This window comes from Cuculus canorus, chromosome 1 (assembly GCF_017976375.1).
Source record: "Cuculus canorus isolate bCucCan1 chromosome 1, bCucCan1.pri, whole genome shotgun sequence".
Lineage (NCBI taxonomy): Eukaryota > Metazoa > Chordata > Aves > Cuculiformes > Cuculidae > Cuculus > Cuculus canorus.
Genome location: NC_071401.1, coordinates 122,328,651 through 122,381,307, shown reverse-complemented (window position 1 = coordinate 122,381,307; position 52,657 = coordinate 122,328,651). Strand labels below are relative to the sequence as shown.

Here is a 52,657-nt window from a genome sequence, read left to right as displayed (position 1 = left end):
CCTGCCATGGCAGTGGGGTTGGAATTGGATAATCTGTAAGGTCCCTTCCAACCCAACTCACTCTATGATTCTAAACTTCCCCTGGTACATCTTCCTGCCATTCCCTTGGGTCCTAACTCCTGCCAAGCCCCATCTTATTTTGCTGTAAAGAAGCACTAAATACAACACATTTTGAGAGAGTATGAAACTCTCAACTTCTGATGAGCACTGGCAACGCAAACGCTGTGGCTTCCAACCCCTAGGCACTTCTGCCCTGCTTGGGAATGGCAACACCTGAAGAGCTCTGGCAAGCAGCCACCAACACTCCAGGCACGCTGAGCCATTGGCACTATCTGACTTGGTGCTGATAAGAGTTGTGCTGATAAGAGTTTTGCCTCTCGAGTTTGCTCTGAAATCCTAAAACAAACAAGCAGATAAGACCCGCATGGCCCGTTGCTCCCTTGCTCCTCCCCAAGGAACTGCCCTAATGGAGCAGGCAACCCTGGGGCTGCTGTGTCCCCTCCCGTGGTGAGGTCTCTGTGGCAGGTAAGGCACCGGCTCCATCCTCATGCTCTGTGGTTGGTGGCGGGGTCTGGGGTCGTCACATTCACTGAATCGCAGAATGACCTGAGTTGGAAGGGACTCACAAGGATCACTGAGTCCAACTCCTTTCCCTGCGTAGGACAATGCCAAAATTTACACCATGTGACTGAGTGCATTGTCCAAATGCTTTGTGAATGTTGTTAGTCTTGGTGCCATGACTGCTTCTCTGGGCAGCCTGTTCCACTGCTCCACCACGCTGAGTGAAGAACCTTTTATCTCCCTCTACTCTGCTCTTGTGAGATCCTACCTACAGTCCTGCATCCAGTTCTGGAATCCCCAGCATGAGAAGGATAAGGAACTGTTGGAACAGGTCCAGGGGAGAGCTATGAAGATGATCCAAGGGCTGGAACACCTCTGCTGTGAGAACAGGCTGAGAGAGTTTGGGTTGTTCAGCGAGGTGAAGAACCATTTACTAATATTCAACCTAACACTTCCCTGGAACATCTTCTGGCCATTCCCTCCTATCACCTCCCTTGACTGACTAGCAAGGGCCATCCGTAGCCCATCACCCAGAAACAAGAAGTAGCTGCTATTACAAAAAAAAAGTGGAATATTTTGATTTAAGCTAAAGTAAAGTTTCATCTAAGCAATTGTGTCCTTTCAAAGTTAGAATATTCCTCTGATGTTTGCTTTCAAAAGGTGTTTTTCTAACCACTGTTCATTCTTTGGAGATTATAACATCTCGTGTGAAGCGTAACCTGTGCTGAACAGATGTCTCTTCTTCTCTAATCACCTCTGTTTGCAGCCTTTCATATCTTAAAAGTGAGGTCAGGCAGAGAGCTGGAGCCAGCTCCAAATTAGCAAGAGTTTTGACTTTTGCAAAGCTTGATGATAACATTAAAATTAGACATTGGAAAGTAATAGAATATGCATAAGACCTCTGGGAAAAAATATCCACGTGCATGTGAGTAGGAAATCTGTTCTGTCCCAGCTCCTGTCTGGCTGCACACGACTGATGGAGATCGCTCCCTCATGTTGCCCAGGCCTGGTAAAGGATGCTCGCCTTCTACACCTCCAAAACGAGTCCCGAAGAGTTCGATTTCCCGGCATTTTGGGTCCCGCCCCCCTTCCCGCCCCGCCCCCGGCACGCGCCGGCGCGCCGCTAGGGAGGGGAGGGGGCGTCGGAGGGCGCGTGCGTGATCCCATCCCGTCCCATCCCATCCCTGCAGGCACCGGCGCGGAGAGGCGGCCGAAGCGGAGGAGTTACGGGTAAGGATAGGAGGGGGAGAAGTGGCCTAAGGCCTGAGATTAACAGCGGCAGAAGAGAGGGGTCTGCGGCGGGAATGGGACCGGGACCCACCGCGGAGGAGGGGGACTGGAATCCATCGTGGAGAGTGAGGGGCGAGGGACTGGGAGGTGTCGTGGGTGGAGGGGGATCGGGACAGTCGTGGAAGGAGGGGGACGGGGACGACGTGTGGTGGAGGAGAGGGCCTGGGACACGTGGAGGAGAGGGACAGGGACTGGGAGCCATCGTGGAGGGAGAGGGAGTGGGACTGGGACACATCATAGAGGGAAGGGGGGAAAAGGGTTGGGACGCATTGTGGAGGGTGAGGGAAGGGGACTTGGACGCATCCTGGAGGGAAGGGGGAGAGGGACTGGGACACGTCATGAAGGGAGAGGGACTGGGGCATGTCATGGAGGGAGGGGGAGGACAGACTGGGACACGTCATGGAGGGAATGGGACACATCTTGGAAGGGCGCACATTGTGGAGGTAAAGGGTCAAGGGACTGGGACACATTGTGGAGGGAAGGGGTCAAGGGACTGGGACACATTGTGGAGGGAAGGGGTCAAGGGGCTGGGACATATTGTGGAGGGAAGAGATCAAGGGGCTGGGACACATCGTGGAGGGAGGGTGGCGAGGAACTGGTTTAAATTGTGGAAGGAGAAGGGCGAGGGTCCAGGTTACATGGTGGAGGGAGAGGGGTGAGGGACTGAGGCACATGGTGAAGGGAAGGGAATAGGGGCCTGGGTTACCTTGTAGAGGAAGGAAGGCATGGGACTGGATTAAATCGTGGAAGGAGAAGGGTGAGGGACCAGGTTGCCTTGTGGAGGGAGAGGAGTGAGGGTGTGGGTTAAGTCATGGAGGAAGAGGGGCAAGGGCTACATGTTGGAGGGAGATGTGGAAGGTGGAAATGGGTTGTTGGGTATAGCTGAGTTCCAGAGGGTGTTTTCAGTTTGAAGTCCTTAGCTGAAGAGTGGAGAGAGGTTGCCCAGTTGTGCCTCATACTTGGAGCATCTGGTAGGTGGAAGAAAATTTGGCTTCCCTTCTGCCTTGCTTCTAGGCATCCTTCTCTCATGAGCAACAGAGGTAGGACTTGGGGGTGTTATCCTGCAGATAAGTTGCTGATAACAATGAGTGATGACACTCATTGCAGTGGAGTGTTGCTGATACAGTTGGAGATGGTTGCATATCTAAAAATTTATGCACCACATGGAATTACTCAGTGTATTGGGCTGAGAAATCACACACAGGTCAGAAGGACTGATGTAACACACTAGTGTTTTCATTCTAACTAAAGCATTCTAGTGGTTTTCTGTTAAAGTAAATTCAGTCCTTGGTATTCTTTTCTCTGTTTCACACATGGAGAAACTGGAGCAGAGGTGAATGATGCTGTTCACTAAAATGATGAGTAAATGACTGATGAGACAAACTTCATCGGACATTGTTGTAGGTTTTATTTTGGAGGAGCTAGAACAGTGATCAGGGGGCTGGAGAGGAGAGTTGCACAGGTTCATGGGAGCCCTCGTTTGATGAAAACGTGCCAGGTGTGCCAGTGATGATGGAAATATGTTTACGGGTCTTGAGGTGAAGCAGAAATGCAGCTACTACTTGAGAAATTTTGGTTTCTGAGTCATAATACAAATGCTTTCTTAGTATAGTTCTGATATGACTAGAAACTTAGTAGACTTAAGATTTTTACAGTGCTTTAGAAATAATAGTCATAAAGGAGAATACATATATTTGATTTATTATTAATACCTGCTTGTCACAGAGAATTAACAATGGAGATATTGATTTAATATTCTTTCCATCCTATCACTTAACAGCTAGGGAAGTTCCAAACGGGCAGCTGAGTCAGTTTCGAAGGGTTCAGTTTCCAACAGAGAAAATTAGATAAAAGGAAGGTGAAAGTTCAGTGTCATTGAGACCACTCAATGTAAAAAAAGTCTAAAGAAATAAACTTTATGATCCATTCATATTCTTTAAATATTTAACTTTTTTATCAGTAAGGTTGGCAGTTATGTGAGATGCTGTTTCTGTAAAAGATATTTCCTTCTCTACAACTCAGTAACAATTCTGTAAGGCTTCTGTTTATTAAAAATATTCTGATTAAATTTAGAATACTGAAAAGCATGGTTTCGGGACTTTATATTACTCTCTGTCACTATTCAAATTAGAAAATGTTTCATGAACCCCACTTTAACACTGTGAAGTATTTTTACCCAAGATGCTGTTACTGTAAATTATTTTTTTGGTAAACGCTTTTAAGTATGATAAATCATGTTTTTGATTTATGTAGGTATTTCCTTGTCATTTTTGTAACAGCTGTATTTCATTTTCACAAATACTTTTCAGTTAGAAGTAAGAAATTGGTTACTTCAAATTTGAAAGTTGGGTTTTTTCTTTTTCTCTCTGGTTTGAGTTTCTACATTCTTCTCTTTTAAATAATAGGTTGGGAAAAACAGAAGTTGAAGGGTGCGTGATTTTTGTTTTTGGTTATATGATCCTAAATCTAAGTTGCATGAACGAGTTTTGTGAGCTTTGAGGTTTGCTAGTTTGAAGCTGGTATGCCTGGAGATTCTGAAGCCTGGTCGAATGACTGCCTGCTTTGATGCAAGAGTTCAATTGAAGATATGCTTATTTAGGCAAATACATAGTCCAAAAGTCACACAGGTGTGCAACTGGGCTAGCCATTTTGGTTTGGGTTTTTTTTTGTCCTGTGTATAAATGGGACCTTGAGAATTTTGTGAACAATGAGAGAGAGCTACCATCACTGTTTTCTTTATGGTTTTTAATGTATTTAGGGGGTTTTGTAAGTTTTGTGCCTCTGTGCTTTTTTAACTGTTGGAAGTGCTTTGCCATACCTGTAAGTAATATGGTTTACAGCTATGACTGTGTCATCTTGGTGTCCTGAAATATTTTTTAGCATATATGGAGTGCTGCTGCTGAGAGCAACAAGTGGGTAATATTTATTTGTCAGGCAAATTGTGGTATATTTTGTGGGATATTTATTGTGGGATAAATTTATTGTATAATTCAGATAATACTTTTAAATGGATATTGTGATGATTCTAAATATTATAAATATTAACAAAATTTTAGGATCTATTGTTGCTGGGGCATCTGCAGTGCTGCTTTTGTGTCCCCCTCAGTCTCCAGTCCTGTAGTTGACTTCTGAACTCTGATAACTAATTTTATTCATCAGTGAGATGGGATGGGGCAATACCTGCACAGTAATAAGAAGGATTACATTGGAACCACTTTCCCCTACTCTTCTTCTGAACTAAGACTAATTTCTCTTGACCTTCTCTTGTTCCAGGAAAGAGCTAGAACCTGGCTGCTGCTTGAGTAAGGAAGAAGAGGCTTCTAGAGGAACAGGAGCCCTTTAGCCCTGAAGGGGTAGGAGAAGTGGAGTCCGCATCACATCTCACCTTTATTTCTCCAGACTCCCCAGCAGCATCCAGTGAGATGGGGAAAAGAGATTAGGAACTATGTAGGAGGAAGAATGATAACACTATCTCCCACAGAATGAAATGTTACTGAGCTGCTTATCCAAGAGGTTTAATAGTATCCTGGTTATCAGGGGTATGTTTTTAGACTTCCACAAGCATTTGATTAAAATTGCTTGTTGCTAGGTTGAACTAAGATTGTGGGAACAGTTTTGAATTCTGTCAAATGCTGTTCTAGGCCATAATGCTTCCAAAGTATGTGAGTTAGAGCTCTTAAATTGTATGTTTGAAACTTTTCTCCTGCATAAAAAACATCTGCAGATTGGTTGAAAATATGCATAGATGTAAATCATGTTCTAACATGGAAAAGGTCCTGTGCATTTAATAGAAACTGTAGATGGCATTGCTTTGTTAAGCTACATGGATGTCTTTTTATTTTTTGTTCAGGGGAGAAAGATGGGTGAGGGATTTAACTAGAAATGCATTGAATTTTTTTGCAAAGCAGGAAGGTCTCTGACATCAGGCGTTCACACTGACTGAGGCCACTCCAGTAAGGCAGCAGCTGCCGGAAAAAGATAAGTTATTGCTGAGTTGAATCATGACCTTAGCTTTCCATTATGAGATCCCTGTGTTCATGGAAATCTGGTTTACTATGTGTTTTTTCAGGATATTCCACTGACCTTGGAGGGGAAGGTGTTTTTTAAAATAAGTTGTGCTTCTTTAAAAGATATTTCTGTGTTAAGCAGTTAGGTATGATACTGAAAATGCCAGCAAATAAAACTCTCCAAGACTCGTTTTGGAATTTTAGAAAGCAAGCATCCTTTATCAGGCCTGGGCAACACACAGGAGTGTTCTCCATCAGTTGTGTGCAGCAAGACAGGAGCTGGGGACAGAATAGATTTCCCACTCATATGCATATGGATAAATTTTCCCAGAGATCTTATAAATATTCTATTACTTCACAAGGCCTCATTTTAATGTTACGAAAGTTTGCAAGAATCAAAATTTTGCTCATTTGGAGCTGGCTCCAGGTCTCTGCTTGACCTCGCCTTTGAGATAGAGGCTCCAAACAGAGGTGATGAGAGAATAAGAGGCATCAGTTCTGCACAGATCACACTTCACACAAGACATTATCATCTTCAAAGAATGAGCAGTGGCTGGAAAAACTCAATTTAAAAAAAAAAATGCTACCAGAGGCACATTCTGTCTAACTTTGAAAAGACAACTGCTTAGACGAAACTTAACTGTATTTTAGCTTATATCAAACTATTCGACTTTTTGTGATAGTAACTGCTTGTATCAGGTAATTACAGGCTGTGCCAGTACTGTTTGCTGTATGCCTCACTCCATCTTTTTGACTGCGCTCAGTCTGACAGCGCCGTGTCTTTTACAGCGAGGTCAGTGTCTCAGCTGTAGTTGTGTAGCAAGAGAGGCCATTCATAAATATGTTTCTTGGCCAGGAGACATTAGATGGCATTTTCTAGTGTAAAATCTGAGTTTGTTACATCCTAGGAAAGAGAAGACTGTAGTGGAGTATTGGAGTAGCACCTGCTCAGTTGGCCTGTGCTTGCTAATGATGTTGAGTCATTTGCTGTGAAGGCTCTGTACTTGCTTAGTAAAAAAATTAAGCTTCTCCATTGGTCGTCTTGGGAGATATTAATGTGATGTTTTAGGCACTGAGTATTTGCCAAGAGTTGGGCCTTTGTTTTATAACTGAAATGGGACTATATAAAAATGCTTCCTGTTTGCTCACCAAATTGTCTGGAAATGTTAAAAGTAGCTGTGTATCCACTATCTTAATAGTTGAGATAAACATAAAGCACTGGAACAAAAGTAATGCTAAAGCAAAGATTCCTCTCGGTCCCCGTATTGAGTGAAAATGTCAACTGAATTTTCTTCTGTTTTGCATGGCTGTGGCAGGATAGTTGTACTGTGTAGCTATGACTGTCTAAATAACAGTCAAGGAGTGTCAGTCAGTTAATCTGAGGCTGTAGAAATGTGTAGTTACTATTGTGGACGTCAGTAGAGGAAAATGAACCTCATGGGTGCATGGAGAGGACTCTGTCACCTGGCTGTACCAGTCTGAAAATTACTCCCATTGTAAGCAAATAGGTATGAGTAATCGTACTGTAAATCATACACCTCAAGCAACATGCTGGATCTTTTAAACCACTTTTAAGTTGATATTTCACTTCCGTTAATGAAGTGCTGTATCGGGTGTAGGTGGCAAGGTCTTGGCAGGAGAGGTTGTGGTGCAGGTTTGGCTTCTGTGAGGAGAGTATAGGGGCTGCACCTGTGCTGAACACAGCCTCAAAATGGACCTACTGCTGGCCATGCTAGCTCATGGAGGACACCATTCTGCAAAATGATGAAATTGCAAAGTGATGAATCCAAAGAATGTGTTTAACCACCTGCTGCTTTCTCTCCTCCTGGTAGATGTGCCAAGCTGGTGGTGAACTCCACATGCACATGGTTGTTTGGGGTTATACCGACAGCTCCCTACAGGGAAGGCTGTGAAGTTTCGAGTAGAAGTGGCTGGAAAATGGATTTCCTTCCCTCTCCCGTGTGTGCCTTATGCAGCAGTTCAGTTGTCAGTGTTGAGCAGACTGTTCTAGTCGGAAATGTCCTGCCCATGGCAGGGGATTGGAACTAAGTGATCCTTGAGGTCCCTTCCAACACAAACCATTCTATGAAAAGCTGAACATGCCCCGAAGGAGGGTGCAGCCTGTGGAGAGCCCATGCCAGAACAAGCTCCTGGCAGAGACTGCAGCCGGTGGAGAGAAGCCCATGCAGGAACAGGTTTTCCGTCAGGGACTGTGGTCCATGAACACATGCTGGAGCACTTTGTGAAGGACTATACCCTGTGGGAAGGACCCACACTGGACTGGGGAAAATGAGAGGAGGAAGGGGTGGCAGAGAGGAGCTGTTATGGACTGACCCCCATTCCCCTGCACTGGTATGGGGAGTGGAGGAGGTGGGAATGAAGAAGAGAAGTTGAACAGTGGAAGAAGGGAGTGGAGGGAAAGTGTTGTAGGGCTTTTTTTTATCTCTCACCATCCTACTCTTATTTTTAATTGGCAATAAATTAATTTCCCCCAAGTTGTGAATCTGCCTTGCCTGTGACAGTAATTGGTAAGTGATCTCCATACATTTATCTTGGCCCATGAGCTTTTTCATTTTATCTCCCTCTGTCCTGGTGGAGAGGGGGGAGTGGGAGAATGACTGGGTGGGTGTCTGACAGCCAGCAAATCAGTGATATACATTCAAAGGACAATGGACTTCATGCATATGGGTGCTAAGGGACTGCTTCTTTTGTCCAGTGTATTCCCACGTGGAGCAAGTTGTTCGGCTTTTGGATTATAAATCACAGCAGGCTGGAACACAGGAAGAGCAGTCCTTGTTTTGGGGTAATGGTAGGCAGAAGGAAAATGGCATCCATGTTAGGGATAGGTGAGATACTGAGATGCTCCTATTTTCTGTCCTGCGTGTCAGAGTTAAAGATGTATGGAGAGTAGTCTTTCAGTGCTTTGCTACTATGATGTTCCTTTTGTATGAAATGGATTTATTGTATTTGCCTGCCAAGCCTTTCCTCATTTATATGTGTTGCAATCAATTCTTCCATGATATCTGTGCCCCCCAATTAATAAATTGTTTAAGCTACATAAGTAGTTTATCATAGAATCAAGAAGTTGGAAAAGACCTTTGAGATCATGAACTCCAACAGTAGCTCTCCCCTACTAAATCATATCCATAAACTTCCTCTACCTGTCTTTTAAATCCCTCCAGGGATGGGAAATCCACCACCTCCCTGGGCAGCCTCTGCCTGTGCCTGAGAAACCTTTTGGTGGATAATTTTTTCCTAATGTCCTGTCTGAACCTCCCCGGTGCAACTTGAGGCCATTCCCTCTCATCCTATTACTTGTTACTTGGGAGAAGGGACCGGTATCCACCTGATGTTGTCCTGGTGAGTTATGTAATTTGGGAGCTGCCACTACTTTTGTTCATTTGCATTGAGTATCAAGCAGTTATTGGGTAAGTGGCAAGAAAAGGATATGGAGCCAGCACATCTGTTTGTATTCCCCACACAAGTGGAATGCTTTAGCTGACCATGGCTGTTACTCTAATCAGGCTCCAGAAGTGCACCTTGGTGTGTTACTTTTTAACTCCTATGTTTCCTCTTTAATGTTTTCTGGTTCAAGGCCCTTTGTAGAATGTTACTAGTTAATGCCTGGAAACATATATTGTCATCCTCCTAAAATAACTTATTATTCAGCTGAAGGCTGAGTGGCTGTTTTTCTGCTGGTAGTTGTACCAGGTCTTCTGACGTTCTTCAGTGGGAAGGGTAGACCGAGGATCAAAAAAGGTTGCTAGATATGCTGCTTTCCTCCTGATCTACCTAAGCTCATGTGTGCAAGAGAACCGATGCTGGTGCAGTGTGTCCTGTGTCCTGTTCTACTCCTTCTTGGGGGACTGGAGCAGAGAGGATGGTGAGACAATGACAGCCAAGACCCAGGCTGGTCTGACTTTGAGGCTGACCAGTTAAAACGCACAATATTCTTGAAGTTTTTTTTCCCTACACCACTGAGTGTTTGAAACAAGGAAATTTTCCACCAAAACTCTTGTGCAATACAAATAAATAAGACCTTTGTGGCATAGAGGAGGCTTATTGGGGAAGCTTTGAAATGTCTGCCTGCTTGGGATGCACTTACTGCACAAAGAGTTCAAACAGGTTTGAGTTACAGGAGATTAAGAGTTGTCATGAAGCTGTAGCTATCATTTCTCTCCCCACCTCTAGCGCGCTCCATCTTAGCCACGTACCCTGGATGTCCTTAGGCCTCATCCTTTCTAGTTGTTTTGTCACTATCTGCGTGTTCCTGGAAGCATGAGAAAATCCCACCGCTTACCTGATATAGGTGTGCTCATAAATTCCTCTTAATATAGGTGTAGCTCTACTGGAGGAAGCGTTTATCAGCTTAATTTTTCAGCAGCTAAGGAGGAAGCTTAAGTAGGTTGGCAGCGAAACTCTTCCTGGCAGCTGTGTGCCAGGCTGGAGCTTGGCCAGCACGGCTAACATTGCGGTGCTGCTGCTCTGATAAGCCTGGGAGAGCTCCAGTTGGGCAAGATAGCGAAGAGACACCTCCATTGTTTCCATCCTCCGGATTCTGTGAGGTTGCTAGAGGAGTTTTACAGGGCGAAGTGGTGGAAAAAGCACCAGTGAGGGACAACCCTGTAATTATAAGTTCCCTTTTCTGAAAAGACAAGTCAGTAAGCCAGGCTGCGTGAAACGCTTTTGCATAAAGTATTACACTTGCTTCCTTCCGTGGTGGTGCTGTCGTTGTCAAGTATGTCTGGGCAGTGATGGAGAGGAGTGCAGTGGGAGCATCTGGTCTCCTCCACAGGTACGGAAAAGAGGGTGGGCAGTGTGGTTTGTGTAGGAAGAGCGGTGGGAGCACCTGGTCTCCTCCGCAGGTATGGAGAAGAGGGTGGGCAGTGTGGTTTGTGTAAGAGCAGCAGTGGGAGCACCTGGTCTCCTCTCCAGGATCAGCCAAGAGAGTGGGTAGCGTGGTCTGGGTAAGAAGAGCAGTGGAAGCACCTGGTCTCCTCCACAGGTATGGATAAGAGGGTGGGCAGCGTGGTCTGTGTAAGAAGAGTGGCATCTTTAACATTAAAGATCTCCAAGAGGAGCAAATAGCAGAAGGACTGAAAAAAAATTGCTGTTTGTTTTTAGGAGCAAAAGCTGGAGCCTTTGTTTCTAATCATACATTTCATTGCAGCAGTTCTTTGCATGCTCCTGGCATGGTGCTCTGTCGAGATACGCCCGAGTGTCCCCTGCTGGCGCTGCCGTGCCAGGGGGGAAGGAAAGAGCCTGTCTGCCCTCCTGGGACAGGAGCCAAGGGAGGGACCTGGGGGACGGCACCGGGGAGCCTGTCGGGCTGGGGAGGAGCGGCCCGCGTTCCCTCTTGGATGTTTTTTAGGTCATCCTGCAGGTTTTGAGCTGACTCTTTCCATGTGGAGAGGTAACGGAGGTCTCTGTGGTGTGGTTTCCTGGGAGAGCGGTGGCCGCTGCTTGCATAGCACTTTCCGTGCTGCCTTGCAGGAATTGGGGATGTGGCAGAGTGGGGAGGGCTTGGATGCGCTTGCTTTGGCTTGAAATCCTGGAGAAGTGGAGTGGAAAGAGTCTTTGAGGATTGTATTTCCTTTGTTGTTGTTTTTTTGTTGTTTCTTTTCTTGTCATATAAATAGTCCATGACTTCATTCCGCAGTGCAGTTGGCGCTGCTTATAGCAGGAAGAGGTAATAGGATATAAAAGTGTTGTATAAAAGAAGTGTTTAAAACTATTAGCTTAATGCCCTGCTAAACACCTTATCTGCTGAAAAGAAGGGAGTGACGCTGAAAGGAGCAGATTTAGAATCTTGTAAAACTTGAGGACTTGAACTGTCTTGCATAGAAAAGCTGATGCTGTTCAGTGATCTCTCTGCCTTGTCAGTTTTAAGGATTTTATTCAGTCTTGGAGGGTTTAATGAAGGTTGCTGTACTTCTTCGTGATATCCCAGAGCTAACCCACTGCTGCTTTATTTTTTGGCCTAGATAAAATACTAAATAATAATCTGCATAGTACAGAGCTGATAAATTTCCTGCTTCATTTCCTCCTTAAACTTAGGAGAGCTTTTAAAGTTAGATTGAAGTGAATTCTTTTTGCTGCTGAACCTGTTTTCTGGCTGTGGAATTTATGTGTGAGCTTGAGGAGGTTGCAAGGGCTTGTGGAAAATCCTGCATGATGGGAAATCTGACCTAGCTTGGCAGCATGAGGCAGGTAGAGTCAGAAAGTTAGTTTTTGTAAGTTAAAAAAGACTGTTCCACGCATCAAATGAATGTATCTCTCTGGAGCTGTTCTGCAGATGTTCCGTACAGGGTGAGTTATTTTGTAGTCTGGGTTCGAAGAGACCCTAAAGATCATCTCGTTTTAAATAAAAACACATGAAAATAAAATTTAGGCGGAAAGTATGTTCTCACTGATTAGTTATATGTTAAACATACTTTTTTTTGATGAGTAATCATGTGACTCTAGGCTTTAGTATAGTTATCATGACAATTTTTATTTAAAAACTTATTAGGGAAAGATAATGAGTTTTTATCAAGTCCAATTATGTAGCATTTTGTTTATAAGATTTCTTTCCCTCACTACTATCTAGATCAGGGCTACCAGTAGTCAAATTTTCCTGCTGATATTGTCTTTATTTGCTTGGGAATTTTGCCTAGACAAAAATGAGTGACCTTTAATCTAGAATTCCTGTGTATCTCTGAGCCTGGCAATGCTAGTGGCTTTAGTCTGCCTGCTAGGCAAATGCCAACTGCATATGAAACCTTGAATAAAAATGGATGGCTCTGATGTTTCTAGTTTGCTTAGGGAGATGTCTTGTCCATGCCAGAACCTTGCTTACTATTTGGGACTACCTGGATGGAGAGCAATTTGAGGCTTTGTGTTCATGCCAACAGACTTAAGGATCAGAACTGAACCCTTATGTTTGTGAGGTGGGTTGTAATAGCACTGCATTTCTGATAGATTCCTACATGTATTCAGCCTGTTATGAATAGTGCTATGAACATTGCAGCAAGCAAGCAGGGTTTGGCATATGTTCAAAAAACATAGCAGGCTACAGAACTTGAGTTGGCAGTCATGCTACAGAGCACAGGGACAGATATCACTACAGATACAATCTTATAGAAAACAGATCATGCAGTATTTATATGCTTTAAAATGATCATGGAGTATGTTTGTAATGTCTGTCTAGTAAGTCTCCTTGTAAGTGGAGACCTTCCTCATTTTTCATTGATTTTAGAATTCTGGCTGATGTCATATTTGAATAACTACGTTTCTGTTTAATTCTTTTTCATGGATATCTTAATGAGTGCCATGGTGTTTGTAACCTTGTGGCTCAGAACACTGTGCCCTTGTAGTCAGCTGTAGCTTTCTAAACTAGGTTTGGTTATGCTTCGCTGAGAATTTATTTCACAAGAAGAGTTGTACTTCCTGTTAAAAGTTTCTTGGTACTTTTGAAGGTCAGAGCTAGCTGGAGACAGGCTTGAGAGCTAGAAGAAAAGATAGATGCACCACAGGTGTTTTCTCTCCCACATGTGAGGGGTAGACACCTTGAGTTACAAAGCTTAGAATAAGGAAGAACCAAATTTGCAGCATCTTGGGGATTGTTTGTAGCAAGATTTAATTAGTATTGAGTTTTTGATTGAATTATTGTTTGCACGTGTTTTACTATCTGACTGGGTGGCCTTTTTTCACTTCCCAACCAATGTATCAGCCATGATTTAGGGATATCAAAGATGACAAGAAGGGCTTCTATAAGTACATAGGTAACAAAAGGAAGATGATGGAAAATGTGGGCCTGTTGCTCAGTGAGATGGGGGACTTGGTTATGCAGGACATGGGAGAGTCTGAGCTTCTGAATATCTTCTCTTCCTTACTTTTTACTAGCAAGACTGGGATTTAGGAATCGCAGGTCCAGGAGACAAGGGTGTCGGAGACAAGGGTGTCTGAGACAAGGGAGTAAGGCAGATGTACCCTTGGTGGCAGAGGATTTCTTAAGGGGTCAGGGAGTGCTTAAGCAAGCTGGATATACGCAGGTCCGTGGGCCATCATGGGATACACCCATGGGTGCTGAGGAAGCTGACTGATGTCATTGCGAGGCCACTCTTGATGATCTTTGATTATGGCAACTGGGAGAAGCACGTAAAGACTGGAGGAAAGCAAATGTCACTACTGTGTTCAGGAATGGCAAGCAGTACAACCCAGAGAACTAGCGTCCAGTCAGCCTCACATTGATACCTTGGAAGGTGATGGAGCAGCTAATCCTGTAAACCCTTTCTGGGCATGTGAAGGACACCAAAATCATGAGGAGTGGTCAGCATTGATTCACCAAGAGGAAGTAATGCTTGACCATCTTTTTCTAAGCTTCTTCACTGATGAAATGACTAGTGTGGTAGATGAGGGGAGAGCATTAGATATTGTCTAACTGAACTTCAGGAAGGGCTTTGACTCTGTCTCCCATAAGATACTCACAGAAAAGCTGTTTATGTATGGGCTGGAGAGTGAAGTGGATGAACAGCTGGGCCTAGAGGGTGGCTGTCAGTGGCATAAAGTCTTGTTGGAGGCTGGTATACCCTAGGGTCAGTACTGAGTCCCATCCTGTTTAATGTCTTCATTAATGATCTAGATGAGGGGTAGCCTGGGTTCAGCTAAGATAGAGGTAGTTTTCACGAAAAGCTGAGAGGGGACACAGGTGTGGCAGCTTACCTGTACTGACCAAAAGAATATTCAGTACCATGATGTCATATTCTGTATATAAGGAGATAGTTGGCTGGGGGCCTTGGTTATCACAGCTTGGGTGTGCTGCTTGGGGTTCTGGATCAGGAGCATGTGGGACATTGGTTTTCTGGGCAGTATGTGTTTTGTGCTGTGTATCCTTCACTTTGTATATTCTTTTGTTATTGTATTGTTTATCTCCTCCTTTATCCTGCTGAATAGTTTTTATCCCAACCCACAAGGTTTACTTTCTTTATTTCCGATTCTCCTCCCTATCTCACTGGGGGGAATGGGAGGAGGAGCAAGTGAGCTGCTCACTCAGCTGTCCTAACAGCAGATTTTTTCATAATACTTAGGATAAAGTTGCTGAGCACTGCAGAAAGGTCGGACACTTGAGCACCCGTTTCACATCGGTGGTGGTACCCTCTCCAGCACTCAGTCAGCATGTGTTGTTCCCTGCGCTGTATGTAACAAAGGTTGTGTGACAGGAACCAGAGACAGAATTAGGCTGCCAGGTGAGCTGATACAGATAGGTTCATATGCACTCTGCTCAGGGTTAGCATCATCTGACATTTGGAGCAGATTGTTGGAATGCATACCCCAAAGTAATTGGGGTAGGCTTCCTCTGGGGCTTCTGTGGTGGTTCTGAGACATTAGTGTTTTGTATGTGTATTTTAATACGAGACTGCATTGTTCCTGCCAGAGTGGCGGTGGTACGTAGCATGATGAGGCTAAAGATTGATTGTCCCAGGGTTGTGGTGAAAGGAGTATTGAGTGTTTGCAACAACGTGACTTGTGGGTCAGCAATGTCCCAATAGCTGTCAGCAATGAGAGCAGCGCTCTTCCCTGAGTATGCAAGACCTCTACTGGCTTATTCTGGAGTAAGAATTCACTGGACGACTCTGATGCAGAAGGATAAAAAGTTTCTAGTTCGCTTCTCTGTTGTCAGTGTTGGTTGTACAGGATAGAGAAGTGGTAGAGGCTATTGTTTTACCACAGTATGTAAGTAAATACACAAAGGCACGTGGCGTGGTAATTGAGCATGAAGATTTTTATAGCCAAGGCCTGAGATTTGTTTACATTTGGGTCTGAAATCTATATTTGTTCTGTTGGATAGTGCTGAAGCGGGCTACTGTTTTATTTCTCTTAGCATTAATAACTTAATTACTTTCAGAAACAAGCAGTCGAGCTTCCTGTGTCTGTGAAATGTGTTGCTGACTGCTGGTCAAAGTTGCTTTCCAATTGTTCATTACAAGCTGACATTTCTTAGCTGTATCTCGTAAGTTTCTTTATTCTGCAGGTCAGCTGGGTGTCAGGTGTTGCCCGGTAGCTGGTGTTTTCTTTCCTGTTCTGACAAGGGAGCAAATGGTCTCAACAGGAGGAAAAGTATTTCTGTTCATTCTCAGGTTTACTTTTGAGAGTGGTAGAGATCCGTGCTGTCCATTCTTTACAGGCTATTCTGATGATTTCCGGTGTGGAGAATCAGTGGAAAGAATGCAAATGAGAGCAGTAAGCTATTTTTTATTGTGGTTTTTAAAACAATGAAGCAAGGACCCAGGTAATTTCCAGTGTAATTTACCTAAGAACAGAAAGAATTAATTGAAAATGTGGTCCGGAGGGCCATGGTGCAAGGAGAGGAGGACAAAAGTAACTCAGGCTTCCCTGCTTCTTTGTTTTGATGATTCTGACCTTGTGTTCCTGAGCACCTGAGGGGAAAAGAACCCAGCAAAATCCCCCCAAAAGCCTGTGTTTATTACTATGACTGTATGGCTTCCCCCCCCGCCTTTTTTTCTTCTTGAGAACATCTCACCTCTTTTTTCTTTTTTTTTTCTTTCCTTCTTTCACTTTTAAGTAATATTCTCTTCTCTGGTGTAGACTCTTTTTTTCCCTGCTTTCTTCTCTGTGGTTTAAGTGGGCGTGGAAATCCTTCACTGTTACTGGTAAGGTCACTGAAAACCCTTCTGTTGCTTCCTTAGAACAGCACTGTCTGGTGCATATGGATGGGGAGAGCAGGCTGGCCACTCCATGTAGTGCCTGCCAGGAGGGACAGCAGCTGGTTATTCCCAGTGAACCCCAAGAAAATTGGGCAGTACATGGAGTAGTTCATCTAGTTGGAGCCAGACCTCTAATGGACGTTTATCCTCGTGAATCAGCAAAATTTTCCAGAAGACACCTGGGCTAAACTAATGGGAATGCATAACTACTGTGTTCCTTCTGCCTGCAGTATCTCTCCGGGGTCTCATGTATATTTTGAACACTGGTATAAAATAATCTTCCACACTTCTGAGTTTCTTCTCTTTGATCCAGCCTGTTTCTTGTGCATTGTTTTTAATCACAGCCTTTGCTTTGCTTAGCCTCAGTTCTTGTTCTTCTCACAGGTGGCAGTTTTCTTGTGTTTTCCATATCAAAGCTCTCTTTCATTAAAATTTCATTCTTTCTCTACTATGACATGATAATAACAGAAAAGCATTATTAGCATGGTAACATTATAGTGTGATGGCAGTGAAAGGCTGTATGAGAATGGAGCTCTTGAAAGAGGGCAAGAAACACAACAAAAGATTGGATCCTCAAAGCCCTAACACTGGAAAACTGAATCCTTCCCTTGAAAAGCAAGAAGATTGCCTTCTGCAGCAACATGTGAGAGGAGAATACTGGGCAAAGACTCACAGGGTGGTACTGGCAGACAGCAGATGCACAGGAATGATTTCTGATGCTAGTCAGGTATTGTGTGTTGTGCAGAGCAACATAGCATCAAGAATACTGTCTTCCAGAAGAAGGCAGCTTAATTCTGTGGAGATTCGTGTGGTTTTCATTTTGATGGGGGTGCTGACTTTACTTGTAGCCAGCAGAATCCCTTGCCTTGCAGATGTTAATTTTGGTAGGAACAGAAGTACTAAAGCCTGTGTATTGCCAGGCACTGTATGTAGAAGTAACCTGGTGTAGCGGTTGCATTTTCTGATCTGAGGAAGGCAGGGAACAAAAAGAAGACTGGGAGTAGAGAACAAAGCAGCAAAGTTATTCATCTGGAATTATGTAGCTGGTTTATGGCTGAGGTAGCACCAAAGTTCAGTGTCTTAGTTCATACTTGTCATTTCTTTCATGTTTTGTCATAAGATCTTTTTATGAAGTCTGAGAAGGTACAGCAGTGGAGAGGGTGGTAGAAACTAACTCTTTCCTTCCTTTTTTTTTTTTTTTCTGTCCAGGTTAAATCATATTTTCTGACATTTGAAGAGCAAACATCACCATGGCGTCATAAATTGTCAATCCGCAGAGAGTGTGGCACTCCTCCCTACCTCCAGCTTTCCTTCATTATTGTGCTGTTTTTATCAGGACTTTTGATTTCATCCCCACTGGGTGTGCAGTGGCCTGCCTCCGTGTCAGAGCACAGGAAGCAGTTTGCGGATTAGGGAGAGCCATGGCCTCGAGCTTGTATGTCTTTCACCTCTTCTATAAGTTCAAAATGGTGGTGCTTGTCATTTTGTGTTTGATGGTACTATGGGCCACATTCAGTTACTTTGTGGACACCAGACAGGAAATTTCTAAAGCTTTGATCGTGGTAAAGGATTTCAGAAAGGTGGCTAGCCTGGAGGACAGTCAAAAAGAAGAGAATTTTGAATCAACTGTGGAAATTCCCACGGTGAAGTCATTTCAGGATCCCTGCCCATCTCTGTCTCCATACCTGCGTAAGTGATGGTCTTTTCCCTTCTAACAAATTACATCAGCTTTTGCACTGCTGGCTTAATTTTCTTCCTAGGTGTTTTACAGTTGGATATCTTTCCTGTGAAGCACACAACCAGCTGCAGTAAGCACGTCTGGGTGAGGGGGAGGTGGCTTGTGGCACAGAGTACTTGTGCTGGGTCTGCCTGGTACAGCAGCTCGTATGGTGCTGTGCTTTGCATTCGTGGCTAAAACAGCTTTGGTAGTGCGCCAGTGACTTGGATGCTGCTGAGCAGTGTTTACATACTGTGAAGCTTTGTCTCTCTTCCACAATCCCCAAAGGTTGGAAGGCTGGGAGTGGGCAAGAGCTTGGGAGTGGGCACAGCTGGGACAGCTGACTCCCCACTGACTGAAGGGATATTCCATACCATTTATCCTGTTCTGCAATAAAAGCTTAGGGAAAGGAGGATGGGGAGATGTTTGAGGTTACGATGTTTGTCTTCCCAACAACTACTATATGTGCTGAAGCCTAACTTCCCAGGATGTGGCTGGGCATCTGCCTGTCAATGGGAAGTAATGAAAGCATTTCTCTTTTTGCCTTGGTCGCGTGCCTAGCTTTTGCTTTTTTTAATTCAACTCCGTATTTCAACCACAGGTCTTTTCACTTTCCCTCAATTTTTTTGACTTTTCATTATTGGATGTACTTTTGTCTCTCTTTTGACAATTGAAGGACCTCACAGCTGCGTTGGGTTTACACTACTTATGGTGAAGGTTCAAATAGGTGACTGTTTCCTTGGTTTGGCCATTTTTATTAGTCCACTTCTTATTTGTTTTGGTATTGCTAAACACCAGGCTTCTGCTTTGCAGGACCATGTCATTGTGTCCTTCATTTTTGTGAAACTGATTAGCGATTTGTTTGAGAAGATGAATTCTTCCCTCCTCCCCAGTGTAGTCCAAAAAGCTGCTCTCTAGCTGCATGTCCCCACCCCTGTCCCCAGGATGCATTTGCTTAAGCAAACACACCGGGGCTGTAGCCATCACAGTTGCCTGCATTGTTCTCTTTCATGGGTTTGCTGAGTCCAGAGGGGCTGGAATGGCAGCTCAGGAGAAACTATCAAGAGAAAGAATGGAGTTTCCATTTGAGTACACAGAGCCTTGGTACATTTTTTTTTTTCTTACAAATTTATAACCTAAAGGTTTTGATGCTTTTGTTCATGCTTCAAGCAGAGAAGACTTCTCACAGCCACAGTCTTGTGTCTCTTTCCACTTCCCATCTCCACTCCTTTGCCCTGGCAGCTGTTTCTGACCAATCCTCCTGCAGTAGTGTGGAACTTCCCTTGATTTTTTTTTTTTAATGATTTTTTTAGACGTATTACTCTATGGTAAGTTTAAGGAAGTATGCTTGATCTCCTCTCTGTCCACTGCCCATGTAAGCTCCTTGTAGCAATACTTTTCTCTTGGAAAAGCAGGGAAATCAGGTGGGGCTTGAACCTGGGTTTCTTACGCTGGTTACAGAGTGCCTCACTTGGTGACTGCACTATCCACAACCAGAAACAGCTTGGAAAAGCTTCTTGTGCTTCTCTGACAGGAGGTGCCAACAAACTCTCCTTCAAAGCATCTCTCACACTAGAAGAAGTGGAAAAGGAGAACCCTCATGTAGCCAAGGGCCGGTATCGCCCTGCAGAGTGCTCAGCATTGCAGCGTGTGGCCATCCTCATCCCACACCGCTATCGAGAGAAGCATCTGCTGTACCTCCTGGAGCACCTCCACCCTTTCCTACAAAGGCAGCAGCTGGACTACGGCATCTACGTTATTCACCAGGTAAAGCACTTGGGCAAAGACGTGTCTTGGGTGGGGCTGACGTCAGTACTTTGTGGTTCAAGGAGAGGCGTGCATCTGCCTCTGCCGTCTAACATCAGTCTTCCAATCCTGCTTCAAACACTTCTGCTGCATGCAGCAGTGTGTGCAGCCGTTGCTGGTAGCACTACAGGATCTCAGCTGCTGGGAAGTTAGCAAAGCTGGGAAGCATTAACAAACAGGTTCTTTAACTAGTGTCCGTTTCTTGGTCTAAGTAACATGATTTCTTAGTTAGCATTCAAGGTAAGCATCTTTTGCATTACTAATGCTACTCACTTCTTTCGTGGTGCACACAACGTAACTAAGCTGATCTGTTTTCTGTCTTTAAATTTAGAGTTGTTTGGATTGAAGGCCTCAGTTTTTTTCTAGCTCACCTCTCCCATCTGCTTGCTGGCTGTTGTGCTTAGTATATCATGTGGTTGTACTTCCTTCTGCTTTTGCAAACTAAACATGTCAGCTACTGCTTGTAGGTGCTTTGCTTGCCAAGGGAGGGCTGTGGGAAGAAGTAGTCACGGCAGAGCATTTGGTTCCTGAAAGATTTATGAATCTCTTTATTTACCCTTTTCCTAGTTCTGAGTCGGTGGCTAACCTTTTAGCATCCAGGCTTGTGCCACGTTGCCTTTCATCTAAGGTGCTTATGTTCTGGTCACATGAGCTAAAAGCAGATTTCTCTTTTGTAATATGTCATCTATTTCTTGATCCTTTATTGTTCTTTCTTTTACTATCATTTACCTACATGTTCTTCTTTGACTCTAAACAGATTTTTCAGACAGCAGGAGAAAAGGATGATAAATTAATATAGTTTCTCTTCCCTTTTGTTTAAAGAGGTTAGAGTCAATTAATCAGCATAAGGAAGTGCTGATTAGGTGCTGATTCAAGGTGAAAGCTTACACTTTTGCTCAGTGGCGCAGCAGAACAGCAACAGAAGTCATGGCAGGATATATACTTTGAATTGGACTAGATTGTTCTTTCATCATGTGGCCTGCAGAGTGGAAAGACTGAGGCTTTTTTCCTGCGTTACTATGTACTCTAATTACACATATAATGGCTCACTCCAGGTAGCAAACAATGGGTTAGCAGTAAATCGTTGGGAGAATGGGCATACATTCTTTAATTATTGAAATACGTGAGAGAATGGCTATTGTCATGTCAGCAAAAAGTAATACAGAAGTGGGAAAGTGCTGCTCCCATTAGTGAAAAATGTTGACTCTGGACGTGTTCTATCAAAGTTTTTGCTTGGAAGACTGGAAGCTTTTGCTTAGTCTTTCTATGTACATAGTCATCCCCAAAGACTGGAAAGTGCACCTGGCAAAACATAAAAAATCCATTTTTACCCTCCATTTGTGATGTCATTAATTGTTTTAAGTATCTTTTGAAGAAAGAAATGTTTAAAAACAGGATTTAATTTTTAAAATACTCAGCGTTTACTTTAGAGGAAGATTAAGAAATAAGCCTTTTACATTTTTTCTGTGAGCCATTAAAGGGCATAGTCCAGATCTTTACTTTATGGGCTACTTCTATCATCTTGAAAATCCTGTTTCTCTGCACAAACGTGTGCATACATAACTGCGGGGCTGGAAAAAAAAAAGTTTGCAATCCTTTAAGGGTGAATAATTTCTTTCACAAGGTAAGTTTGTCTTGTTGTCAGTTTTCTTATTTTATAGAAACAAAGGAGGACAATTCCCCAGTAAAAGGTGAAAGTAAACTTTACTGATTGTCCAGCATATGTAGTCTAATGTTGAAAACTGCCCATCCTGCAAAGCAATTCTAGCTGTTGTTTCGCTGCCTTTGATGGAAGGTGGGCTCCAGTGCCTGACTGTACTGCTGGGGAGACCAAACAGCAGCAGATGGTAAATGTTGCTGCTGAACTAGGCTGGGTTTGATACCCGGTACAAGTCAAGTTCTCCGTATGTTTTTTACGAATCATCTGAATTATTCTGTTTCCTCAATAACCTACGTTTCCATCATCAGGAGATTTTCTGTCAGGTATGTTCGTATACAGGACACAGTAAAGAAAATAAAAAAGTCAGGAATTTGACATCATAGATTTTGGGTGAATGTATCTACATCTTTCTTGGAAAGTGTATTTCTTCCTTACTGAGAATGGAAACAATTAATTATGCCTCTGAGTTTCTCAGAGTGAGCTCTTTCTGGGCTGTCTTTCCTCAACTGCTGGTATGGAGCCATAAATCCTTGTGCAGGAGCAGATTGCTGTTAGTGATGGTGAACAAATTGCTTCTTCAGAGCGAAGTTACTTTCTAGAATGGCAAAAAATGCTTTGCATTCTACTGCTTTTTCCTACCACTCACCTTCTCTCAGTCTGGGGAGGCCAATTTCCCTCTCAGTTTCCATGGAACTTCTTTCAATCCAGGCACCTTCTATTAAAATGACCTGTTTCTCTTCAAAATTGCTTTTTGCTGATCTTTCAAGTACATCAGGTTCCTAATTCTGCAAAATGACTGTCCTGTCAGTTTTCGGGAGCGCAGGGCTTGGCCCTCTGACTGTCAGGTGGGAACTTGGGGCAACTTGCCACCTTGTCCTCTGGAGCAGAAAGCCTTCTGCAAGCTGGCATGTGTGTACAGCCCAATGAAAAGTAGCAAGATAAGAGCACCTGTTGCTACAGAGTGAATGGTGACATGGTAAACTTATAAAACTATCGGGTGCATGTGTGTATATATGTGTACATACCTCGAAGGTGAAAAATGATATTTTTGAAAAGTTGAGAGACACTAACTTATAGCAAAAGCAAACAACTAAGACTAGTAGAAGTCAAGTGAAGGTCTGTGCTAGGGAGGAGACCTGTACAGCATAATAATTAGGTTACAAATAAGGGTGAAAATGAAGAGATGTGCTTTTTATTTCCCACTCTGCCACCTGCTGTGTGACCTAAGGAAATACAGTGAACTCTTGAAGCATTGCTGTCATCTAAATGAGTGGACAAGCATAAATCATCTGTGACAGGTGCTGACATCTATCAACCAATCGGTATGGGAGTAACCTGTTGGTGTTGTGGTTTGGGTTTGTTATTTTTTTAAAAACCCTTAGTTAATCCTTACTGACACAGTTGTATGGAGTGTCAATTTCTAAACTGTTTACTGATACCTCTTCTGTTACTTAGCCTGATGGGAACTCCAGGACAGGAGCAGCAATAGCGGTGAAATGGCATCATGCAGCATACATTTTTCTGGTGCCCAGATAACTTAGGCCCTCCTGATCCTGCCTGTGTTTCTTCATGACAAGTAGAGACTGAAGAAACACTTTGTATCATTGGCCACTCTGATTCTGTATGTAATATGGCATAGCTCTTCGTATGTATAGACACTGCTGTGAAGTCTGTGACACGTGAATGCAGTCGTGAACTCTGCGATTATAACAAATGCCTGGGAGCAGTTCTGGTTCAAAAGGTTTAACACCTTCTTCAGAGTTTTTTTCCATTCTCTTCCACAGGCTGGCAACACCAAATTTAATCGAGCTAAACTGCTGAATGTAGGATACCTAGAGGCCCTAAAAGAAGAGAACTGGGACTGTTTCATTTTCCATGATGTGGATCTGGTGCCAGAAAATGACTTTAATCTTTACATGTGTGACAGACAACCAAAGCACCTTGTAGTTGGCAGGAACAGTACTGGATACAGGTAGGAAACCAGGAATATGGGAAGAATACCAACTGGGAAATGTCAGGTTACTGATAACATTCGTCTTCTGATGGAGCTGTATGCTGGTATTTACCCTTCCTTCTGACACCAGGTTTCTGGTGGTAACGTTCTATGTGTCTGGAACGCCTTCTAACAGAAGATAACTGTGAACATCTCTGGTCCACCTGTATGATCATTGTTATCGTTCTTACTTCTGGGGTGAGGTAAAAGGCATTTTGAGACAAATGAAACATGACAGAGGTTGTGTAAAGACCTTCTGTCAAAGCTAGAAATACATTTGCAGTGTCCCAGTTCTGTGATTTGACAGTGTGATCTTACTATTTTGCTAATAAAACTCGCCAGTTAGCTTTTGCTGTTGGAGAAATAATGTCGGATATGGAGAGCTTGGGTTTGAGAATGTGCCAAGGGATAGGGTTGTTGCTTAATGATTTGGCTGTATGTCTTCTAATACAGGTTTGTTCTGATTTTTAAATAAATTCCCTAAGCGATAGTGTGAAGCAAATAATTTAATGTGAAAAGTCAGGATCACTCCACCTCAGGAAAAAAAGGCTCCTCTGCTTGGTGAATTTAAGGACTATAGTGGTTTCATTGAATATTTCCTTCAAGAGTTGCCTCTTATGTGATGTCACTCTAAATATTAATTAAAAATAACCTTGGAGTACTTTGAAGTAAAGCTCTGCTTCACTTCTGGGTTTCTTTTGTTAAGCATATGAGAAAGAGATGTGATGTTCAAATTCTTATACAGAGTAATAGTTACTTCTCAGTTATTCAGTGAAAATGGGAACAAGCGCTAATGAACTAGGTTCGTGACAAGCTTTTGGCGCACTGTGCCAAGAGAACGCTGAGAGGCACAGGATGGTCGTGCACCAAAGCAACGGAAATATTGTTTTGGTTATTTGGCAGGCGCGTACAATCCAGGCTAGTAACATGACACAAAGCTTGAGGTACTTAACCTCCTAAGCCTTAGTTACTGCAGGTTTTTAGCTTAGCTAAGCATGCAGGTAGAGATTTGGTGGATTTTTGCTTTTACTGAGGGATTGTCTCAGTATTAATTTCCTCAGGTTTTTGTTTGTGGAAGGAGCTGTTAGCTACAGGTCAGCTTTAAGCTTTGTCTTACAGGGACAAAATGCTTTTCTTGGGAATACCCTGCACTAGGGTGTTGTAAATTCCCTGCACTAGGATGCCAGTGGTTCGAATTAAATTTATACTTTTTTTTTTTTTTTCTGTGTCACTTCCTCTGTTTACACGTCTGTGGAGTGGGGATAGTAGTACGCTACTTCCCAGGGAATTCCTGGGAAGGAATTCAGATCATGAGTTCAAGAGTTGATGCCTAATCTGAGCTGAGATCACAGGTTGAAGTCCCAAGTGGGTGACAGTATTTTGCTTAGGCTGAAATGCGCATCCTGAGACACATTGCTCAGATGGCATTGAGAAAACTGAAGTCATACATGGTGTGCATTAACACAAAATATTCTGGGCGGGAATGGGGGGTTTCTGTGGTTTTCTTGGGATTTTCCGTTTGTCTTTCTTCCTTGGGGTTGTCCTCTATGCTAATCTTAGCAGCCATGTTCCTCTGGAGAGCAAGTACCCTATATTTAATTATATAAACTATGACTTGCGTTTAGATTCTTTAAGAAAAGGTTTATATATTCAAAGTTTGAAGGTACGGGTGGGAAAAACTTTCCTAGCATGACAAATCTGTTTCCTTGAGAGTGGCACAACCTCCTTTCCTAATGACCATTTCTACGGTATGGTTTCTCCTTTTTGGTTACCCCAAAGAGGAATGTACAAGTTAGAAATTAATCTCCTCTAGAGCTGAGCTCCATTGCATTAGGCTACTGAGTAACCTGTGCTGTACCTCAGCCTGGAATTAGTCTTGCAGTATCCCGTAGCACATGCCCCCTGGCTGTGATCTGATTTCATTCCAGGTTTTTCAGATTCAGCTCTAAGCTACTGATTGCTTGCAGTCATCATTGCAGAGCTTCCACTGTAGCTTCATTCCTTTTCTACTCATCAGAGTCTGTGAGGGGAGGTGCCTTTTTGGCTGCCAAGTGGAGTCATGCAAAGAGGGAAACTATTGAAGAAGGCTGCATTCTCTCCATTGAAGAGTTCTGGCCTAAAGCAAAGTACTATCATTTGTGAAAAGGAGGAAAAGATTTACTTCATGGATTTGTGCACCCATAATTCTGTGAGACAGATCTAGATCCAGAATTTTTGGGTCATGTTTTCATTGTTGGTAGAACTTGACATTCAATTCTTCATTCTCTCTTCCTGTGTATTTCTAGGTTACGGTACCGGGGATATTTTGGAGGTGTAACTGCTCTAACAAGAGATCAGTTTTCCAAGGTGAATGGATTCTCTAACAAATACTGGGGTTGGGGTGGAGAAGATGACGACCTTCGAATCAGGTAAGAAACAAATAAAAAGCTAGAGGGAAATGGGTGTGAGAGGAGGAGGCATTGCTTCAAAAACTTGATGCAACTTCACACCTGCCCTACAAAGGTAGAACACTTACAGGAGCCTTCAGTTCAACACAGTATTGCAGTGGGGATTTGGAGTGTGAGGATGCACTTCTGTGAATGTTTTCCTCTTTGAAAAAGTTTGGCATGCCTGAGACCTGGTTCTCCTCCTGACAGCGTTCTCGGTTGGGTGTGGGGTTTGTTGTGGTTGGCTTTTTTGGGGAGTGGGTGGTTTTGTTTGTTTTTTACACAGTATTCCTATCCTCACTTGGAAACTGATTATGAAACAATAAGATTGAAGTCTGGAGCGTGGTTTGCCAATGAGACAAATGTGTTGAGTTCCAGTACTTTGGAAGAGCACAGGAGGGTTTTGGTAGGACTGGGTTTTTTGCATTCATCGACTACCATAGTTTATTGCAAGCAGAGCCTAGTTTGTATGTGGGTGGTGATGATAATAGTTAAGGCAGTGAATAACTTGAATTTTACTAAGACTGCATGTATATGCACGTGCCCTTTGCTCTTGTTAAAATTAGTTTTGCAGATGTGCCTGTCAAAGTAGGAGAAGGTTGGTAGTTTGAGGGATTTAGTGGGAACAAAGAAGTCAACAAAACTTTTATGTTGATCTTTTACCCTTTGCGTAGGAGGAAGCCTCTTGTGTTGTTGGTGATGAGGAAGAAGAAAAAACCCATGACCCAGCAAATTCTGTTGGCAGAGCCTGTCAATTTATTACTTGGTGTACTCTGTCATTCTTAAGTGTTTACCTTTTTTAGTTGCTGAAGCATGGAACCAAACATTTGGGGGCCATAAAATTAATCCCCCAGCAATATTAAATAATTACAGTTGTGACATCAAGTGTGTTAGCATTAAGAATGTCCAACTGAAAGTTTTTCTGTGTCAGTTCATCAGATCAGTCAGCTCTATCTTAAGATGTCTAAAATGTCTGCCAGCGATGTGGATTTCTGTTCTTAATCACAATTTTTTTTTTTCTCTTGACCCTTAGCTAGACACACTAACTTCTTCTCTGTGGCCTCTTGGGAACTGGCTTTTGGTAGTGGTAGGGAGTAGCCTGGTACCATCTTATTCCTCAGCTTCCTAAGAAATGCCAGTTAATGAGTGAACAAAGGTGATAGTGATATTTCTTTCAAATGTTCCTATGGGCAACAGAGAACCATTTGGGCAGCAGATCAGCAGGATTTACTGAGGGTGTCCACAATGTTTGTAAGTGATTGGAATCAAAAGCAATGCTTGCTTGTGCGTGGTGCTTCATAACTTTGGAGCTGTTCTAGTCATTGCTGCAGAAACTAAAATGTATGACCCCGAGCGCACACTGCAGCTGAACTTGGCTCATGTCTGTCTTCTTGGGTAGATCTTGGACTGAGCTGGTTGCGGTTTGTAGCAGTGAGGCAATGGGAAGCTTTCTGTCTCGGTGAGTTGTTGTATGGAGATCCTTGCAGCCTTCCTTTGCTAAGACAGCAGGTGGCAGCATCCCCTTCAGTATCGTCAAGAACTCGGGGCCCGAGGTCCCGCTGTTTTTGCCTCGATGCTAAACGTGGTCTCTTTTGGGCCCCTTCCAACGGTGTGCATCACTAAGAGATTTTTCAGATCATTTGTTTGATAATTTACTGCCACAATCAGTCACTGGAAAGCTGTAAGCGTTCAGTTTCTTCAGTTCTTGGGTTGCTGTTGCTCTTTGAGCTGCTGGTATGACCTGCAAAGACCTGGGGAATTTTTTAATTCCATGTCATGAAGTTAACCCTTTCTGCTGACAGAACAAAATTGATGTGCTCCACAGATATTCTCAATGCCAAAAGCTCCAACCAAGTGCCTGGTGTCAAACACTTAAATCCATGCATGGAGCATCATGTTTCTGGCACTGTTCTTACAAATTTTGCAGCTGTCTGCTAACTAGTAAAAAAGGAAACTTTTTTTTTTTTAAGTGGAGAACTATCAGGTGTAGGGGCTTTGTCGCAGGAGTTGAGGTGAACTTGTTGCAAAATGTGTGGAATCTTGCTGGAGACCTCCTCAGTTTAATATAAGGCTGTACAAACTAGACGAGACAATACTGATTGAAATGTACTCTGTTGTATAATGTATGCTTAAAGCTCTACAAGATGACTACTGTAGTAGTTACCAGCCTCTATTCAAAAGAAACTGGTATCTGTCACCTTACTGGACCTGTTCTCCAGTAATGCAACTCTGAGCCCCGTTTGTCTGGCAAAGTGGGTTGTGGAAGGTGCAGATGAGTTTTCTACAGGTTTCTGTGGTTCCTTCCATGGAACCTACAACAGATGAAGTCTCCAAATGTTGTGGATTTTTTTCCTTTGGAGCTTGTTTGTAGGTGGTGTCTTGCTCATGGCACTATTGCTTCTTCCAGGGTCGAGATGCAGAAGATGAGAGTGGTGAGGCCATCTGCTACTGTAGGCAGGTACACGATGATCTTCCACAACCGAGACCATGGTAACGAGGAGAACAGAGGGAGGTGAGTCAAGAACAGTGTTCCACCTTGCATTGTCTTGGTACGTGGCTGGGAGCCAGGTACGGGGCCAAGTTCTTTGCTCTTGGCCAACAGGCATTTTGTGGTACCCAGAGGCGCTGGTTGCTCCCCTGTGACACCACTGTTCACAGCTGGTAGCTATTCTGTGTGAGATCTGCCTAGAACCGACTGGGTCATGTTCCTTCAAAACTTCCAAAGTTACATGGATATGTGACTTCAGAGATTAAACAAGAGGACTTTTTTTACCCCATATCTAATTGTCCACACTGAGGACAGGAAAAACATGACTTTACATTCCCTGTAGAGTGGCTGTAGCTCTGTCTCCAAGCTGACTAGTGGTGAGCAACAGCTCGAAACTCCTCCTGTGCGTGTCAGTGACAATTTTCTCCTCTTTGTCCTCAGGATGAAGCTTCTACATGAGGTATCAAAAACATGGAAAACAGATGGGCTGAACTCTTGTTCCTATAAACTGCTCTCAGTGGAACACAACCCTTTATACATCAACATCACAGTGGATTTCAGCATGCAGCCCAAGATCTCATAAGGACAAACACTACACAAGTTATAGGAAATGGCAACACATCTTTCTTGTGGCTGCTGTTAGAGCAGGTGACTCCCAGCACTCTGCTTGAAAGAGTACTTCAGTAGCACAGAAGAAAGTTTTTCTTCACAGCATCTAATTGAGTGGTTGAGAATTTCCTTTGGGGTGGACTGGAGATACAGACTGACCTGAGGGACAGGTCCTCATGTTCTTCTATGCACTTTCTGCTGGGACATTTGCAAATGGGTCCTTGTTCAGGCTGGTCCAGTGGAAGGGCTTGAACCTGAAAAGTCTCCTGAAAAAAGCCTTGTTCTAGCACCTATTCCTGAACTACTTATTTGTAAGGCAGCCTAGCACTGCTGTGACTTCAAAAGGAACAGGCCAGTCTTTTCTCGTTAAAAGCACAAGAATTCCTCACCAGCTACAAACTTGCTGAGAAAAAGCTCTGTTTTTTTCCAATGAGGAAAAAGTGCTTCTGTGCAAGGGAAGGGCAATGATGGGAATAGGCAAGGAAATGCAAAACATCTCAATAAATACACATCATCAAATTTAAAAGGCTTCTCTTGTTCTTCATGAGCTCAGCTTATCCTGCTGTGGGACTGCTGAAGTGTTCTGTGGCAAAAGGAAAGTCTCTGAGCCGTCGTAGGCTGCAGGTTATGTGTTACCTGGAGAGATCTGGAAGGAAATGCAGTGGCCAACTACATCAAAGCGAAAGAAAGCGCTGTCTCTGTTTTTTAATGCTTTGGGCCACACTGCTAGCTGAGTGCGTATTTGTATATGTACCTGGGCCATAATAATTGGTGAGTCTTGTTTTAGAAGACCCGTGAAAGTCTGTGCTTAACCAGTTGTTCCACTGCACTGCAGGATTTCTGCTGAAATCTTGATTAGAGCACTTTCCTTTCTGTAATACATCTGACCTGTTGGATGTGTGTCACTTGGAGGTACATGTGAAGCCAGAGTTAAGAGGATTTCTCCAAGGACACAATATATTAAGAATTACATGACAAAACAATTCCTGCTTCCTGTAATATTGAAAAATGGTTCTCTAGCTGGTTGATGCATAATGGTAGGGAAGACTAGAGCGTTATATCAACTCTTAGGTGTTATTGGGATAGACGCAGCTTTTCAGTTAACGGGGAATTTTGGTGTCTACAACTAACAAGCCAGAATACCCTGTGTCCTGCATGCAAAACAACTGGATGTGGTCGGCTTGTGCTACTGACTGACTTTATAAAGATTACAGAAGGGGCAAGGTCTTGCAGACCAGGGCAGTCTCAGTCCAGTAAGTACAAATGCATTCCTGCCAGGGTTGTCACAGCTCCACTGGTATTTGACTTAGTTTTTCCTCTAGTATTTAATTTCTCAGAAACTCTTCATGTTGAAGACACAGCAGCCTTGAAAAACAATGAATGCTTGAGCAACAGCTGAAATACTAGGTTAATTTTTTTACTCTAAGTGCCAGCCTCAGGTTCCATTCAGCCTGAATTACAGCTACAATAAAAACACTTAAACACTGATAGATCAGGCCAGAAAAAAACATGAACTTAAGCTTTGGGGTTTTTTTCTGGTTTCAGGGCAACTTTCTCTTTTATCACACTCATTAAATATTGTAGAAAGTCTTAACCTGAATACATAACTCAATTTATTTTACTCAAATTAACGAGATATTTACAGAACTGTAACTGGCTTCACCGCTTTCTCAAAATACAGCACGTAATGAACTGTCTGACAGAATGGCTTGCATCCCAGTTAACGCTTAAGTAAAAAGTGGAACAGAGCTGTTCTGCTGCGGAACAAAGGTTCCAGAAAACTAGAGTCAGCTTACTGTCAAAGGAGACCTTGATTCCCACAAGGTCCAAGGGCTGGGTCTGGCTCAGTTGATAGTTTTACAGTGCTTTGACTGTTTTTACAGTAAGCCACATCCTGTTTATGAGCTATCATACCCTATTCCTGAAGTCTTTTCTTCTAAGTCTTAGACAAAGAAAAGGGAAATGCATGAGAGATGGAAGGATTAGTTTCAGGTGGTGCGGACTCCACACCACAACAGGAGGTAGAGGCTGACTGCCTGCATGCACGCTGCCATGCTGAGCCCAAACAGCCTTTTGTTTTCATTCTTTTAAGAAAATGGGGGAACGTATCCAATGTCCACAGTGATGTTGGTATAAAGTGGATGCTTTTTCCTGGAAAGGAGCTTGAACTCCAGTGAATTCATTCCATCATCCTTCCATGTCTTTCTGGTGTTGTGTCGGGAAGTAGGCCTGAAGAAAGAAAAATACCTGCCGTTAGATAGAAGAATAAAGGTCATATTTGCAGCTGAAGCTGCAGAAGAAATAGACTTCCAAGGGGGCTAAGGGCTTCGCAGATGAAGCTGCTAGAAGAAAAGCCCCAAGAAAATTCTTCTCACATAATACAGACTAGAGAAAAGCATTTTATAGAACTGAACAGATTCATACTGAGTATTCTGAACACGGAAGTCAATTTAGAATGGAACCAAATCTGGCAGGGAGACCAGTGAGGTGGCAACTACAGACTGCAAAAAACTCAAGAGAGACACCTGGGAGTGCAACAGAGGCTTGCAACAATGGTGTACGTAGGCTGCTGTAGGTAGGCTTTAAGACAAGGTTGTTATGGAAACCCAAATGTTTAGATGATAAGAGGGAAGTCTGCACTCCCAGTATGAGAAGCCTCCACCGCACTTGACCCAACATCCTCTTCCAGCTCTTTTCTGTAAAAACTGGGTCTTTGCTAAGGTCTCCCATAGCACCTTCCTTGTGTCTTCAAACTAGCATGCCGCTTTCCGCTATTTTAATGGCACATTGTAAATCCACATAGAGTGAAAAGCAAGTTTTTATTATAGGGAAGTTGGAACAAACAGCATCGTTGAACTGAACTCTTCCCTACTTACAAGACCAGCAGTATTTTTTTTACATTTTATTCTCTGAATAATTTGATGCTTCCTAGCCAGCATGTGCCCTCAACAACAGGAAAAAAGGTAGGAAACGAGCAGGAACCCTTCAAACAGAAGCAGGAGCAGAATGATTCAGTTGAAGCTGACTGGCAGCCTTCTTTAAACAGCCACATTAAAGTAGAAAAACAAGCAGTGACATTTAGGTACACTTACTGCCTGTTCTGAGGAAGATAACTGTTAACAGTCGACCTGCCACAAGGCAGAGTCACCTCCTAACCACTCCCCTGCCCAGAAGTTACCTTCTCCAAGGCTCTTGTGTCTCTGTCTTTTCATTGTAGTCCATAACTTTGTAGCGTCCAAGCTGAGGTGATGTCCGGACTATTTTCATTCCTGCCAACTGAATCCTTTAAAACAACAAAGAAAATTTTTATTTATGCATAAAGTTGCCATTTCTAGGCTTAGTTACAGTGAAGTTCAAAGTCAGAGATGATTTTCAGTGTTAATGCAATCAAAGCAAAATGCAGGAGCTGAAGGAAGCAAGCTTAACACCACACGGCCACATCATCTTTTAACCGGTTGTAACCAGGCTTGGGCTAGAAAGTCTCCAGCTGCAGTGTATTCTGACAGGGTACAAAGAGGATTACAGCAGGCAGGGAATGAACAACAGCATACAGATCATTCAAGAGCAATTCCCATGAATCTGACAATTGAGCATTATTTTCACTTCCTTGTAAAAGCAGCACTTTTATTGCCAAGAGGTCCATCACCTAAACCTCAAAAAAAAAAAAAACCCTAAACTTGCAGATTCTGAAAGGGAGCCAGTCTTGAGTTTCAGATCCAGATTAAGCCCCTCTTGTTCTTTGAGAAGTGCCATTCATTCCGATGGCCTGATTAGAGGACTGGTTTCATAAAAGATTAGCGATAAATACAGGCAATAAATACAGGCACCAGACAAACAGGAGCTGCTCAGCTGCAGACCGATAAAGAAGAACAGAGTTGAAGGCTCAGAATTCTAGAACAGAGCTCCAAAAAACCAGCATTTTGGGCAGCTTTCAAGCAACCCCTTGCTGATGGCATCTATTAGTTTACAAATAAAAAGTGCCTGTAATGCTGCTAGGGCAGCAAACCTCTGTTATCACAGGACAGCTCTTGTGCAGAGAAAATTCTGTGAATGCAAGAATGAATGTTTGCTCAATTGAGGTTATCTAACTGGCATGTTTGCTACATTTGAGTGTCTTCGGTTGAGATCTGGTACAGCAGCAAGCAACACCAAAGCAGGAATGTTATAAAGCTGAAAGAGGCTACAGAACTGAAAATATTTGTTTGTCTAGAGCCATCAAATGATTACAACACTTCATTGACAGCAGGACATACTGTTATTTCAGACTGAATTTCAGACAAAGTTTCTTGTTTTTTGAATGTAAGGCTATTGCACATTCAATCAAAAAGATAACAAAAAGCAAGAGCACTAAGCTAGCTTTGCTGTTCCATTTTTTTGCACTACAAGATTAAACTAAAACCGTAATACGAAACAGTTAATACATTCATTTACTGTTAAGAACCTAGCAGGCTTTCCTTGTAGTTGTTAACACCTAAGTGTTTCCAATTAAAGTAGTGTTTTCTTCTAACAAAAAACAGATCCAGGCGTTTGCGAGGCGTAATATTAGGCAGTACTGCAGACTGCCCACTGTAAGTAGCAGCCAGGATGTTTTTTTCACTAACTCTGCTTCAATAAACAGTATCCCAGCAAAAAATCTTGGGACTTTTTTTTTGACATTTCCATATCCAGTTTCAAATACTAATTAATTTTGTTGCTACATGGTAAGAAGTGACTAAACACCTCCTAAAAACCAAATTCCAGGTAGGTGCATCAAGCTGGCCATTCTAAACCAGCTAGCTCATTCCCAATGTCAGTATGTGAATAAATCATTAACAGGCACTGTCCAAGGCCTCCATGTACCTGTGGGGCCAGAACATTGCTTATCATTAGTACAAGTTCTCAGGGAAACAACACATGATTTACTTCAAGAAAGGGTTATTTCGGGATCTACTTGCCTGAAGAGATTTCTCTGAGGAAGTGCACTCTTATGTGTGACTGGCATGGCTCTCTACCACTGGTTCTGAAAATCACATTAGATGCCTAAGCTGTACAGCTGAATAGACCCAGAATTGTTTTGTTTGATTTAAATGTTTATTTTTCTGGCATTCTATTCCTTTAGTAAATGCTGAATCTGTAAACTATCATACACCCTTTTAGTTACTTTTTTCTGAAAGGAAAAGGAAGAATTCTATGTTAGAAAATCTGACTTTAAATTCCCAGAAGAATACTGCTTTGTAAAAACTCCTACAGTCCTCTAACAGAACATTCCACCAAAACTGTAACTTGTGACAAAGTGTATGACCAAAAACCACACAAAGTCTTATTGTCAGTTTAGTTTTATAAACTCGGCATGAGCTTGCCTCGATGCAGGATGATGAAGGTGCACTGTGCAACTATAAAGCTGAATAAAGAAGCTACAGCCATGATTTTGTACTTGAAGAATTCACATTAGGCAGAGTACGGGGAACTGAACTCATTGTATTCACTTCCATAACACGCTGCTGCCATAGCAACTGAAGTACATGAAAAAACATCAGATCTTGCTGTCACCGACTCAGTGGTACACAGGCTTCTCTATCAACCAACACTCTAGACAGAAGGTAGAATTCCTTGTGGTCCTCAATCCCAAGTATTGGTGATTAGATAACCTAGATGCCCGACATAACTTAAATTCCCAACTGTCTGAAAATTAATAAGTACCTTCTTGGTTTTCTTATTTGTCAAGCTTGCAGATTCCTTCCTTCCCTCAGGGCTGTTAATGTCAATGGAATCACTTGTCAACTACTGGCAGTTATAACCCCTGGGATGTGCTCCAGAGCAACTGAAGGCACAAGGATGTGAAGTAACATTCTGCCCTCCAGAGTTTGAGGAAAGCTTTGTCCTCCCAGCACACAATGACTGGATTCATAGACTCTGACTTCTTTTGACATTAACCATTCCCAATGCCAACAGCATTTTGGATTATAATGATACTGCAAGCACGTTAAGGGACAAGATCTTACTTCCTTTCTTAGGGTAATGCTGCGTGTTTCACAAGCCATCTTGGTTCTATTTTAAGCCAGTCCTGTACATTAGTACCTTGTAGCAATGTCATCATTTTCACCACTGCTGCCCCAGTATGTGTTTGGAAAGCCATTTATCTTCATGTAATGTTCTGGAGTCAGAGCCGATACACCCCCAAAAAAGGATTTATATGGCAGACTAAAAAAAGAAAGGAAAAAAAAAGCATCAATATTGAAGGTTAATTCCAGTCCTCCACAAACTAACAATGATATCCAAGTCAGACATATATTAATTGCATATCTTACAGACAGTCATGACAGTGCCAAAACCCAAGACAGCAATGCCAGTATAACTTCTACCATGTGATGTCTGTCCCCTCTGCTGTTCCCCCTGGCAGTAAACCCATGTAAATCTGGTTCTGAAATTCACATGTTGGGTTAGTTCAAAATACCTGCATCCTATCACACATCTTCCATGTAATCCGGCAATTTCCACTCTATACTTCTATTCTGGAAGGAAAGGCAAACAGAAATCTGCCAGTCATCTGCCACCAAGCCAAGCTAAAGTGGAACAGGGAACTGCTGGCAAGGAACTGTTTGAGACTGCATGTTTAGGTCAAGAATACCCTTTTCTGAGGAAGTCACTAGTGTAAAACAAACAAACAAAAACCCTTAAAGGTTGTATCTTTCACTGTCCCCATCCATACTTTCTATGTGGAAAGTGAACCAATTAGGATAACATACATTGGTAAAGCATTGGAACAGACTGCCCAGGGAAGTGTGGAGTCTCCTTCCCTACAGGTGTTCAAAAAACATGCAGACGTGGCACTTTGAGACATGGTTTAGTAGGCACGATGGTGTTGGGCTGACGGTTGGACTGGATGATCTTAAGAGGTCTTTTCCAACCTTTATGATGCTATGATTTGAAGGGAATGGAAGCACTTACGTGTACTGAAACTTATCCATGGCACTAGCCATATGCTTGGGATAATATTCATCGCAAACATAGAGATTATAATCATTCTCAGGCACTAGGTCCACATCATGCAAGAGAAGGCAGTCCCAGTCTTCATCCTTCAGAGCTTCCCTGACACCAACATTAAGCAGCTTCGCTCGGTTAAATGTACCATTCCCCACCTGGAAAAGAAAACCTACATTTCTTCACCAAAACAACAGAGAGGACAACTCAATTAAAATTTATGTTAGCATAAAAAGTCTTGTTCAGTTGAATGACACTGGAATGAATCAATACTGGCTGCAAATTTTATGCCTCAGACTGAAAACTTTACTCACTCTCTTCACAATATCCTCAGCAATGGCAAGCTTTGCTGTGTCAGGGACTACATACTGTGGGCACCTGAAGGCCACAGACTTCTAAGAGCTCAGTAAGCCAATTCGCAGGTGTACCTCTTCACATCAACACTTTTTTCCTAAACACTATTCACAAAAGCTTAAAAATGAGAAAACAGATCTCGGTCACAAAAAAGCTGCTTCTCCCTCCCAATCAGCTATCAGGTTTAATGAATGAATCCAAAACTTGCTTGCTCACCACTGATCATTTGTAACACAAGCCCAAGTCAGTTAAAAATGGCTGTTTGACCTGCACAGGTTGACCCACAGCAGGGTCAAGCCAGATGTTTTTATTTGATGCAGACTATCCAACTTCAGCATCTAGTCACAACAGTTTTGATCAGCAGCCACACTGACAAGCTACAGGCAAACCTCATTCAACTCTTGAACAGCTGAAAATACAAGTTACCACTTAATGACAACTTCATCCCACTAGAAGTAAAAAAAAAAATCAGAATAAATCAATAGCAGAACTATGATCTTGACAAGTCATATGATATTTAAATCATTACCAGCCATGGAGATGGGACAGCATAACTGACCTGCTCTAAAACCATGCATAACAGCACACTCCCATGTTAGAAGATTCATATTTCTTGGTCAGAACCTAACCCTTAGCCGGGAAACTCAGCTATGCCACCAGGCACCTCTGATGTAGATTTACCTGCTGAATTAAGTAGATGCTGTAACTGAGCTGCTGGCGCTGCAAGAAAGGATGAATATAGTAGAGAAGATGTCGAAGGTACTTTTCCTGGTTCCTGTAGGCTACAAGGATGGCTGATTTGTAGCGGGCCAAGCAGTGAGGTGGCCTGTAGCGGCCACCAGGCTGAACAAAAGGATTTTTTTTGATGATCTTTCTTTCACTAGGGAGCACCCTGAAGGTGATGGTTAATGGACCAACTGTAAGGAGAAACAAAGAAGAACAAAAAAGTAAGGTTAGCAATGTTTCCCTTCCTTCCTTCAAACCTTCAGATTAGCTTCATGTTTACTACTTAAGACACTAGCCCTACCCTAGCACAAAGCAGTTAACATTACCACTCACAGGTGCCCACATAATGAATTCCATCACTGCCTGCTGGTTACCTCCACACTGAGAGGTGCTGGACTCAGCACCAGGTCAGCAGGGCACCTGCCAGAGAGGCATCGTCCTGAGTCCCAGCACAGCCAGCAAACTGCACCAGACTCTTTCACAGCTTGCTTTTCTCTGGTATTGGGCTCCCTGCTACACAAGCAAACCTTCTGTCTTGTGTTGCTTAGATGGGATCCTTCAATGAATGCATTCACTATAAGAATAGTGGTGAAAATGAATCAAGATGAACTGACACATCTGCTTTTGCTACCCATATGGAAAAACTCTAAGCCTCTTTCAGAGGAGATTAAAGAACAAAGATGTCCAAAATTATATTCAGCAGGCTGGGGTGGAAACACTTTAAAGGACAAATATAAACGCTTTAGGAAATGTTAGCTTTATATCAAAAGAGTTTCAAGTTCAATTGGATATTATAATCATGTCACAAGGGCATGTGACACAAAAAAAGGCAGTACTTCAGACTTTTGGGAGAAGCAGATGACAGAACTGAGAAGGAAGAAGAGACATGTTACGCATTTTCAGGAAGAGCCGCAGGGTAGCAAAAGAAACTGCATACAATAGTTCCTCTGCTCAGCACATTGATTTTAAATGCAAAACATATCCAGTATGTTAAACTAGTTCTACCCAATTAAAAAAATAATTTTGCATTTTCATTTGAATTCTTCAGACAGGAAAAGCTTGACAAGTCACAAATAAGAAACTCAACACAAAGCGTCAATCATCATTTTAACACAAGTCTTACATCGTAACAATATGAACAAACACATTCTACAATTATTTAAATATCTGTCCTGCTTGGTAGTGAGAAAAGGTTCCAGAACTAGCAGAAGAGTTGTGTTTGTACACAAATCAAAGTGTTTGGAAGCCATTAAGAGACAATCAACTTCTAAGGAAATAAAGGACGAATGCAGAATAAGATTAAAATCGATTACTGAAATGAACTAGGAAGAAACCTTTACCTAAATCACAGTTAACAGTTGATGATTTCAAACGACAGCTTTAAATAGAATGAAGAATTCTCTGCAGGCCATGCTACCCAAATACAAAAAAATAGTATTGTGCACCAGAAGCCTGTCAGGCAAGTTGCTGGTTTTTGTTTTCATTTGGTTTTGATTTTTAAATAGCTAAAAATAAGAGTTTGGGTTTGGTTTTTTTATTCCCTTCCAAACTCATACCTAATCCTATGGCTGACTTCAAGTCAGCTTTCCATATCTTGTAAGTTAGACTCCCTCTTAAACCACCAAAATAAATTATTCTCTTAAAAAAACTTCTGACAGTGAAGCCTGAGAGATAAAGGGCAAGTATTTATGCCTGGTGTTTAGCAGCTTTCATTTGAGCAGGGAAAGGTATGGGTGTGTCTCAAGTCTAATTAAGTGTTTAAGCAGGCGAGTCTAGAAGATGCTTCTTCCAGCCCATCCACCATTCAAGTTTCTGCTACATTTCTAACAAAAAAAAATTGAGCCTGCATTCACCCACATCCTGTTTAACTGACACACAAGGAAGCAACACCTCTCCACTAACAAGGCTCGGGGACTAAATTCAGCATAAGACACAAGCTGTGCATTCAGAGCTGGAAAATGTTTTGCTGACATGTGGAAGTTGGTACACCTCACATTTCTGATGGGCAAACCTATACTTGGTAAGGGTCTCCTTTTCGTCCTCAAGGAAAGCACATAAAGGCATTTCCCTTATGGTCAGTCACTGATCCCATTCCTCCCATTGTCAAAAAAAGTCCAGTAATTGAGAATCTCACTTCATGGTATCAACTTTGTTGGCTGTTTGGATTTTTGTTTGCTTATTTTTAAAAGGAAAACCTGAATTTTGCTTGTCAGCAAGACCTTGCAATAGCTGACTGCTAAGTATCACTTTTCAATCCTTCCCCAAGCATCTCAAATGCAGGGGGAAACTACATTTCGACTGTATTACTCCCAGTAGGAAACGTGAGTTCACTGCCATACCTTTGTACCTGAAACAGAAGAGTAGTTCTTCAGAGCATCATGCTGTGGGCCCACAAATCTAAGTCACATTTACTGTTAAGATTTTATGATGTTTATTATGTTATTTCTATGCAGACAGTTTCCTGTTCTGCCTTTAAGGCAACCATGTTTCAGCCCAACATTTTTTTTTGTAACCTGTAATTTATGTTGTTTTTTAGATTTACAAACTCCCTGTTTATCAGGTTGGTTTTTTTTTTAGCTAAAGCACCATTAACCACTGATTTGATGACAACTGAAGCTTGCTAAATAAACGCCATATTCAGATTGGATTTCAACTACAGATCATTACCTCAAGGAAAATTAAAAAAAGGGAATTAATCCCTTTTATTCTCCCACAAAGCCAGGGGTTTGTTTTCTATAATACAATCAAGCTCTTCGTATTGCAGAGTGAGATTCTGCAGGCATAATCCTTACATTAAAAAAAAAAAAATCATATCTAAATTTAGACATAAGGGTATAAGTAAGACAACGTGCAAGTTTCACTCCTGTTGTCACCTTCCATACCAAAAAATATGATTCAGGAGGGCAATATCTGCATTTCTCAGTTTTTTCAAGATGTCATGTTCTCCCAGGCTGCCAGGCTCCCTACCTCAAACAACTCAGCTCGGAAAACCAATCTAGTACATGCCTAGGAAACATAGAAAAAAGAAGTTAGTTTGTGATTTTTATCCCAAAACCCTCTAGCTGCCCTAAACTCGTTGGTTATGAGCTAAATTATAGCTCTCAGGTCTTCTTCCTGCCCACCTAAAAGGCTAGTGCCCTGTAATCCAATTAAATCCCAGATGGGAACAAAGCAGTTGCAGACTGGACCAAATAGGGAAAATAAAACTGCCAAAGTGCAGCTTTGGGAAAGGATGAAATCCCTCTTCTTAGGCATACCATAAAGCATGGGATCCCAATTCAGACAAGACAGAGATTTAATACCTTGAAGTGCCCAAACAATTGCTCCATAGCCAGGCTCCTAATCTTCTTTCATGCCGGTACCATGTGACATGGAAGGCACTTAGAATCATAGAATCATCAGGTTGGAAAAGACCTTTGAGATTATCAGCTCCAACTTTATTTGTCAACTACTAAATCACATCCCAAGCACCTCATCTACCTCCCTTTCAAACACCTCCAGAGATGGTTACTCAACCACCTCCCTGGGCAGCCTGTTCCAGTGCTTGATAACCCCTGCTGTGAAGAAATTTTTCCTGATGCCCAATCTAAACTTCTCCTGGCTCAGCTTAAGGCCATTCCCTCGTGTCCAATCACATATCACCTGGGAGAAGAGACCAACACCCACCTCTCTGCAACCTTCTTTTAGGTAGTTGTAAAGAGCAATAAGGTCTCCTCTCAGCCTCCTCTTCTGCAGGCTAAATAGCCCCAGTTCCCTCAGCCGTTTCTCATAAGACTTGTTCTCCAGCCCCTTCGACCAGCTTCATTGCCTTTCTCTGGACACGCTCCACGACCTCAACGCCTTTCTTACAGTGAGGGGCTCAAAACTGAACACAGTACTCGAGGTGCGGCCTCACTAGTGCTGAGTACAAAGGGAGAATCACTTCACTTCCCTGGCCCTGCTGGCCACACCATTAATTAATATGAAACTTCAGTGTGTATGAAACTCCCCTCATCCAGACAGACCTGGACTGACTGGACAAGTGGGCCTGTGAGAATCTCATGAGGTTCAACAAGACCAAGTGTAAAGTCCTACACCCGGGTCAAGGCGATCCCCATTTTCAGTACAGGATGGGAGATGATGTGATTGAGAGCAGCCCTGCAGAGAAGGACTTGGGAGTGCTCATTGATGAGAAGCTCGACATGAGCCGGCAATGTGCGCTCACAGCCCAGGCGGCCAAACGTGTCCTGGGCTGCATCAAAAGAAGCACGGCCAGCAGGTTGAGGGAAGGGATCCTGTCCCGCTATTCCTCTCTTGTGAGACCTCATCTAGAATACTGTGTCCAGTTCTGGAATCCTCAACATAAGAAGGATATGGAGCTGTTGGAACGGGTCCAGAGGAGGGCTACAAAGATGATCAGAGGGCTGGAGCACCTTCCATACAAGAGAACAGGCTAAGAGAGTTGGGCTTCTTCAGCCTGGAGAAGAGAAGGCTCAGAGGAGATATAGTGACCTTCCAGTACCTGAAAAGGGCTACAGGAAAGCTGTGGAGGGACTGTTCATAAAGGCGTGTGGTGATAGGACGAGGGGGAACGGGTATAAACTGGAGGGGGGCAGATTTAGACTAGACATCAGGAAGAATTTCTTCATCATAAGAGTGGTGAGACACTGGAACAGGTTGCCAAGGGAAGTTGTGGCTGCCCCATGCCTGGAGATGTTCAAGGCTGGGTTGGATGGGGCCCTGGGCAGCCTGGTCTAGTGGGATGTCCCTGCCCATGCCAGGGGGCTTGGGACTTTAAGGTCCCTTCCAATCCTAACTATTCTATGATTCTATGTCTAGAGTTAAAAGTCTCAATGCCCTGTCTGTATTGTCAGCTGGTACCAGTGACAGCATACTCCCTGCTTGGCAACACATTTGACTATCAGGGGATCTATTTGATTTTGTCCACATCTATTGCATCCTAAGAAAGAAACTACAAGACTTGTAAGCTCCTTGCTACATATTTAGAGTTTGCAGCTTTAATTACTGAGTTCAACTAGAATAAGCAGCATTTACACAAGCTAAACAAATGGGAACAGTAGCATGGATGAACATCACTGACGAAGTGCAACACCATACACGACATTAACAGTCATCTTTGCATTGTTCTACCACTGTTTGAATGAAAGAAAAAAAAGACAGACCAAAAGCCTTCATTTAAGCACCAGTTCCTAATGACAGGACGCAAGGCTGCCTCAACTGCAGCTGAAAATAAATCTCAGCATTACCATCTTTTTACTTCTCTTCCAAATTCATAAGAAGAAACTCTGGTAGGAGAGCATCCATGAGAAAATGTAGCAGGAGCTAGTCGTTACCAAAATAAATGAACACACTCATGAAAAAATTATGACAGATTGGAGTCAAAGAGAGTAACTACTATAAGAAGCTTGGAAAAAAAAATCTTCCATAGCATCAGCATATTTAAAACAGCAAATCAGAGACAGAACTTTCAATTAACTAAGGTTTGGCCTCAAGGGCCAAATGGACTTGTTCAGCACAAACTATGGATGAAATAAGGGACCTCCAAAAAAAAAAAAGAAATAAATCAACAACAAAACCAAACCCCAAACCAAAAATCGTAATCTCCTAGCATAAATCTTCCTGGTAAGTGGAAAAGATGAACCAAAACAAACAAGAGATCTTGCATGCAATGTGAGAAAGTCACATTTTGAGTTTAAACGCTACTTTGTTATGTATGAATAAGTACAACTCTAGCAGGTAAACACTTTGCTTTTTCCAAAAACAATGGAAGAGGAAATAGGCAACTGGTTGTTGGTGTAGAAACTTTAACCTTTAGGGAAACTTGAGTAATTTATTCACAGCATTAATGAAGACACTGACTATCTAGTAAAATGCCTTTCAAGCTGTCAATCAGAAAACCTTCTATGGACACCATTAAGCATTAAAAAAACTAACATTAGTCAGCAAGAGCCTAGATCCTCCAAGGCAGAGCTGTTTGGCAGTTCTACTTTAATTCTTACTCCACAGCCCTGGAAGAACCAAGATGCTGCAGATTCAGGGGGTCAGAAAGAGATGAACTGCAAGCTGATCTTACATCCAGATAGTTAGATCAAATGATCTACTATATATATAAATGGCAAAAATGCTGCACTTCATAAAAAGCCTTGATGCAGAAACCATTTAAGCTGTTTGGCATTCTTCCAGTTACTTCAACATGCTTTGGAGTGGACACAGTGACCTATCACCAGCTCTGAACTGGAGACTAGAGTTCTCAAGAATCAATTTGGAATCTCATTTAATGGAGTTTATGAAATTAATATTAAAAGGCATAGTTCTGTCTGATATAACGCTTCAAAGAGAAATTAGTCCTGTGAGAGAAGATAACAGCCAATCAAGAGAATCAATCAAAATGAAGTATTTATAGATCTATTCATATGTGCCTGTGACATACAAAACAAAGACCCAGTACCATGCAGGCCAGCATGCATTTCTCAGGGGGTTGAGCAGGAACCCACCCAGGAGAGGCTCACATATAGTAATATCAGAAGGAATAATTTACTACTTCTAGTTAAAGGGAAATATCACCAAGTTAAATTTAAGTTATAGCAGAGAGCTCATTTTTCTTAAGCTGAACCTGTACTGGTGCTGCAAATGATTTGTTCCACAGCAACCATGATTCACATGCACAACTCTAATTTTTATGCAGCAAGACTTCCACGATTACTTCACATGATATTTTTTTTTCCTCTCCCAGTCAACTTTACCATTTGTTTCCGTCTATAACTAACATTCTGTTTTCATTTTAGCTCTGAAGTAAATACATGCAGTCCAACTCCTTCTGTTCTCAGCACTCTCAGAAGTGGGCAGAAGAAGAGGCTTTCCTATTTCACAGTTCTAAAAGCACTGGTTATTTTAGTGCAATTTTACTCTGTGCCTGCCTCCTCCATATACGTCACTACTCTTGCTTATCTGATAGCTTGCAGGCAAGCTGCACGGAACTGCAGCTACTTTTGTTTGGTTTTCTTTTTTTGAGACCAAAGCCTTCTCATTTGACTCTTTGGGAGAGCAGATTCTCATCAGTGGCGGAGACAAGCAGGGTGCAGGCACATTTATGCTCTTCTTTTTAAAATAAAACAATTAAGTTGGAAACAAACTGCCCAAAAGAACTGACAGGCTGTAGCTAGTAAGGAACAAAGATTGCACTAAGGCAATTACAACTGGCAACTGCACAGAAAGGCTCTGTATTGTTAGTATGTTAGGATTTACCCAAGTAGAGCTGTTTCCAAGGGAAATGCAGAAGCATACATCCCCAAATTATCACACAACTTCAACATACATGTATTTCAATTCAACTGCATGTATTTCATTTAACTTCAGCAAAAGAGGAAGGAAAAAAACTTCCCAAAAGAACAAGCATTGATTACAGTCTAAAAAAGGCTCATCCCAAGGGATCCCAGCGAAGTTCTCTAACCGAATGAAGCAACTTGACATGCAAGTAACCACAGCACTGTCTTTCCTCAGTACTTCCACCTGTGAACCAAGGTCAGACATTTGCTCTTACTGCACTTCAGCTGTGGTGATCACCTTTCCTAGAACAGCAGGGAAACCAAGTAGTGCTCCCACACTGGTTATACACAAGACTTAAGATACATAGAAACCCAGGCTGTACAGAAAACCAGCCATGGGAATCTTACTACAGAATACTCTAAGAAGTTGGCATCCCCAAATTATGCAAGTGCATGTTTAGAGAATTAATCCATTCTTGGCTGGCTGAGTCAAATTGATTCACTATTACTGGAGATGCACCACTTTACTATCAACAAACTTGCTTTGTGGGTATGACTTTGCATTTACTTCAAGTTTCTCAACTGTTTTAGTAGTGCAGTAGCTGGAAAAATGCTGTGTCTAGAATCAGCCATCCTAGTGTAAATACAAATTAACCTGTGATCAAACTTGTAAGTCTAAAGGTGAAGTTTCTAAGTCTAAAGGATGCATAACAATCGTAGGCCAAAAAAGATGACCATGAAGAACAAAGTGCCAAGCTACATTCTCACACAAACATTAAGTTAACTTAATCGATTTATATTGAACTACAAGTTTGCTATAGGGCTGAGACAAAGAACCCAAGAGTTACAAGGACTTAAGAGGTCAAAATGATGCAGTCACTGAAATAGAATTGTAGGCACGTATTATATGGGACCACGAAGGAGAAAAAAAGTGTTACTAACACAAACACCATGCACTGTTTTCACTCTTGTTCTACACTCTCTATGCAGCCAAATCCTAACCATTGGAAGTTTTTACATTGGTAAAATACTTTTCCTCGTAAAACCAGTAAAAATGAGTTAATTAGCACAAGAATGTTTTGTCACTGTTAAGTACTACAGCTGTTTCAAACACTACTGGTTGATACCTACCAAATATCGGTGACTGCACAGAGCAGTAGGGCATCGCTTCGTTGTTAGGAGCCGGGGTAAACAAGCTGAGGTTTGTGTACACGTCATGAGTTTTCGAGTAATCCAGAACCTGATGCGAGTCCGAAAACCCATGGAACACACTTGAAGGTCCCCCTTGGTAGAGTATCAGGATAAATATCGCTTGGAAGACAAAGAGAAATAGCAGAAAACCGGGATTGTCGACACGAGAGAGGGACATCGTTTTTTAGCCCATGCTCTGCAGTCAGGCTGGGGAGAAGTTTGCCTTCCAGGAGATGTTGTTCCACGCTACATCGCTGGCCATGGAACAATTCCTCCTAGTTCTCGTCCTCTTCCAACTTACGGAGGCTGCAGCCCTGCTTTTCTAGCACAGCTTGTCAGGACGCTTTGAACCAAACCTCCCCTTCCTTCTCGCCACAAGCCGGCCTGGAAGGAGGGGAAAAACTGGTCAAGACTACCTGGGAGGCGAGGGGGCGATGGAGAACCGAGGGGGGGAGTGATGGGGAAGCGGGTGGGGAGAATGAGGGAAGAGTAAGAGGGGGAAGAGGATGAAGAGGAAGGGGGAGAATGGGGAGAGGGGGAAGGGGGGAGAAGGCGAAGGGGGGGAGAAAGGGAAGGGGAGGGAAGGGGAAGGAGGGGAAGGGGAAGGGGGGGAAGGGGAAGGGGGGGAAGGGGAAGGGGGGGAAGAGGAAGGGAGGGAAGGGGAAGGGGGAAAGGGGGGAAGGGGAAGGTGGGGAAGGGGGGGAAGGAAGGAGGGGGAAAGAGGGAGGGGGGAAAGAGGGAGGGGGAAAGAGGGAGGGGGGGAAGAGGGAGGGGGGAGAGGGGGGGGGGGCAAGAGGGAGGGGGGAAAGAGGGAGGGGGGAAAGAGGGAGGGGGGAAGAGGGAGGGGGGAAGAGGGAGGGGGAAGAGGGAGGGGGGAAAGAGGGAGGGGGGAAAGAGGGAGGGGGGAAAGAGGGAGGGGGGAAAGAGGGAGGGGGGAAAGAGGGAGGGGGGAAGAGGGAGAGGGGGAAAGAGGGAGGGGGGAAGAGGGAGAGGGGGAAGAGGGAGAGGGGGAAGAGGGAGAGGGGGAAGAGGAAGGGGGGAAGGAAGAGGGGACGAGGGGAAGCCCGAGAGGGGTGGCGAGAGAGAACCCGAGAGGGGCGAGTGGGCACGGGGGGCCCGAGGGCCCCGGGAGAGAAGCAGCGGCTCCCTTCTCCCCGAGGCGGCCGCGGAAAGCGATGCAGGGCTCGCCTGTAACCCCCACCCCGCCAAGGGAGCCTCCCGTCTTTCCACCGCTTCGCCCGGGGTGGAGGCGGAGAGCGGAGCGGGCGCAGGGCGATCCGACAGCGCTGGGGCTGCCGCGGTCCGCGGGAAGGGGAGCCTGCGCGCGCCCCGGCCGCCCGGCAGGACTACAGCTCCCAGCATGCACGGAGGGGACAAAGGGCGCCGCGCGGCACGCTGGGAAACGTAGTCCTGGGGGGCAGCAGGGGTAGGGGGAGGTTCTGTTCCTCTCTCAGCCCGCAGCTGCTGCCCCGACTCTGAGCGGCTCATTGAGCTGAGCAGGGAGAGGTCACAGAATCACAGAATCACCAGGTTGGAAAGGACCCACTGGATCATCAAGTCCAACCATTCCTAACACTCCCTAAACCATGTCCCTCAGCACTTCATCCACCCGTTCCTTAAACACCTCCAGGGAAGGCGACTCCACCACCTCCCTGGGCAGCCTGTTCCAGTGCCCGATGACTCTTTTCGTGAAGAATTTTTTTCTGATATCCAGCCTGAACCTCCCCTGGCGGAGCTTCAGGCCATTCCCCCTTGTCCTGTCCCCTGTCACTTGGGAGAAGACGTCAGCTCCCTCCTCTCCACAACCTCCTTTTAGGCAGTTGTAGAGAGTAATAAGGTCTCCCCTCAGCCTCCTCTTCTCCAGGCTAAACAACCCCAGCTCTCTCAGCCGCTCCTCGTAAGACTTGTTCTCCAGCCCCTTCACCAGCTTCGTTGCTCTTCTCTGGACACGCTCCAGAACCTCAGCATCCTTCTTGTGGTGAGGGGTCCAGAACTGAACAGAGTATTCGAGGTGCGGTCTCAGCAGTGCTGAGTACCGAGGGAGAATAACCTCCCTGGACCTGCGCCAAGATGCCGTTGGCCTTCTTGGCCACCTGGGCACACTGCTGGCTCATGTTCAGTCAGCTGTCAACCAACACCCCCAGGTCCTTCTCTTCCGTGCAGCTCTCCAGCCACTCTTCCCCCAGTCTGTAGCGCTGCATAGGGTTGTTGTGCCCCAAGTGCAGGACCCGGCATTTGGCCTTCTTAAACCTCATCCCATTGGTCTCGGCCCAGCAGTCCAGCCTGTTCAGATCCCTTTGCAGAGCCTCCCTACCCTCCAGCAGATCCACACTTCCTCCCAGCTTAGTGTCATCTGCAAACTTGCTGAGGGTGCACTCAATGCCTTCATCCAGGTCATTGATAAAGACATTGAACAGAGCAACACAAATGAGGATGCGACGCTCTGCCCAAGCCTGAAGGGATGGCAGCAGCGTGACCTCCGCAGCCGGGGATCTCCTGTCTTGGCATCACCACCCATAAAACAGAATCACAGGCTCACTAGGTTGGAAAAAACCTCTTGGATCATCGAGTCCAACCATTCCTATCTGCCGCTAAACCATATCCCTGAGCACCTCATCTACCCATCTTTTAAATACCTCCAGGTGACTCAGCCACCCCCCTGGGCAGTCTCTGCCAGTACCTGATGGCCCTTTCTGTGATTTTTTTTTTTTCCCTGATATCCAGGCTGAATGCTGTGGGTCTTACACCCATCTGTTTAGCAGCTGATTCCTTGATGAGATGGGGCTTGCAGGGTTCTGCCGTCAGGCTGTCTGTCTACTCTTAGAACAGATTCTAAATATGTCGCCCATTTTCACTTAAATTTGAATCATAGAACCATAGAATGTTTTGGGTCAGAAAGGACCTTAAAGCCCACCCAGTTCCAACCCCACTGCCATGGGCAGGGACACTTTCCACTGTATCAGGCTGCTCAAAGCCTCATCCAACCTGACCTTGAACACCTCCAGGGATTCAAGGATCCAGGATTCAGGATCCTGGATTCAGGGATCCAGGGACTGCCACGACTTCTCTGGGCAACCTGTGCCAGTGCCTCACCACCCTTACAGCAAATATTTCTTCCTAATAGCTAATAGAAATTGCCCCTATTTCAGCTTAAAACCATTCCCCTTTCCCCTGTCCCTGCACTCTCTGATCAAGGGCCCCTTTCCAGCTTTCCTGTAGCCCCTTTCAGTACTGGAAGGCTGCTATAAGGTCTCCCCAGAGCCTTTTCTTCTCCAGGCTGAATAACCCAAACTCTCTCAGCCTGTCCTCGTATGGGAGGTGCTCCAGTCCTCTGATCATCTCCATGGCCTCCTCTGGCCTCACTCTCACAGATCCATGCCCTTCCTGTGCTGAGGGCTCCAGAGCTGACACAGCACTCCAGATGAGGTCTCTCAAGAGCAGAATAGAGGGGCAGAATCCCCTCCCTCGACCTGTTGGTTACACTTCTCGTGATGCAGCCCAGGATATGATTGGCTTTCTGGGCTGCAAGCGCCCGTTGCTGGCTTATGGTGAGTTTCTCATCCACCAGCACCTACAAGTCCTCCTTTTCAAGGCTACTCTCAATCTGTTCTCCATCTAGCCCATAACTGTGCTTGAGATTGCCCCGACCCAGATGCAAGTTGGAGGAAATCTTGCAGATTTTCAATTCCTACAAGGCTTCAAAGGAAATGTAGGAGCAATGTTTGCACCGAGGAAGCAGTAAAAAGGAAATCTGTGGGAGCAAGAAGGGGCAGGCACTGATAACTCAGCATCCTATCTTGCACCAAGGCGTAGCTGCTGGCTGGGCTGTCAGTGTATGTGCTGGCCCATCAGTCAGCAAAGCCAGCCCCGAACCAGGTGAAGCATGTTCTGCTGTTTGCCCTCCAGACAGGGTGGTGTGGGACAAAGATGTGGACAGAGGGTAATAGCATTCATACAGGAGCTGGGACTACTCTTGCTTTAGAGCTGCACTAAGATGTAGGGGACACACGTATAGGAAACTTAACCTCGGTCATTCTGCTGTGCGGAACAACCCATTATTCTAATTAAGTGGATTGCTTAAGGCTTGGATGTAAATTGTTATCATTTCACATTTAGTTTTAAATTAATTGCTTTTTAAAACAAAAAAAAAATGTTTAGCATTTCTTTTGCTCGGGCAAATTCTTGCTTTATTGAAACCCACTCAATGCTATGGTTGCAAAGACTGTTTTTCTCGCACACTTGCTGTGGGTCCTTACTGTTCTTCCTGTACCATTCCTTCCATGACTGTGACTAACCCATCCTGCTTGTCCTTCCCCCCATAAAGCAAAGTGACACTCAGTGTTCTGATGAAAGCTCCAGTGAGTACAATGCCATGGACAGGAAAGCATTCATCTCTGTGCCAACCATGAAACAAACAGAGGAACCAAGATTTTCATGGTATGACCAGGGGTTGCAGACAGCAGTTGTTTAGAGTCTGGTACTGCTTTATACTTTACTTGCAGTCCTCCCTTGGGTCTCAGTAGGAAATTCCAGTGTTGGAACAACTTGGGCAAGGCCTGTCTGTCTTTGTCTGTCTTCATCTGTCTCGGAGGCAAGGAGAAGTCAGACCTGCTGGAACTGTCTTGTGCCGGCAGCTGTGCTAACTTCTGGCAATCAGGGCTTAATTGTAAAAATCTGTCACCTTGTGTCTGTTCCTGGGTACAGGCAGCAGATCAGCTGGAAAGGCAACAGCCTATCCCCAAGCTGTATTTTTACCTGTGTATATGTATGCTCTCAAGACTGGAAAACTACCATGCAAGATCAATTATCTGCAGAGGAACCAAACAGCACATTTCTTTGCAGGGTGGGAGAGCTAAATCTCCAGGAATGTCTCTCTCAGGAGCCTTCCAAAATGAAATGCAGTTCTTCTCCTTCCTCTTCAGCATTTGTCACTGAAACAGGTGGATCAGAAATTACCTCAAGCCTTTTTCTCACAAGAGAGCAAGTAAACATGGACTGGAGAGCAGGTTACAAATCAGAACTTTATGGTATCAGTATGTCCAAGCCTTGTGAAGGTCACAGTGTCCCTATTGTAAACAGAGTTGTCAAAAGCTGGGGAGTGTTTTGAATTAAAAAGGAATAGAATTGCTTAAATAAAAAAAAAAAAAAAAAGTAACTGCTCCCACTGAAGCATGGAAGGTAGGTGGTGGGCATTTTAGCAACCCCTGTGCATGGATTTATTGAGGGCAGTGATGGAGGAAAACAATGTGAGAATGGATCTGTAAGAAGCAGGCACTGGACTGTCTTCACAGTCAAAGGTCTGCCTGTTTCATTTTCACATGTCTGACTGAGAAATTAAATTGAATGTATACAAAAAAAAAAAAAAAAGACAAACACCATCTTCAATAGAGCTTGAAATTAGGTTTGTGCAAGAGCCTTTGGATTGTCCCAGGGGAGGGGGCTTCCCCTCCCTCTAAGTGTAATTTCATCTCCAATCAGCCCCAAATGTGATGAGAGACTGAGACAAGTACCTCGCGCTGTTTAATAAAATTCGTTCTTTCTTGCTCTTTCTCTTTCTCCTCCCTGCCTTCTCTCCTGGGACCTGCACCAGATCCCTGTTGAAAATGCAGCAGAGTGGTTGGGAAGCTTGGCCTCAAAAACACTGGGCCCAAGGAGAGGAGGAACAATGTGCTGGTGTAACACAGTGGTACCAAGAAAGGTGTTCAGATAGTGCTGTTTGATGTATCTTATCCACTGCCTTCCTGATACCCAGGGTTTCTGTCAAGGGAAGAGGAAGGTAGCATTAATACTTGTATGGTGGTAGAGGCTTTCAGCCAACGTAGTCAAGCAGAGCTGTCCCTCTTTTTTAAGGTGACAGTGTTTTCTAGTGGGGCAGACATTTCAGGTGCCTTTGGCCACAGCAGTTCTTTCTCAGACTTTTGCAGGATCTTGGCTTGTAAACTTCACATTGAACTTTAGACAATGCCTTTGTGAATGTAATATTTTTTTATTACAAAGGGTTGGATTTGGCTTGTACTCTAGTGTGCTAAATTCTTAGCAATGCTTTCTCAAGAGTCTTAAAAGTGCGTCTTTCTGGGAGGTGGGTTCCCTTGTTAAAAAAACGCAAAGGTAGATAGCTGATGTGATGTAAATTGGCCAAATGATCAAGTAAATCAGTGAGAACATTAGAAACGGGATCTGGATCTACTAGCTTCTCCCAGGCTTGTGGATTAGCCAACAGCATGCTCCTATCAAATAGGCACATCCATCCTCCTCTGGTCTGGAGAATGAGGAAGCAAGAAACATGAGGTTTTTCGCTACCTGATTCCATTGCATGGACATCTAGTGCCCCAGTGAGAGTTCATACCTTTTTCCCCGTGGATTGTAGCTTATGGGGACTGGCATAAGCAGAGATTGAAACAGCGTGCAGTTGGTTAGGAAGATTAGACCTTTGATGCCTTAGCTTGCACTTCCTTACCCTGTTGGTCCTGCTCCTGGGTGTCTCCTCCTTGCCCCAGGAAATGCAGTGAGGCTGTATTGCAGAGGGACACAAGCTACTGCCCTCCACTGCTTCACATCATTTCCTGTCCTGAGCAACTGCTTCTCCCCTAGAAGAAAAGAAGCTGAAAACCATCTCTTGAGAAGTTTCTTGCCCTTCAGAACCACTTGTGAGAGACTTTTCAGGGAGAGGACAGGCAAAATGGATATATGACCTTGGATCACTTTTTTGCTGAGACTTGAGATGTGATCTGTACCTACATTCCTACAGGACATCCCTTGTGTCTTACCATACTGCTGCTAGAAGAGCTTGTTCTGGCTCCATCCCAGAGGGGAGGATGGTGTGCAGGAGCTGGCTGGCCCGACAGAGCTGGAGTTGATACCATGCATCCTGCAGAATAGACCTCTCAGTGTCACCTAG

At 43.7% G+C, this 52,657-nt stretch overlaps 2 protein-coding genes across 5 annotated transcripts; one reads left to right on the top strand and one right to left on the bottom strand.

The window, feature by feature from the left end:
* Window positions 1-1,659: 1,659 nt before the first annotated feature.
* On the top strand, window positions 1,660-29,788 carry B4GALT4 (beta-1,4-galactosyltransferase 4). 4 transcript variants are annotated; one of them, XM_054066325.1, is made up of 7 exons: window positions 1,660-1,791; window positions 17,774-18,253; window positions 19,816-20,048; window positions 23,532-23,719; window positions 26,026-26,148; window positions 28,574-28,678; window positions 29,096-29,788. In XM_054066325.1, the coding sequence occupies exons 2-7, from the start codon at window positions 17,986-17,988 to the stop codon at window positions 29,235-29,237; spliced, it is 1,059 nt and encodes a 352-aa protein (XP_053922300.1). In that variant the 5' UTR covers window positions 1,660-1,791; window positions 17,774-17,985; the 3' UTR covers window positions 29,238-29,788. The 4 variants fall into 4 exon arrangements, with proteins under 4 accessions (XP_053922300.1, XP_053922306.1, XP_053922294.1 ...); XM_054066331.1 differs by lacking the exon at window positions 1,660-1,791 and adding an exon at window positions 10,504-10,653; XM_054066319.1 differs by lacking the exon at window positions 1,660-1,791 and adding an exon at window positions 11,130-11,271.
* A 1,003-nt stretch (window positions 29,789-30,791) lies between these two features.
* LOC104055804 (beta-1,4-galactosyltransferase 3) lies at window positions 30,792-47,112 on the bottom strand. Its single transcript, XM_054066344.1, has 7 exons — window positions 46,961-47,112; window positions 45,700-46,143; window positions 37,259-37,494; window positions 36,191-36,381; window positions 35,321-35,443; window positions 32,442-32,546; window positions 30,792-31,492 (listed from the first exon to the last, which is right to left on the bottom strand). Exons 2-7 carry the CDS (start codon window positions 45,935-45,937, stop codon window positions 31,351-31,353), a joined length of 1,035 nt encoding a protein of 344 aa, XP_053922319.1. The 5' UTR covers window positions 45,938-46,143; window positions 46,961-47,112; the 3' UTR covers window positions 30,792-31,350.
* Window positions 47,113-52,657: the final 5,545 nt, after the last annotated feature.

Bases quoted from the DNA above. Each gene is read 5' to 3' on its own strand.
- B4GALT4 (XM_054066325.1), top strand. From the start codon at position 17,986: ATGGCCTCGAGCTTGTATGTCTTTCACCTCTTCTATAAGTTCAAAATG. The intron at 23,720-26,025 runs GTAGGAAACCAG...GTGTATTTCTAG, and splicing joins AGGAACAGTACTGGATACAG to GTTACGGTACCGGGGATATT. The intron at 28,679-29,095 runs GTGAGTCAAGAA...CTTTGTCCTCAG, and splicing joins AACGAGGAGAACAGAGGGAG to GATGAAGCTTCTACATGAGG.
- LOC104055804 (XM_054066344.1), bottom strand. From the start codon at position 45,937: ATGTCCCTCTCTCGTGTCGACAATCCCGGTTTTCTGCTATTTCTCTTT. The intron at 37,495-45,699 runs GTAGGTATCAAC...TTCTCCTTACAG, and splicing joins TGTGCAGTCACCGATATTTG to TTGGTCCATTAACCATCACC. The intron at 35,444-36,190 runs GTAAGTGCTTCC...TTCTTTTTTTAG, and splicing joins ATGGATAAGTTTCAGTACAC to TCTGCCATATAAATCCTTTT.